This window comes from Gossypium hirsutum, chromosome D10 (genome assembly GCF_007990345.1).
Source record: "Gossypium hirsutum isolate 1008001.06 chromosome D10, Gossypium_hirsutum_v2.1, whole genome shotgun sequence".
Lineage (NCBI taxonomy): Eukaryota > Viridiplantae > Streptophyta > Magnoliopsida > Malvales > Malvaceae > Gossypium > Gossypium hirsutum.
Window position 1 is genome coordinate 4073564 of NC_053446.1, and position 71101 is coordinate 4144664.

Genomic DNA, 71101 nt, shown 5'->3' on the forward strand with positions numbered 1-71101 from the left:
CATCTTTAATCTGTTTAATTGCAATATCGGGGAAACAAGATTCACCGTCGTAGCTTCAATCTGTTCCACTACACCACCAGAGAAGTAAGATTCGCTGTTGTGGCTTCAATCTATTTAACTGTAATGTCGGGGAAACAAGATTCGCCATCCTAGCTTCAATCTGTTCCACTACACCACCAGGGAAGTAAGATTCGTCGTTGTAGCTTCAATCTATTTAACTGCAATGTCGGGGAAACAAGATTCGTCGTCGTAGCTTCAATCTGTTTCACTACACCGCTAGAGAAGTAAGATTCGCCGTTGTGGCTTCAATTTATTTAACTACAATGTCGGGGAAACAAGATTCGCCGTCGTAGCTTCAATCTGTTCCACTACACCGCCAGAGAAGTAAGATTCGTCGTTGTGGCTTCAATCTTTTTAACTGCAATGTCGGGGAAACAAGATTCGCCATCGTAGCTTCAATCTGTTCCATTACACCGCCAGGGAAGTAAGATTCGCCATTGTGGCTTCAACCTTTTTAACTGTAATGTCGGGGAAACAAGATTCGCCGTCGTAGATTCAATCTATTCCACTACACTGCTAGGGAAGTAAGATTCACCGTTGTGGTTTCAATCTATTCCATTGTAATGCCAAAGAGATAGGATTCTCTGCCCACAGCTTCAATCCGCTCCACTTCAGCTAATCCAAGCCTTAACGCTAGGGAGATAAGATTCGTCGTCGTGGCTTCAATCTACTCCACTACAACGCCAGAGAAGTAAGATTCGCCGTTGTGGCTTCAATCTATTCCATTGCAACGTCAAGGCGATAATACTGGTGTCTTCGATCTACTTCACTGCCAGTAAGGCAAGATCTGCCATTTTTCAACCTACTCCACTACTGCTCAGGGAGACAATGCTAGTATCTTCAATCTACTTCGCTGCCAATACAGGAAAACAAGATCTTCTATTTTCAACCTACTCCACTGCTGCTCAGGGAGATAAGGCTAAGGTCTTCGATCTACTTCACTGCCAATACAGGAAGACAAGATCTGCTATTTTCAACCTACTCCACTACTGCTCAGGGAGACAAGACTGAGGTCTTCGATCTACTTCGCTGCCAATACATGAAGACAAGATTTGCTATTTTCAACCTACTCCACTACTGCTTAGGGAGATCGAATTTATGGTTTCACCGGTTTGTTCTCTGGGGAACATAACCTGTATAATTCAATTTATGAACCTAATTATGCCTAGTGATTAGGATATCAAGATCAGAATAAATCAAATGCTCCTAACTAGACGTGTATGAATGACATTTGAATGAATGTAGAATATTATTTTTTTGAGAATACATATATAATTCATATTAAAGTATTTGTTTTATGTTGTATATTAACATTTTATCATTTTTTTAAGAAAATATATTTAGTTTCATCAAAGCATTAAAACTATTTTTGTTCAAAGGCTTTCAAAATAAGGCAATATTCGATATTTGGGATCTTCGAGAGGATTGAGCCCTAACGTATTGGGTTCCAATTTTTCGTTGAATCTAAATAACCAGGAATGCTCTTTAATAAAAAAAACATAAAAAGCTCATTATCGGGAATTCAATACGTTGTGTCCTAACGCATTGGATATGACACATTGTTTTCTCGAGATGAGGATTTTTCTAAAAATAATAAAGGCAATATTCCGTATTTGGAAAATTCGAGTGATCGTGCCCTAACTTACTGGGTTTCGATTTTTTCTCTTTTAACCCAAACAAACGAATATCCTTTTGAAATTTAAATGCATGAGTTTTAAAAATCAAAAGACAAATTTAATTTTGAAGATTAAAAATGTAATAAATTCGGTATCGATTTTGGGCGTTACGAGGGTGTTAACCCTTTCTCGTGCGTAACTGACTCCCGAACCTGTTTTCTCAAATTTCGCAGACCAAAATCATTTTTAAGGTGAGCCGATCACATCTCAATTAAGGATTTGTAGCGACTCCAATTTTCGTTTTTAAGTCGACAACTAAATTTTTTGTTTTAATAAAAAAAATGGTTTCGACAGTAGCTAATTGAAAACACGTCGTTTTTGAAGAAACTAGAGAAAGCTTTATAATTTGTAAATATTTTTTTCCACGTATTATATAATTTATTTATTATTAAGTCTACTTTTATTATAAAATATTATTATCTATTATATTATGCATTACACTTGGTTACTTTATAATTATTTATAATATTTTAATTTATTAATTTGTTACGAATCGTTGATTAAATTTTAAATTTTTTAGTAATAATTTAATTAATTTTTTATTTAATAAAAAGTATAATTTGATAGACTCAATGCTCGTAGAGTTTTAAGAAAATGTCATGCGTTTTGCGTTGTAAATTTCTGAAGCGGTTTATGGGGAGCATCTCGTTTTCGAAAAAAAAAAACTAGAAAGCTTTATAATTTACACATTTTATTTTTTGCATCAACAATTTAATCCTTCTAAAATATTTTTTTAAGAGAAAATATATTTCATTAAAATAAGAACTAAATATAGAGGAAAGAAAAGAAACAGCTAAGCCGAAATTAATAGACTTACTCTGTACACTTAAACTTAATTCTTCTCGTTCTTATCTAGACTAGAATAGCATTAAAACATTAAAATCTCGTAAACAGAATAAACAGACAGTTCCACGTGGTGTGCTAAGTGCACTTTATGCTAACGTATAGGGACTAGTTTTTAACTGTAAAAATGGATGGAATTTTTATAAAAGGATCAGTTTGATCTTTAATCTAATGTACAAAGACTAATTTACCCGTTTTTAATAGAAGGTGTAAAATGCAATCCAACTTCAAGTATAAGGGCCTCCATGGTACTTTTACCAAGTGTCAATCGTTTATGTCTTCTGTCAACATCGAACTGCATGATTATTTTATTATTATTTATATATAAAGTGTAAGGATAATTATTTAATGCATAAGTGATATAGTTTTTTTAATTCCATAAATGAAGTTAAGAGTCTAGCAATTGTCCTTAATGAAACACATGTCAGTTTTTTTAACTTCATTTATAAAGTTTAAAAAAATGTATTAAATTGTTATGCATTGTGTCGTGAATTTCATAAAGCACCCGTAAGGAGCTTAACATGTATCTTCCAACGAAACCAATAATACTATAAACCCACAGCTAATTCACAAACCACAACCTGACAAACTTCAGAATAGTGCACCTCTGTTGATGCAATATGAGAACTATGTGGATGCGTAATTAAATTGATTATTAATCGTCTTAACATACCTCATCTAGGACATTACATCACTGTCACTGCAATAGTATCAAATCAAACCTTCACATCAACAATCTTAAAACACATAGTTAATTTTGTCTCCCACTATAAAAGGGTCTGGTAAGCAATTCACATGTGTCAACTCTGAGAGACTTCCCTCGCTAAATCTCAATTCTCTCCCCAAAACTACAATTTTCTTTCAACCTTGACACTCCGTTCTTCATCAAACCAACAAATTCTCTTTTTGTTAACATAAATAATAATCCAAAGTTTACGACTAAGATCTAATGTTAATTAAAAATTCATTTCGACATAAATCTTTTGTGATTATATCACTAACTGGATTGGAAGTCAACAATTATTAATTACGTGAATATTAATTTTTGCTTAACTAAAACACATTCATAACACACTTTTTCAAGATTAATTAAGATACTTCATTTATATCATATAAATGTTTTTCATAGAAAAAATTAAAAATATATGGACACGAGGCCCTACCCTTATCTAAAGGAAAGCACAGTCGTTTTCCATTCTTGCTGTCCTTGTATATATAATCTTTTTGGATCCTCAATATGTTATATTATAACATGAATGGTAAAATAGGTAAAAGTAGTACAAAACTCTTATATTTTATTTAAGATTGTATTTTAGTATTTTTATTGAAAAATAGGTAAATTAGTCCTATATATTAGATGAGTGAGCAAAACAATTTCGTTAAAATTTAGTGTTTATATATAAGGTATAATAACAATTTTAGCCTTCAACCTTTACACATTTATTCAATTTGACTCCTACATTTTTATTGGAAGTAAATTAAATTTTTTTGAAATTAATAGCGCTAAAAGGTCAAAAAGACATTAGTAAAAAATTAAAAATAAACAATTAAACCCTTTTAAAATTTAAAAATTATTAAAAGAATCATAAAAATTATAGACAAAATTTATGAAAAAGTTATAAAAAATTTAAAATTATAAATTTTTATTAAAAAATAACAATAGCGATGCAATAAAAGAGTAAGGGTCAAATTTTTTAAAATCTTATAACCATTAGATTTTAGTGGGTCGGTGTTGTTATTTTTTAATAAAAATTTTATAAATTTAAATTTTTATAACTTTTTTTAAACTTTGTTTATAATTTTTATGATTTTTCCAATAATTTTTAAATTTTAAAGGGGATTAATTGATTTTTTTTAAATTTGTTAGTAAGGCCTTTAGCCTTATTAGATTCAAAATTTTCTAATTTATTTCCAATAAAAGAGTTGGGGTCAAATTGAATAAATGTATAAAGGTCGAGAGCTAAATTTATCATTATATCTTATATATAAACACCAAATTTTGATGGAGAAATTGTTTTGCTTACTTATCTAATGTACAGAGGATAATTTGTCTATTTTTTCAATAAAGAGCCTCAAATTTTGTAATACTTTTACCAGTAAAAGTACTATGGAGGCCATTATAGTAGGAGTTTGATTGCATTTTACCCTCTTTACTCAAAAAATGAGCAAATTAGCCTCTGTACATTAGATTAAAATTCATCCATTTCTACAATTAAAAATTGGTCCACGTATGTCGACATGAGGTACATGTGGCATGCCATGTGTAACTGTTTGGTATTCCATCAGCCACGCCCGTTTTAAACAATAGAAATGGATGAACGTGTATAAACTAACTTGTTCATTTTTTATTTAGAGAGTTTTGTAAGGTTAACGTATTTGCTCTTTTTGAGACAATGAATAGAATTGTTTATATTCTCCCAACTAATAAATAGGAGGATAATACGTTTTAATGCACTCAAACCTACATCCTCCCGCATTAATAACAATATTCATGCCAATTGAGCTAAGACTAAATTAGCTGGATAAAATAAATTATTAACTTATCAAAATATATACAAATATATATATAATATCTTAGACATTATTATAATACAAGAAAACGTACGAATACAAATACCCATTTGAAAAAGAACATGCAAGAATACAAAAGAAACTGAATTGTCGAAGTGTCTTAAAAGTGTAATTTGAAATAGACATAAGTTTGGACCCTAAGTAATGGGTAGCTAGAAAAGTGATTTGGCTGTTCTTGCCCTGAATAAAAGGCTAACTTAAAAAAGATCAAATTGGCTTTTTGGCTATATAATTTTGGATGACCTTATTGTAGCATCATCCGTATTGAGGCCTCATTGTCACTTAGTACCAAACAGGATATGCATGTGAACTGCTTTGGACCACAACCAATTTAAGTATAAGGAAATTCTTTGGATCTTTCCCTTCCATGCCAACTATATCTTCTTGCCTTGCCTACAACCCATTATTCTTTTGATTGGAGTGAACATGATTTTTGGTTTGTTCAATAGTTTTTAGCAGTCACAACTTGCTATTAAGTTTTGAAGAATTCAATGATAATTTTTCAAATTTTTAGGGACCAAGATCCCTTTTAACTCCTGTTAGTTCTACTAAGCTTTTGAATTTCTTTTTCTCTTTGGTAAGTCGTAAGTAGAATTGAGATTAATGTCAACCGAGATTTTAACATAAATTATTTGTCACTATGCCTATGGTTGATTCAACTTACGTCATAAGTGCAAAGTTTGAAGGTATCTTTTCATGGTTTGCTTCTGAAAATTCATGATAAATGATAGTGCGGGTGTTAAAATAGTTTGTTTGCAGCCCTGATTGGCCTTTTTGGGTAGGGATCAAGGTTTCAAGTTGAACACCAAAAAGTTGGTTTTTGGAGGAATCTGAATTGAGACATATCAGGCGCTTAGCTTTCAGTGGTTGCCCTCATAGATACGGCACAGGATTCTGCTCAAACAGACTGCGGATGGTGTCATACACGGCACAGATTTCTGTTCAAACAGGCTGCGAATAGTGTCAGCTATCGGGTTTTGTTGGTTATCATGTGTTGTGTTCTTGGAATGTGCTTCGGCATATCCCGGAGAATTTTTGAGCCCTTCCTAGTTTAAATTCAATATCACTACCAGTTGCAGTTGGTTTGTGTTTTTTTTTTCAATGAAAATATTCTAATATATGAAAAGCTATTTACAAACAATAAGAGACAAGGTTGTAAAAAAAACGAAAGCAAAAGCTTCAAGATTAAAATTTTGAATTAATCAAGTTGATGAGTTCTATTTATCATTCTAACTCAATTTGAAAATTTTAAAATTCGATTCGAGTGAAATTATTCGAGCTCAGTTAAAAAAGTAAACATATCAGATTAAAATCTTGTTACAATATAACTAATTTCATTTTAAAGCAAATAAATTTCAAACCTAAAATATTTTAGTATAATAAAATTGAATCATTAATTAACTATTTAGGTCCCAAAATTATTATTTTAGAAAAATTTTAACCTTCTTTATATATTTTTTTATAATTTTTGTAAAATTTTTAGTTTTTTTTTTAATATAAAATTTGAAATTTTTATAAATATTTTGATTTTTTTTTAAATTTTTGAGAGAGAGTGACTAATTTACTCATTTTTAAAATTAACAAAGATTAAAAAGATATTTACACCAATTTATTATTCTAATTGTAAAATTCAACACAACTCAATTTCGAAACTCGAATGACTTAACTCAAATAATTCAATTAGATTCACTCAAAATTCAATTTTTTTTTAATTTTTTCGAATCAAATCGAATTTTACTCACCCCTAATTAAACCTTGTTAAATTGCTACCTTGGAAATTAAAAATTCAACAATATATATGAACAACATTAACAAATTTAACGATTTAATAATTTATATGCAATACATTAACAAAAAAAAAAACATTTCAAGTTCATATATTTATTAACAATCGGACTAATTTTTTTTTTACGTTGAAAATCAAATTCTACAAATTAAAAAATAGGATGAAACACAAACAAAATGTTCAAAGTCACTATAAACCTATTACTTAGCAGATTTAAGGTGAGTTTGGATGGATAGTGCGTTTAATTTACTTTTTGTCTCACGCTATAGTATTTAATCTCACTACTACCAAAAAATTTTACACTATCTGTAAGTAAACACACCATACATCCAAACCCACCCTTAAGATAACAAGATAACAACACTTAGACACTCTCCCTTCACATGCAGCAGTAGAAGAGACAAACTGGACCCGACCCAAAAAGAACCCAAACCCATTGAAACCCAATTTAACAAAAAAAGAATTGAACTTGAAAAATTTGAACTCAAAAAAGCTCCAACATTGAACTCAGAAAACCCAAACTCGAAATTAATAATAAAAATAAAATAATCATGTTAAGCATTTTTATAAAAGCTTTGATATCATGTTAAGCATCTAACCTAACCCAAAACCAATAGGTAATAAGAGGAGGGGCTTAACTTTTAACATAGGAACATAGTAAACCTAATACTTAAAACAAAGATGGGACAACAACACTTAATCTAATCTTGGAACAAACAAAATACTAAAGTTACTTAGCTGTTTGTAATTTTAAATCACCATCGTCATCATAAAGGGACTCAGATATGAGCCGAAGAGGAACTTCATTACACATACAAAGACACCAAGTATGCTATATAAAAGTACAGCATGCATTACATGAAATGTTTCAGTATTTTAGTGGCGACTGCTGGGTAGGCAATAATCCGAAACGCTTCTTCAAAAGAACTCTTTGTCTTGAGTATTTGTCATCGGGGGAGAAACGAGCTGTGCGAATGTTGGTAAAAGATCAAAAAGACAATCATTAGATAACATTACAGTACTTGTGAATAAGATTTCTATGCAACTTTCCACCCATTACTGTTAAGTGCCATGGACGACACAAAGTGGTACCAACTTGCTGATGACTGGATAAATAAGAGACAGATAGCTAATGACCATGTAATCAGAGCTCAAATCATTACCAATTCTCCATCATGATAATCATCTTGTGTTGATTTTCAATCAATATGGGCAAAACAAAATAATGTAGATCAAAGCAGCTTACAGGAATACCGAATAAGTGCGTGTGTGTGCGCGCCCCTCAATAGACAAGCAGGGTCAAACATAAAATGTGCTAGAATTTCTCATAAAGGGTAGAATCAGAAGGACCATGAAAGAAAGAAAAATGTAAAAAAGACTATAAAACTAATGATCAGTGTATGCCAGAAATGAGATAAAATGCTTCAGGCCATATTACCTGGATGAGCAGACTGAGTAGGCAGCCCATGTGGTGATTCTTTCTGCACATAAAATCCATACAAATGTAAATATAAAGAATAATTTGCGAAATATTGATTATCCATATATTAGAAACCTAAAATATTGCTATAACAAAGATAATATGATGAAAGACAGCCTATGCTAGACAGCAGGACAGAGATTAAAACTTAATCACAGTCCCAAATTTCACATTTAAATCATTCCAGGGTTACTCCCTCAATTATTAAGAAAACGAAATTCTACCAAAAATTTCTTGCTTCCACAATAAAAAAGTCCTCAGCTATATTACAGGTTTTAGAGCAAATTAAGCTAAAAACTCAGTTTTCAAAACTAAAAAGTTCAAACTTTGGAGCACATAATACATATAAGGTCGTCCATCTCACAGTCTCAATCACCATATGCAGAACTTATCAAATTGCGGAATTAATACAAACCTCAGAATATTTGTAGTTTTAACTAATTATCAATAAAAAGAAGTGATGCGTATATGGGATTTACCTTAGTGGTGTAAACTTTGTCACCATTCTCATTTATGTAGAACTGGAGATACATCTTATCCGATCAAAATAAACACAAACTGTAAAAAGAGAGAGAGAAAGATTAGAACTTTCATGCAATTAAAAGAAAACCCAGATAGAAAAACCAAGTATATAAAGGAAACAGTGGATTTTTTTGCACCTTCTCTGATGGGGGAGGGCTAAGGAAGCAAAGCGACTAAGGAGAAAGGAAATTTAGGGGGTTTTCTAGGGTTTTAGGGTATTAGCAGAATGAGTGATGATGGGCCATTACTATCCTTGAAATTGGGCTAAAAGTACATAAATATAATTGCTTATTTAAATTTAAGATGGCCCAATTTCTTCAGTAAGATTTCGACATCACCAATGTCACAAGATGTCTTCCTAAATTTATGTTTGGATATTTATGTTATGTTATTTTTTCGTGTAATTATCGTGTATACAAGTATTAGCATAGTAATTAATAGTCTTTATTTATTCACTTTTAAAATTGAAATTATTCTAATATTTTTGAGTGAGACCAGTTCGCTTAATATCAAAATTGAGATCGTATACAACTATTTATTCAAAAGAGAAATTATATATTTGAAAAATTATTACCTATACCATGTCTGAATGTGTTGGATGAGGAACCTGTCTTCATTGGAGTACTTTCTTATTTTCTTCACGATTTTCATCTTCATTTCTATCCATAAATGATTGAGAGAGATGTAATCTTCAAGTGATGGAAACCAATGAGTTCCCAGTCGTGCAAGTTTTTTCAAGAAATTTATTGTCAATTTCAACCTTTCATGGCTCCGCAAGGCAAGGTAAGAGGACTGGGCAGATGGCACAAATTTAGAAGGTGCCGCTTCAGCTAAGAAAAGTGCAAATTTTCCAAGCCATTAATGCATATCTGCAAAGGTCCCTACTATGTACTTATCTCTTACGATCTTGTTTCTGAAACATCAAACATCAAATATAACTTTTGCTAATTAATATCAAAAAGTAAGTGTCGGCACTAAGAGTTAAAATTTTGATTAAGACCACCATTTCAATGCAAGCCAAACCATGTTCTTCCTTATATAAATCTTATCAAATACATAGCTTCAGCTTTGTGCTTATCCAAAAACCAGGGTTCTTTCTTGGGATTTTCTTGTTTCAAAACATCTTCAAAGCTTTTACTTACTTACAGACATGGCGAGTTCACGCCTTCCGAGGTTTATCATGGAAGTTGCTCCACCACAGTTTGTTACTGTGATGAGACAAAGAACAAGGACGATGTTGGATACCATTAATGAAGAGGATAATCTTGATGGTTCAAAGAGTTTATCATCAACCACAATTCCTGCAGGTGCTACTATGGCGACTGCTGCTACTGCTGCTTCTTCTTCTTCAGCTACTACTGTGACGGCTCACTCCAAGTATTTTTCTCAAAGGAGTGTCCAGTTTTTTAATTTTCAGTAACTAGAATGATGGTGTATTTGAAGAATATGTATCTTCAATCCCTTTCTTCGTTTCTTTTTTCTTCAACAACTAGCTAATTAGATAAGTCCCGGGGGATTGGCTTGATGATCACTGACCAAAACTTTGCTGAGACTTATATATGTGCTGTAAATGTAAGCCAGAAATGTTCATATTTTCATCAATAAGAACATTACGAATTTAACACCAAATTCTACTACTAAAGGATCGACTTAAATTCAAGTCGCATTAATCACGTTGTTGTTAGTACTTTACCATTCTCTTATAATTCACTAAAAAAATCATTATTTGAGCCAACTTGAAGATAACATTATTAAGGCGAGTTATTACGCACTCTTTCAAGGGTGGCTACTTCTAGACAAACCTCCTAGCTGTCTCTGTACCCCTACCCCTTTTATCATTGGGCGGTCATTTAGGGGCTTTAGCTGGTCGTCTGGGTTGTTTCCCTCTCAACGATGAAACTTATTCCCCATCGTCTCACGGACCAACTTCAACCGCTGTTATTTTGAGGTCATATCTAATATTCAAAGTTTGCCTCAATTTGGTACCGCTCTTGTGGCCCGCACCAAAACAGTGCTTTACCCCTAGATGTACAGTCAACTATTGCGCCTCAACACATTTCGAGGGGAACCAACTAGCTCTGTATTCGAGCGGCGTTTCATCCCTAACCACAACTCATCCACTAATTCTTCAACATCAGTCGGTTCGGACCTCCACTTAGTTTCACCTAATTTTCATCCTGAATATGGATAGATCACCCAAGTTCGAGTCTATAAGCAATGACAATTGTCCTATGAAGACTCGCTTTCACTACAGCTCCAGTGAGTTCTCTTAACCAAGCCACTGGTTAACCAGCTCATTCTTCAACAGGAACGTGGTCAAAGCCCTAGGCTCCTCCCAATACTTGAGAGCTTACGGGTATGAACATATATAAAATTTAAATTTATGAATAAAATGATCTAAAAATCAATAAATTTTATTAAGATTGAAATGTAATCTGTATACTTTAAAAGTTAACAATTCCATCTTCTTATTTTTTATTTAAAAAATTTTAGTCTAATTATTATCGTTGTTTGTAATTTTTATTAAAATTTGTCAACTTAATATATTTATTTTTGTCAATATAAGCAGCATCAATCTAGTTAACATACCAGGATGACAAGTATTGATAAAAAAAATATTAATAATGTTAATGATTAAAGGGAGATTTTTAAATTAGAAAAAATAATTTATCTATTTAAATATAGGGATTAAATTTTAAATTTTATCAAAGTACAGGGACTAAAATCATATTTTAACCAAACTGTAGCTTTTAAGGCTTTAATAGACTAACTGATTTGGGAAATTTTGCTAACGAACCCATGAAGGAAGCTCCTTTCATTGCTCATCTACATTCGTTCCCTTTCTTTAACCAATTTTCTTCACCGTTCATTTATCCGATTTCATGGGATACCTACACCCACTCTTCTGCTTTCTCTCTTTCCAAGATTTTCCCCCATTAATCTATCCAACTACATTTTCTTTTCCCATTTTAATCTTCATAAATTGAGTTTTATTTTCTTATTTTTGGGGAACAAAATGAGGGTGGCCAAGTCTCAGCTATGGCAACCATGCAAGAAAAAGAGGTCTTCGATTAACGGCAAGCTTTAATATAAACAAAGGGAAAATTGATAAAGATGCCCATTTTTTGAAAAGAAAATTACGAGGAAATAAAAAAAAAAAAGGGGGGGGAGAGAAAGTGATGACGACTCGCACGAGCTCGAATAGCAGGACACGTGTGGGGAAGTACGAGCTAGGGAGGACGTTGGGAGAAGGAACATTCGCAAAGGTGAAATTTGCGAGGAATGTAGAGACTCAAGAAAATGTAGCAATCAAGATTCTTGATAAAGAAAAAGTTTTGAAGCACAAGATGATTAGTCAGGTATTTATATTTATTTGAATGATTCTAATTAGGATTTTAATTATGAATTGACTTTGTAATCTTAATTTTTTATTGTTTCTCTTTCTTGCCTTTTTCTTTGATTTTCTTGGGACTCAAACGTTGATTGTGAGCATAAGATGACTTGTTTGGAGGACAAATAGAGTGTTAAAACAACTAGCAAGCGAATGGAGTTTTTAAGAACCAAACTTCAATGGGTTTATAATGATAAATTTAGTTTTATAAGTTTTTATCTTTTGTCAATTTAACATTTTTCTAATTAAATTTGAACCCATAATCTTTTCAGAATGAGTTAAAATGTTGTAAGGTTAGTGTGGTGCTAATCTCACATTCACCTGGATTGACATATAAATTATCATATTTAAAATTGTAATGTTTTAGTCCCTATTTTTATTAAAAAAACAATTCGATTCTTTTAGAAATAGTGGTCAAATTCGATTCCTTTTAAATGTTGAAGTTAAATTTAATTCAAATGAAAAATAAGAATTGACAAAAAAAAGTAATAAGAGTCAATTTTATCATTGTCTTTTTTAATAAGAAAGATGCTATTATTTTCTTTGCACATGCTACATTGTTCTTTTTCTTTGTCCTTCGCAGATTAAACGCGAAATTTCAACCATGAAACTCATTAAACACCCAAATGTCATCCGTATGTTTGAGGTTTGGCACAATTTTTTTCTATTTTACTTTGTTTGCTTGTTTCTTGTCTATGCTTCTTGGTGACTTCCACTGGTATTGTTTGTGTAGGTGATGGCTAGCAAAACAAAAATTTATATTGTTCTAGAATTCGTGACTGGTGGGGAACTTTTTGACAATATTGTAAGACATTGATAGTAACAAATATGTGTCTTTGTTTTGGAAAAGTGCTATCAGGATTCATTTAATGGCATTCATCTTATTTATGGACCAATACCAGGCTCGCAGGGGGAGATTAAAGGAAGATGACGCTAGAACGTATTTTCATCAGCTTATTAATGCTGTAGATTATTGCCATAGCAGAGGTGTTTATCATAGAGACTTGAAGGTGTGGGATATAGTTTGTGTTCACTACCCCTTCGTGGTAAAAGTACCATGGAGGTCGCTGTACTAGCAATCAGATTGCGTTTTGCCTCCTCTACTCGAAAAATGGGTAAATTAGTCCCTATACATTAGTTTGAAGAGCAAATTGGTCCGTTTTGTTAAAAATTTCATCTATTTGTACTGCTAAAAACTGATGTAATTGATGAAATAACCAAACAGTGATACACGATGTGCCACTTGTACTTCATGTTGACATACAAGGGCCATATTTTAACGATAGAAAATGGTGAAATTTTTAACAGAATGATCAATTTGCTCTCTGATCTAACATACAAAAACTAATCTGCCCATTTTTTTAGTAAATGGAGCAAAATGCAATCCGACACTCATTACAGGCATCTCTCTGGTACTTTTACCCCTCCTTTCGCCTATAGCAGTTAAATATGTAAGATTATTTGATATAGTATTTTGTAACAGCCTGAGAATTTGCTGCTAGATGCTAATGGAGTTCTTAAAGTTTCTGATTTTGGTTTGAGTGCTTTACCTCAACAAGTTCGAGTAAGTGTGTTGTCTTCATGTCTTATGACCTCTCTCTGTGAGTGATAACATTTATACAATATCTTATATTCATTATGGATTTCTTCTATGTGTGCTGCTTTTTCGTAATTGTGCAGTCTTATACTACTCATTTGCTTTTACACGAGTTAAAGATGACCATTTTTGTCCACTTTGCATGTGTGTGGTTTGACCTTTGCTTAGGTGATTAAATTTTGTGGGTATCAAAGGAGATGATTAACCGTAGAGCATATGGCAATGGTGTTTCCATCACCTACCGTATTGGTGGATGGGTGTTTATCGTTCATCTTTTCATAAGATACTGATAGAATAACTAAAACTGATTATTTGATCCTTTTTGTATAGGCGGACGGTTTACTTTACACAGCATGTGGAACACCAAATTATGTTGCTCCAGAGGTAGATAAGCTTTTGTTGTAAGCAAGATTCCTTTTTCTTAATGATCTATTAACTTTACTTTTATTACTTTCTTTTTTCTATCACTTTCTAGGTGATAAAAAGTAAAGGTTATGATGGAGCTAAAGCAGATGTGTGGTCATGTGGTGTTATACTCTTTGTCTTAATGGCTGGTTACTTGCCTTTTGATGACACCAATTTAGTGGCTTTATATAATCTGGTGCTTGTTCTCTATTTCTGTCTCTCAAATTTCTTTTTTCCTTTTACTTCAAAGTAAACAAATTTGCTAGAGTGTCATGTGTTATTACGTGCCAATTCATTATCAAAGAGAACACATGTACACATATAAGCAAAGAAAAACAGATACCTGCCATGTTTGTATCAGCCTAGTTGTCATGTTAGTGACCAACCAACTTGAAGTTTGATTTTTGTCTTCTGCATATAAAATGCTTTCTCTAAAAGAGTCCCCTGTCTGACTGCAGATATTTAAGGCGAATTTCAATTGTCCTCCATGGTTTTCATCAAGTGCAAAGAAATTAATCAAAAGAATTCTAGATCCTAATCCATTGACTGTACATACTTTTCTCCTTTTTTTCATGTTTTCCCCTTTTTTTCTTAAGTTGTATATGAATATTGTTTTCATTCTTTACTACTTGTGATTAAACTAGAGGATAACAATTGCTGAGATTCTTGAGAATGAGTGGTTTAAGAAAGGATATAAGCCACCTAAGTTTGAGGAAGCTGATGTTACTCTTGTTGATGTGGATTCCATTTTCAATGAATCAGGGGTAAGAGTTGTGTTTTTCACATATGGAACATGGTTTTGTGTTGTTGGTACAATGGGATGAATCTGTGTACATGGTTTTGATAACAGGGATCTCCAAACCTTGTCGTTGAACGACGAGAAGAAAGGCCTGCAGCACCTGCTATGATGAACGCATTTCAACTTATCTCGACGTCTCAGGGTCTTGACCTCAGTTGTCTGTTTGAGAAGCAAATGGTGTGTTAACCAAGTATCTTTAAATCATTATGTGATATACTAAACAGAAAATGGGAAAAATACCCATGGCACTCTTGACATTTTGATTACAGGGACTAGTTAAACGGGAAACAAGATTCACATCAAAAAGTCCTGCAAATGAAATAGAGGAAGCTGCATTGCCCTTGGGTTTTGATGTGAAGAAAACTAACAATAAGGTTTACTCTAAATTTTTACTGCATTTAATCTTTGTGCTTCCTACATCTGATGGACAATTGGACACTGAATGAACTGTAAATCTCTTTAGATCTTTCACCAGATATTAGTGATAACATGCTTAATTATTTTCTGTTTTTTTATGATTCACTTTCTTTTACATGTCACAGATTAAGCTGTTAGGAGAAAAACCTGGACGAAAGGGTCATTTGGCTGTTACAACAGAGGTACCTCTCGTTTAGTCATTATCTTTTTGCGCATAATTTCAGCTGTTTTCACCCCTTTAACCCTGCTTGTTTCCATCTTCAGATTCTTCAGGTGGCTCCTTCAGTTTGCATGGTTGAACTTCGAAAGTCTGGAGGAGATACCCTGGAATTTCACAAGGTATTAGAACTTATATAGTGCTGCTTATGAAAACACTTTCTTATTGAATATAAGTTCTAGGCCTCCCAGTGCTCTGCTAATACCAATGGATAGTTTTATTTACTAGTGGGTAAACTACAATTGCCACCCAGCTATCGATAAGTTTCTTTTTTGATCACCTAACTATTCAATTTTTTCTTTTTTAATCAGCCAGCCAGCTTTTAAAATTGGTATAATAGTAACTTTAACCTTAACATTTATACATTGTGTCAATTTAATTTTGATTCTAAAAAATTTAACTCTCAACATTTATACATTTTATAATTTTTTTTTCAATGTTTTTCACATTGTATCGAAAAAATTAATCCTAAATGTCACAAATAAAAGTAAAACTGAAAAAAAAAAACAAATCAAACAATGCGTAAATGTTGAGGGTTAATTTTTTTGAAATCAAGACTAAATTGACACAATGTATAAATGTTGAGGGTTAAAGTTGCTATCATATCAAATTTAAAAAGTTGCCAAGTTATCTTCCCGTTAGTAATTACTAATGGCTAGTGACCAAAAAAGAAAAAATCGAATAGTTGGATGATCATTTTGTAACTTTTCATTATTTGGTGACAAAAAGATTTTACTAATAGTTGAGTGACTACCAGTATAATTTAACCTTTACTAATTTACCTATAACCATGGTCACTCATCATGTAAAAGCATGCGATGGATATCACTTTGGTGTTCCCGGTTTTGAAATAACACCTTTGTTTTTCCCCTCCTAGCTTTATGTTTCCTTAATTTTACACACTGCTTTCTCAAATTTACAGTTTTATAATAATCTCTCTGCCGGGTTAAAAGATATTGTATGGAAAACAACAGAGGAAGGAAAACCGGAAGAAAATAAGGGTTAGTATATATAATACCAGCTTGTAGAGCTTACATATCTTTGAAGTGTAAATTTCTTATCATCCTATGATATTTTTTTGAAGGAGAACCTAAATTCAAACACTATTTTAGTTTGTATATGCATGACTTTAATGTGGAAGGCTTATAGTATGTCAACAATTAGCAGTTAGGAAGTGTTGTATTATGTTATAAACTCTATATTAGGTGATCCTTTTCTTCCATGGTTTTCGTGCAATTGATTGCAGGGTCTCTTTCATCCCGATGACCGGGGTTTTCCACAGACGGTGCATCTAGTCAGTTCTCTAAGGCAAACTTGTGTTACCGGTTACTACTCAAACGGAATATTTTTCTCATTTTCCGATGGTTGTAGACTTCACTGTGTGTAAAGCACTGTATGCATGTACCAATTATATATTAGCCTCTGTTGGAATTTGCAATTCTAAAATACAATTTAACTCTGTTGTTTGGAGACTTAACTATGCCCATTAGTTCAATTAATGAATAAAAAATAGAAAAAACAAAATTGGTGGTTGGCATTGAAATTTTTTGTTTCCATTTCTTTCTTTCTTTTTTCCAATCTTTGTTATACCTCTACTGTTTCAGCCACCTACTCTTCGGAACTGTTTCTCAGAAAAATCCTTAAAAACAACTCCTCAGCTACACAATGATGTGGGCCTTGCATAGGGACTGCTTCTTTTAATACTAACCGTCACATCTCATTTGAAGTGATTAGCAGTGTGTTTAATCATCATCTTACCTTAAGTCTATGGGGATAGACTCTTTGGCCAACTTGATTTGAGACCATCAATAGAAAAATGACATGTGACACCTCAGAATCATGGCTAAAGGTATATAAGCCCTTGGCTTGTCCGTGAAAGGGGATCTCTCTCTCTCCCAACTCTGATCAACCTACAACCACCATTATTTAAACCACTGCCTACAACGGCTCTCATCATTATCCTAAGAAGGTTAACCACCCTACATTACCATTATCTCCACCTCCTCCGATTATAGTGTCAACAATTGGTGTGGTGAGCGTGGATCACTTCCACCTTCACATTTCTCCTTATGGCAAACCCAAAAACCAATATCCTTAACGGACAAACTCAAGATCAAACCCAAACGAATCAAAACTTTAACAATTATTACACCTAGCCTTACCCATATCAACAATACTATGAAATATCAACAATACTATGAATCTTGCATTAGTTATCAAAGTTAAGCTTACACCACCCAAAGCCCAAATGCCAATCCCTAGCAATCGTTAATGTTGCAAGAACAGTTCAAAGCTTTTTAAGAACAATTTCGACAATCTTAAGAGTCCTAACTATGGCAACAGGAAGCATAACAATAACAACATGATTAACTCCAACATAATATGCGAAAATTATCGACTGCTCAAAAATGAGATAGAAGAAAAACCCTAATGTGAATCGTGAGCCACCCAAGCAAAAGAGTGCCAACATCGAAACAAGAGTCAACAGAAACACACCTCCATAGAGGGACCTAGAGTATGTTCCAAAGCACATTTCAGTTAGAGAGGCTGTAACACCCCTTACTTGATTCAATAACAAGTCCAAATAAAGAATGTCACGTTGAAAATTTTCAAAATTTTTTTATAACATTCAAACACTTAATTTGCTATAACTAGACTTAATTTCAACATTTGAAATTCAATTTTGTGTTTAATATCAAAATTTATACATATATCCACCATCCAAGCTTATTTCATAATCTTAAGATTTAATTTTAATTATTCTCACTAATTTATCATAAATTCGTATACATAAACTTAAAAAAAAATTCCAAATCACATACAAATCATAACAAATTTAACTTATTAATTTCAAATTTCTATTATTTAATTTTATACACAATTATTGATCAAATATTTCATGAAATCAAGTATATAATTATAATGCTCAAATTTATAACTAAATGTTTCAGAATTGAGAAAACAGTCTCTTTTCCTCAAATTTTACAGTTTTTATAAAATAGTCCCTAAAATTTTAATTTTATAGTTTTTACGATTTAATCTTTAAAATTTTAATTTTTACTATTCTTCAATTTAATTCCTTAAAAACAGATTTTCTTATTCTACAGTTCAGTCCTAAACCCCATTTTGTACAGTTATGCAAAAAAGTCCCTTTTCTGAAATTTCCAGATTTTACAATTTAGTCCCTACAACTCAAATTGTCAAATTTTCCACAAATTAGTCCCTAATTTTCAAACCATTAAACTTTCATATTCTGTTTTTCAGAATTATAAATTCTCGAATATATAAATTAGTCCTAAAACTCATGTTTTGAAATATTTATAATTTAACCCCTATAGTTTCAAACTTTACTATTTTATGCTCATCTTTCCAAATTTTCATATTTCATAATCATATAATTTAGTTGCTACATCAATGTTTCAGATTTCACTACCAAACCCTTAGAATTAAAAAATTTACAAATTTTATCAAATTAATCACTTAACAAATCATTTTTCAACTTACTCATCCAAAAAATATTTAAAATAAATATTTACCACTTTCAACATAATAAATACACAATTTCATCATTCAAAATAATTAATTTCAAATTAAAATATTATTAGTAAAAGCACTCCCGCTTTCTTACTTTCAATTATTCACTTAAAATCATTCACCAAATAATTCATAAAGTCAGTCACCATTCGCTTCATACATAAACACAATACTTCCATCACTTTCAACATAGAAAATAATTATGTACGCTCAATTATTGCAATTTCACAATAAATTATACAATTAAATAAATATAACATAATAATTTAAATAACTTACCCATATTTTCTCTCACTTCCATTTTCATCTTCAAGCCATCATGGTTGGTTTCATATAAAAGAGTACTCTTGAATCAAACTTTGGTGTGAAATCTCACTTTAATTTCATAAAAATTTCAAAGATTTTTAATTAAAATGAAAAAAGAATCAAATTGAATAAAATGAAACTTTTTTTTTCTAAATATAATTTTGAAGAAAACCATGGCAAAACCAATTTAGTCGAGGGACATATATATTATCAAGATGGTTGCCATATCAAGGTCTAGTAAAATAAATAAATAATTCATGAAGTTAAAAATAATAATTCTTAATTTAAAGAAAATAAATGTAATTATCTAAAAAAAATTCAAAATGAATGCACACATTCAGTATTTTCGATTTGATTTATTAATTATCTTTTTAAAACTTCTCAGTAAATATTTGAAACTTTTTTTTAGATAATTACGTTTATTTTCTTTAAATTAAGAGTTAATTTTTAATTTCATATATGATTTATTTTATTACTTTTCACATGTAATTATTTTATTGGGTTACTTAAGTAATAAATTAAGTCTCATTAAAAATATTTCACATCATTCCCTTTAATTTTTTTAACGATACTTTCATCAAATCTATTAGAAAAAGCAGTTTGAAAAAAAAAAAACAAAGGGTAGTGGTAAAAAAAGGCTCAAAAATACAATTAGAGTCATTTTGACTAAACATGTAAACGTTAGTAACTAAATTTGTGATTAAATATTTTTTTATATTTATACACTTTACCCTATACAAACAATTTTAAATTTGATGTTATCTATTTTAAATTTTAAATTTATAACTTGTCGGGTTTTAAATTTTTGTTTGTTTGAAATTTTAAAAATTAAAAAAAATATATTTAAAGTTTTAAAAAGAATAGTATATTGTAATGGATAATTTAATTAATCTTCTTTTATCTTTCATTTAAAATATTGAATATACAAGGTGTGTTTGTTATTAAAGTTGAGAAATATTTTTCAATCCAAATTATGATTTTAAACTAAAAAATTTGGTAAATAAGTAACTTTTTAAACTAAATTTTAAAACATTGATTTTAAATTTAGATTTTAAACTAAACTTTTTAATTTTAGACTTTTGAAAAAGTATTTTTCAAAAAAACTATCTTTATATCTCTCATGAAAACTTTTACTTTACAATATCATATTTAAAATAAATATTTTATATTCTAAAAATAAATTACGGACAACAATCCCAATAATAAACTGACCAATAATATCGTTCAAAATTTACCGTCATTAACGGACCCCTTTTGGGGTCGAGCAAGAAATTTTTCCCAACTGGCTGGTCTTAAACCTAAATTAATTAAAATTCATAAAAATATATAAATATTAATATGAAAGCATATTTATAATATTTTATTGTTTTAAAAGTTTTTAAAATGGGTTGCGCAACCTAATTGAAGGGCATTTCATAAAAAAGGAAGCGAGGCTTGGTAGGCCCAAATACATAGAAAAACGTCCGACCCATCACTATTAAAAAAGAAGACTCGTGTTACGGCCTGGCAAGTATATATACTCGCGCTATAAGTTGGAGCTAACAATGTCAAGCGCTCGGGTTTCAAATTCGAACGAGTTTCGACTCGGCTGGTCTTGGTTTTAAAACTATTACTCTTAGCCCGAAAGAGGGAGGAAGGAAGGGAGCGAAGGCGCTGCAGCAATGAGAGAAGAGGTCATTAGCTCTGGTGGGACCATAGATCCCACTCCTGCTGCGAGGTACCAACTCTTGCTACTCTCCTTTTACTTGCTTTTCAATCTCAATTTTCTCAAATTAGGGTTTCCTTTTGTTTTCCTCAGAATCCATTTTTTAGGTGAATATTCGGATTTTGTTTCCTGTTTTCCCGTGTGATTTTTAGGGTTAGTGTTAGGTTTGCTGGATGTGTTTTGGGAAGGGAAAATGGTTGAGATTTTGTTAAATTGCTGGAAAGTGAAGAACAAGCCATACGGGGTGGAATTCCGCTAGATATCCTAAATTTGAGCTTTGGCGTACTTTTATTTGAATCCAAATTAGGAAAAGGGAAAATTGAAAACAATTAATTAAACTCAGCTTGCATTTATGTAGCCAAAAAAAAGGTAAAAAAAAGCTTTTGCATTTCGAAGTCTTAAGTAGGTCACTAGGTTTATGCTTTTATCTCTGTACACACTAATAATGGCTTTCCATAGAAGTGATGATAATCTAGAAAAGATATTGTTCGTCATTTGTATGGTTGGTTGTCAACCCGCTAAGTCATTATTTATGCTATTTTTTGGTTAATTTAGCTGTAGAGGTATAGAGGATGGAAACTGGATCTATTTCAGCTAGGAACATGTCATTTCATTAGCAGGAAAGTTTTTGTTTCCTGTTAAAGAACTGACCTATAAGGGACAGGTTAAATTCCCTTAGCGCTAGACAACAAAAGTGCCTTAGACCATTTCGGGCAAGGCACATTTGATCAAGCCCACACTTGATTCCCATCCATTACATGCTTTTTTGCATGGCTATAGGTGCAAAAAAGCCTGCCTAATTGAAGTTTTCTTTAATTTCTTTACTTTTTATTGGTTGTACCTTTATTAGTAAAAAAAGAAGAAGAAAAAAGATAGTATCAACTCTCTACTTATCATTGATCGATTATCCAACAATTGATATGGGATAAGAAAATTGTGTGTATTGGCCAACTAGAGAAATAGTCCTATTATTGTTACTACGTTATGAACTCTGAAAAAAATGATGATTCTTGTTCTTTATCAGTTCTGCTGGGGCATCCTCACCTGCTGTTCCAACAAATGTTGGCAGTGTGGATTGGTCTGGTCATGGTCAAAATTCCAAAGCTGCTTCTCAATCTTGTGTTGGATCCCAAGCTCCACGGATTTCATTCAGTACTAGTGCTGGTGGATCTGCCCTTGGATCATCTAGAACTTCATGTCGACCATGGGAAAGAGGGGATCTTCTCAGGCGTTTGGCTACATTTAAGCCTATGAATTGGTTTGGGAAACCTAAGGTACACGCTTGATCTATCTTCAGCATCTCCTTAGTAGAAATGTAGTTCAGTGGAGTTTGCATTTTGTCTGACCTGGTTTTGTCTTATTTGTGATATTTAATATTCATCACAGTTGGGCAATTGCCTTATCACAAAGGACATCTTGGGCTCTTTTTCATGCAATCTTCTAAGTTTTCCCTGGGTTTTAAAGTGATTGCATATGCATTGAGTCAAGCATGTAAAAGGTTTAGTTTCTTTTAGTTGTTGAATATGCTTAATCTGATCTTAAAGCAAACTGCTGCTTTTCAAATTAATCGTAGGTTGCAAGTTCATTGGCTTGTGCTCAAAGAGGTTGGGTAAATATAGATGTTGATAAAATTGTATGTGAAACATGTGGGGCATGCCTGCATTTCGCATCCTCCCCATCGTGGGCTACTTCTGAAGGTTAGATATTGTAACTCAACTATTTCCTTTTCTTTATTTGCTTCTTCCTGGGGATATATAATCATTGTAGTAAGACCATCACATAATCTCCGACCTTTCTACTTAATGATGCTTTGAGATGTGCTCAATTATATATAAGAAAATAGATGACCAATGATGTAATGGACAGATAAATGGAAGAACTCACTTTTGGAACAGTTATTTTCCAATGAACTAATTGTGCTAATAGGAAACTTTAGTTCTTCGCCTAAGGAAGGTGATAATAGTTTGACATGGTATTAGCTAAGAAAAATAAATTGTAGGAAACCTTCATGTTTTGTTTGCTTTATGTGTTTCTAAAGTGGTTAATTCTAAATACTTGCTTTTGCTTCCTTTCGTTTTTCTTTACATCAGCTAGGGAATTGATGAACTGAGCCATTTGTATTTGTTTGACTACTTGTTACATTAGCTTACTTATTATGGTAGGTCAGTAGCTGTAACAGTTGTTCTTGTTTAGGTAAATGAACTGTTTTGGTTTGTTTGGCTATCTGAAGGTAATATTATCAATGGTGTTTTTTCTGAGGGGTTTGCAGTTGACAAGATTTTGCTAGCAGTGCATTTCTAATGGTTCAATATGTTTTGGTCTCTCTTCTTTTCCTTTTTTTTTTCCTAACACTTTATTTATTTCTTTTTGTTTTTCCGCCTTTGAAGTTGAGGATGCTGGTGAGGCCTTTTCCAAGCAGCTGGATATCAGGCACAAAGTTTCTTGTCCTTGGAGAGGAAACAGCTGTCCAGAAAGCTTGGTCCAATTCCCTCCAACGCCCCAGTCTGCCCTAATTGCAGGGTACAAGGATAGATGTGATGGACTTGTGCAGTTTCAGTCTCTTCCTATAATTGCTACATCTGCAATGGAGCATATGCGAGTTTCTCGGGGTCCACAGGTTGATCGCCTTCTCTCTCTGTTGCAGAATTATGTGTCAGAGTTTGAATCCAGATCAGAGAGTGTACCAGAACTTGATGTTACTCGAGATGGTGCATTTTGTCTGTACTCTCGTGTAAGATATTTTAATGTGTTTTTATCTGTTGGTAATTGGCAATGTTTCTATGTTCTTATGTGCTTTACTCTTTTACAGTCACAAAAGCTCATAAGTTTGTGCGGATGGGAACCGAGATGGCTTCTAAATGTTCAAGACTGTGAAGAACATTCTGCTCAATCAGCTAGAAATGGATGTTCTTTTGGCCCTAACAGAGCACAGGTTCATCTTTCACAGGATCCTGGACCAAGCAAAAATGCTCTTGCTCCTTCAGCCAAGGACACTGGAAAAAATAAAGTGTTAGTCATGGAGTCACGATCTGAATTCAGGGTGCCTTTGTTAGACTGTAGCTTATGTGGTGCTACTGTCAGGATATTGGATTTTTTAATTGTTCCTCGACCTGCTCGTGTTGCTCCCAACAACATTGATATCCCTGACACAAGCAAGAAAATGGGGTTGACACGTGGATTAAGTGCTGCCAGTGGAATTAGTGGTTGGGTTGCTGCTGATGATCCAGAGAAAGAACTGACTGAAGACCGTGATGAAGTAGGAACGACTGATGAGAGAAAATTAGTGCCAAAAACAGATGTTGATTTGAATCTTACAATGGCTGGGGGTCTGTTTTTCTATAAGTTGGGTAGAGCCACATCATCCAGAAATATGAATGATGCAGACATGGGTCGGGATCTAATGATTGGGCAACCATCAGGTAGTGAGGTTGGTGATCGAGCTGCTTCTTATGAATCACGGGGCCCTAGTCCTCGCAAGCGAAGCTTGGAAATAGGTGCCAGTTCAGATGATAGGCCACAGTTATGCACCCAACAGGCTGATAGTGTTGAAGAAACTGTGATTGATCGTGATGGTGACAAATTCAATGATTGCAGACAATATTCTGCTGGCCCTTCCAAACGTGCCCGTGATTCAGATTTTTTTGATACTTACTGCTCACCGTATCCAAGAGATTCCTCTGAGGCAGGCCCAAGCCATTCGGTGGGTTTTGAAACTCATGGAGATGGTGGCAATAGAGTTGCTCTGTTTAGGCAAGGAAGTAACCAGGTTATTGAAATCCCGTCAGTGAGAGATTCAATGCGTGCGTCCTCTGTCATTGCTATGGATACTTTGTGTCACAGTGCAGGTGGTGACTCTATGGAAAGTGTTGAGAATTATCGCGGAGATGTTGACGATATTCATTTTCCCTCATCTAGTACATATGGCCACCTTGACATGAATGAAACATCAGAGTTGAATTATAGTAATCAAGCTCAGCAGAGTATTTGTTTCCAACCAGCTGCAGAGGAAGTTCCAGGTGAAATGGGCATCAGCAGTACAAATGACGGGGAGGAAATATTCAATGCTGAACCTGAAACTGTGACAGCTCAAGCTAGGGATGGGCTTAGTTTTGGAATTAGTGGGGGGAGTGTTGGTATGTGTGCCAGCCATGAAGCTGAAATTCATGGAGCAGATGTGTCTGTGCATAGAACAGATAGTGTAGTTGGTGATGTGGAACCCAGAATAGAAGATGTTGAAAATCAGGGTCAAACTGGTGAATCTGCTCCAGATCCTGGGTTGATGGATGAGGTTGTCCCTGGTGAAATAAATAGGGAGGATCCTCATGGTGACAGCCAGGAAATGTTGTCACGCTCCTTGGGGCGGGCTGACAGTGGTTCAAAAGTTGATGGTTCTGTCAAAGCAGAGTCTGTTGAAAGTGGTGAAAAGATAAGCCAAAGCTGCAAACTAGCCCCAGATAACAGTGCTCATCCTTCTCTCTCCTGCAATGCTAATATGTACTCTGGTAATGAAACACCCAAGAAAGAGGAAAAAGATGCTGGAAAATCATCTTCCATAAACAACTGTCCTGAGCCAGAGTCAGATTTTGCTGTTGCAAATGGAATAGGTAAACTCTATGTGCCTTACTTGGTAGATCCTAGCTACCAATTTGCATTGATTTACTTCTAAGGCTCATTGGGTAGTTTAACCCTCTTTTTATTTATTTATTTATTTATTTCACTTTAATAAAACATAAATAAGGCGACAAAACTAATTCATCTAAGAACCGGCTGTTAAACAAAAGGAAGATTCCCCTCTTTGGTGCCCAGGTATGATGTAAATTTTCCTTTAACTTGCATGAGGTTTCAATCATAATCCCTCTGGTTTGTTTTGAAATTTCTTTCACCCAGCCTACTAAAGCAGTAACAATGAGCTAGTCTCAGTACCATAAAAAATTGACTTCTAGGCTGGAATTAATCAAACTTTTATCTGGATCATGTACTTATTTGTATTGGTTGCTAGATTTATTTGTAATTAGCATTTATCAGTGTACCATATGTGCAAGGAAAATTGTACCAGTTCAGTTCTGACTGAAGTTACCTTCTTCCATTTAACCATATCAGACTTTTGGTTTGTGTTGGAATACATGTTTCATGGAACTGTATGAAAAATTGAAGGTGTTCCAGTTCCAGTTCCAGTTCCCTTCTTTTTCTCTTTGGGATGCCTTATCAAGACTACTTGTTTTTTAGGCCCCCCAAAAGGAGAAAGCAATTATGAAGAAGCTGTAGAATTTGATCCGGTTATTCATCACAACCAATTCTGCCCTTGGGTGAATGGAACTGTTGCTGCTGCTGGCTGTAATGGCTCCAGTGCTGATGTTGTTGCACTCTGTGGATGGCAGTTGACGTTGGATGCCTTGGATGCCCTGCGGTCACAGGGGCATATTCCTGTACAAACAGTACAGTCTGAGTCAGCAGCATCGCTGTATAGGGTTTGTTTGTCTTAATACTGAAATATGGTGGTTCTTGGGCCTACAGGCTACTACAGTAACCCTTCATTTCCTCAACCATTGCTAATTTTCTCTTGCAGGATGATCACCAAACTCCTGGTAAAAAGCTCCATCGACGGCGTCCTATGAACAAAAATCACGGGCAATAATGATGGCCAAACACGACGTGTAAAGACATCTTCAATGGCTAGTAAGTATGTCACTTATGTAAAATGATTGGTTGTAGCTGCTTCTAATCATGCATCTTTCTTCATGTAATCTTATTCTAAACGGATTTGGATCGTCTTCCTGGAAGTTTAGGTCTTATCCTTCTAGGTATGAAACAAATTTTAGTTAGGGAGCGTGGTGCGTCGCATGCAGTACATGCATATGTGTATATATATCTATATCCTTTTGTTTTCTGGAAGTGAAAAAGTAGTTGAAATTATCCATGTTTTATTCTGGTCCAAATCTACAATGTATATGTTATGTATAAAAAGATCAGCTTAATTGATCTTAGATTGACAAAACTAGAATAAACTTCTATTTCAATGGGGAGTGATCATACGTGCTAGCTATTATTGTTGGTTACGCGGCTGTCATAAGCATATCTTTTTGGCAGGATTATTTACATATATTATTTACACGGCTGTCATAAGCTATAATTATTATGTATAAAAATATATTATTTACATATATTATACCTCAATGCTCTTGTGAAAATTCTGGTATAATTTGCAAGTCTAATGGCAGTGAAAAGCCCTTGATTTTCCTACACAACAACACTATGAAATAGGTGGTTTGGGGTTGAAGTTTTGGAAGTCTAAATGCTGAACATAGGTTATTGATGCCTATTATTAAAGAAAAAAAGCTTTTTCAGTAATCATGGCCAATCTCAAAAGAGTTCAGGAAAATATAAGGAAGGCAGGCACGGACACACAAAAATATAATATGGTAGCATTATTTTAGTGTCAGAGTTAAATCTAGTAAAAAATGCATCCTTCTTTGAGCTCAAAAAAAAAAAAGAAAAAAAGATGTTAACTGACATGCATACAAGTTTAATTGGCATCCCCAAGTATAACTGCTACTGTCAACAATGCATGTAACCTTCTTCTAACTCCACCCCCCCCCCCCCAAAAAAAAATTTCTATTAAAAGATTTTCAATGATTTTATAACCTGAAGCGTGTTATTATTGCATCACTTGTGTGCTTTGGTCAGTAAAACAATAAATTTGGACAACACATGCAATCCTACTGCAAATGTGATTGTCGTGTCTACATGATAGAACCTGTTGTTAACAAAGGCTTTACTTTAACTGTAATTATGTCTATCCTCTGGCTTTCATCTTCGTGTTGTATGCCAATGTCATGTAGGATGGAATAAGCATTCTCAACGGTTGAAGCAAATTGGAAAAGCTTTTTCAGTCATTGCCACTGGAACTGCTGCCACTAGCCCTGGGGAAGTTCCGTCATTTCTTAATGTCCCTTCTTGTTAAACTCTTATTTCATGGTAAATTACTTTGAGTCAATTCTTACTGCATAGAGGATCTATTATGCTTTATTTAAGCAGGTTCTTCTCAGTATTATGAGCATTATTATTATTCACTTGATCAGTGATGTGACAGTGAACATTGCTGTTAAGAACAAAGCTTTTGTTTTTCTATTCTTCTGGGTTTTGGTTTGTAATAGATAGTGAGAATATTGTAAACTTAGTTAGCTCAACCTTAATAAGATTTTGATCTCTACTTAATGCTGACATCGGTTTATCTCTCTGCTCAGAACCCAACTATACTCTTTTTTTCTCTCTAATTTTGTCATTACAATTGACTATCCTGTTTATGGTCGACCATTTTCAACATGAAGTTTGTTTACAGACATATTTCTATGTGATAATGTCATATTTTGTTCATGAATTATAAATTATGCAATGTTGTGCTTTAACTTTAAAATTTTACAATGTGGTACCTAAAGTTTGAGTTCATTTATCAATGTACGACAATTTGTTAACAATAATGTCATACATAAAATTGCTACATTACTTTCTAGTTCGTCAGATTTGCGTTTGCAGTATTGCAAATTTGGTCTAAGATAGTACAATTATTTTTTAACACACGATTTTAAATAATTGAGTTTTATTAATTTTTTATTATAAATTGTTGAATTGTTAAAGAGTTTAACTGTAATAGGATAGGATGGTACCTGGTCCACTTCGTATCCACCTTAGTCATCTAAAAGAAATCTGGCTGCATCCAATCATTTTTCAACCCAATCGCCACGTGTCATTGCCACATAACATACAAATAAGACCAATAAGATCAGTTTTCAGACAGGAAAGCCTATCTCACTTTTTTCTCCACCATGTCTGCAGCAGCTGCGACTGCATTCCAATCTTCCCTATGCATCTCTTCTCAGAAACCCTCATTTTCTCCCACAAATTCCCAAGAACCAAACACTCATTTACCATCCAAACCCAAAAGCCTCCTCCACAAACACCCACTCTACTCATCAGCTCACCATAATCTCTCCCTTCAAATCAAGGAGAAAATCTTATGCCTTGAAATCATGGGCATTGACTCAGGTAAAGCCCTCTCTCTCAATCCCTCCCTTCACACCACTTCCCTTGATTCCCTCAATTCCATCATCTCGTTCCTCCAATCTAAAGGCATTCACCAAAAGGACTTCCCTAGAATCTTTGGTATGTGCCCCCGAATCCTAACCTCTAACATCAAAACTGAGCTTGGCCCAGTTTTCAGTTTCCTCTCCCAAGACCTTAATGTCCCTGAAAACAACTATAGGAAGGTCATTAACAAGTGTCCCAGGTTGCTCACTTCAAGTGTCAGAGACCAGTTGAAACCAGCTTTATTCTATCTCCAAAGGCTTGGGTTTCAAGATTTAGAGGCTTTGGCTTATCAAGACCCTGTCTTGCTGGTTTCAAGTGTGGAACATACCTTAATACCCAAACTCAAGTTCTTGGAAAGCATAGGGTTTTCAACCAGTGAAGCTAAAAGTATGGTGTTGAGGTGCCCAGGGTTGTTCACTTTCAGCATAGAAAACAACTACAAGCCCAAATTCGAGTACTTTAAAGAGGAGATGAATGGGGATTTGGAGGACTTGAAAGCATTCCCTCAGTTCTTTGCTTTTAGTTTGGAGAAGAGGATAAAACCAAGGCATATTGAAACCATAACAAGTGGGGTTAAGTTGCCTTTGGCTAACATGCTAAAAAGCACTGATGATGAGTTTAAAGAGTTGCTGAGAAACAATGGGCCAAATAGCTGATGATCATATATGTAATTCTCTTCTTTATGAACTTTGTTTCATATTTAAATTTGGCAGTGTCATACAATGCTTTTGTAAAGGAAAAAACCCAAAGTAGTAAGATATTCCATTAACTATTGCTTTGTTGTCAATAATATATATTTTATTAGTATATTTTATCATAAAATAAAATAAAATCAAAACCTTACTCAACGTTGGAAATAAATCCCATAATGTAACATATTTAATGATATTCTCATTTGTGAAAAATTCACTGTTTTGTCCCATAAGAGTTGGATTTCATTTCATCCACTCAAATGTTATGACCAAACCAACAAAAGCATTAATTTTCTTCTAGATTAATTAGTTAAAAGGTAGATTTTTCATTACGAGCGGAAAGGCTTTCATTTTGGATACGTGGCTAAAGCGGTGCTTCATTTATTAATTCGGTGCTCGGGTCAGACTTTGTACTTTCAGCTAGTGTTAGGTCTGGCTGCTTCCTAACATAAACCCACAAATTTCCTAAACAAAGAAAAGGGTTTAATTTTCTGGGTTTTTCTTCTGTTTGGGTTCCTGGAAAAGTGTTAGTGAGAGAGAGAGACAAGGTGAGGATGTTGTTTTGCCGGGGATTTTCTAGGATTTGTACAACTCCCAGAAAGAGCTTGTTTGGTTTCGTTCTCTCTCGTCGAGCTGACCCTTCTCTATTCCTTCTTTCTAATCAATATGTTTACTCTACTATAAAGGTTATACCTTGACTCTTACCTTTTTGCTTTTTCTTTATCTTTCTCTTCGAGTTTTGAAACACAAGAAATATGTAATTGACAGTTCTCAGTTGCTCCTTAATTTAAGTTGTTTCAGAGTTTTGTTTCCATTTTTTTTAAATTATTTTTCTTTGGTTATTATTTTTTTGTTAATTAATAAGAATTAATCTGTTTCTCCTCTGTTCATGCAAGTTAACTAGGGAATGAATCAGATGTTCTGTTTGGTGAAAGGGCACTTTTTTCCCCCTTTCTATTAGATTGTGTTTTATTTCTTGGGTTTTAATGATAATAGTCCTTAAAGCATGTATTCATTGCACATTTGAATTGCAATGGTGTTGTCACCACCCGGAATGATTGGAATCGGTGCTCAAAGCTACTTCTTTATAGTCAAAGTAAAGTTGATATAGTGAATCTATAGATTGGTAATGATCTCTATGTCTGATGGGTTTATATGATTACTGAATCTAATGAGCCACCAAGAAGATTCCTCTGAGAGGACTATAGCTATGTTCTACATTGATTTTTGTATGTAATAGATATTTTACATCTCTGGTTCTTTCTTTTGATCAATTTATTTTTAATGAAATAATTGTATTGATCATTAATGTTTTCTCTTGTTACTGTTTCTGGGGATTAGTAGGTTCGTAGTGGCAGAGAAACTCTTTCTTGGAGTTTTCCTTCATTGCTTGGTCTTGGACGGCAAATTCATCAGAGTAGCTCTCTAATAGAGGTTATCCTTTAATTGCTCATCCTTCTACAATTTGCGAGGTTTTTTTTGTTCATTTACCGAATTTCTTTCATATAGTTTTAGGACAGGAGACATGGTTATCCAGGGATAGGATGTTTTCTAGTGTGTTAAATTTTCTAATGTTCAAATATGAAACAAATGCTACTATTTTGGCCTTAAGTTGATTACTTCCCTTTCTGTTGTGTTTGTTATTGTTAATTGTTGGCTACTAGTTTGTTTATCTCCTCTCCTTCTATCTCGCCTTTGTTTACTGCAATATTGAGATGGCAAGACATTTCCTCCAGGAACAACTTGACCCATTTTCACTTGTTTCTGATGAACTGTCACTTGTCGCTAACAGGTTGCGGGCTATGGTTATTGCTGAGGTATCACACTGTTCTTTTTCATGTCTATGGAATGAGTTTATTACATTCTTTATGTGGGAAAGCAAATGAAAATTGTATGTTTATGTCATCCAGGTTCCTAAGCTTGCTTCAGCTGCTGAGTACTTCTTCAGATTGGGGGTGGAAGGAAAGAGATTTCGTCCCACGGTAATGTATTTTTACGGATGTGGTAATCTTGAGGTTACTGGCAGATTGTCATAATTTTGATGGGTTATTCTATTTTTGCTTTTACTGTGGGCTCAGTATAGTGTATGGGTTGCACTAGGGAAGGGAACAATACAAAAATTCATAGATGAACTACTCTTGTAGCATTCGTTAGCCCCAGTTCGTTCTTGGCTCATTCCAAATTAAAAACCCATTTGACCGAAGCTAAACTTAATCTCTGTTACTTTTTATTGAAGAAGCTTGCTTTAGATACAAATGATTTTATGGAAATTTATTGTATATGTTCTATGCAGGTTTTGCTTTTGATGGCTACAGCTTTGAATGTTCATATACCTGAACCAGTTGGTGGTGGTGTAGGAGATACTGTGGCAACTGAATTACGTACAAGACAGCAGTCTATAGCTGAGATAACAGAGATGATCCATGTCATTTCCTCATCATTTAATTTTCTTTATCATGTGTTGCATGCACTGGAGCTTCTTGATAAATTCACTTTAGTCTAACATGGTCATTTCATCATCTAGGTTGCTAGCCTCCTCCATGATGATGTTTTAGATGATGCGGATACAAGACGTGGTATTGGTTCATTGAATGCTGTAATGGGCAATAAGGTGTCTTTCTTTTTATTGCTCTTGCAACTGACAGAAAAGTTTTGTAGCCTAAAGCAATTGCTAAACTTTTCCTGTTTGCAGTTGGCTGTTCTAGCGGGAGATTTTCTGCTTTCTCGAGCTTGTGTGGCCCTTGCTGCTTTAAAAAATACGGAGGTGCTTTTAATTTATTATTATTTGCATGATTCCTGTGAGGTATTTGCAAATGCAAGTTAAAAATCAGTACACTCAATATCTTTAGGTTGTATCATTAGTAGCAACAGTTGTGGAGAATCTGGTTATGGGTGAAACCATGCAAATGACAACTTCATCTGAACAACGTTGTAGGTATGCTGGTCTACTATGCGCAATATTTCGTTATTTTGTCACCATGTTTTCTATTCAATTACTTGGATGTCCTGCTAGGTTTAGACCCTGTGATAGCCATCATTTAGGGGCTGGCTAGGTAACCTGGTTAGCATGATTTCATTTGTTTATGCTTGTGTTTTATTGATCTAATAAGTGAATAATAGTTAGAACTTACTGTAGTCTAATGTTACTGCAAAGCTTAAAAATTTAGGAAACCTCTGTAGTAACTTATAAACAATACTAACTTTATTTGTTGACTTGGTGGCCATCTTTCGGTACAAACTTTTAATATTTGCAGATAACACTTACTGTTAGTCATAGACTGTTATGGAATGTGTAGTCAGTGCTATATGAGTGAGAAAAATTCCTTTTTCTTTTATCATGCATTTCCATTCAAATAATTGCTGATTGGTAAATCTGTCTTGTCCTGCTTTGAGTTTAAGGATCTTTTGCTTGTATTTAACTGAAACTAGAAAAAATTTTTCATGATGCAGCATGGACTATTACATACAAAAGACATACTACAAGACTGCTTCCTTGATTTCAAACAGTTGCAAGGCAATTGCGCTTCTTGCTGGGCGAACAGCTGAAGTTGCAATGTTGGCTTTCGAGTATGGCAAAAATCTGGTTTGTACTTTCATTTAAGTTTTACTTTTCCTCAACTCATCATAAATTGCTAGATCTTCTTGGGAGTTAGATTTCAATGATGCTTTACGCGAACAAAACCTCTTAAGCAACTAAACCCTGCTAGTTGATAGTGAATCGGTGTTAACTGTTAAGTAATGTAAAGCATAAATCCAAACTCCTTTTTCTTGATAAATGTAAACTAATTAATTACATTTCTGTTCTCAATAAAATCCTAACTCCTAAACTAATGAATGCACAAATCAGTTTAGAACTTCCCTTTTATATGGGGTGATGGTCTATTAAGAGGACAGGAAAATGAATATTCCCATTGTTTCTATTTTCCTCTTTGAAGGATAAAAGCCTCATTTACTCAATGGACTTCAAGTGATTTTCTAACCCATAAAGGATAGGTCTGGCTCAATGGTGTTTGATGCAATTGCCAATTTCTTTCTGATTACAACATGGTCCACCAAATCTGAGGTTGTCACTTTCTGCAAGTGTGTGACACTATAATTTTAAAGCGATATCATATCATGTATTGGTAAAACATGTGGTGATTATGGAGCAACTGAGATTATAAGTACTTTTAGCTATAAGCTGTAGAACAATCAACATATTATTGGTGTCCTTTATCCATCTTCCATCATTTACAACTTTCCCTTTCCTCTTCTTGTATGGTCCAACTATCTCTTTATTTTTCAGGGATTGGCATTTCAATTGATAGACGATGTTCTTGATTTCACCGGCACATCAGCTTCCCTTGGAAAGGGTTCTCTATCTGACATCCAGCAGGTAATTCTCTATCCATGATGTCTTATGCAAATATTAAATGGCTTTAAGCTGGTAATAGTTTATAGAAACATGCAATTATAAACTACATAGGCAGGCACATCATAATTCCTTCTATGTAAATGTCCATAATAGGTTCACAAAAATGCTTTTAAATGGCTTGCATGAAGATGACTATATCATTTATCACAACCATCTGATGTTGCAGGGAATTGTAACAGCTCCAATCTTGTTTGCCATGGAAGAGTTTCCACAATTACATGCTATTGTTTATCAAGGTTTTGACAACCCCGAAAACATTGAGATTGTAAGTATATGTAATCAACCTATGCATAGAATTTGTGAATTTGCCAATTTCTCTTTCTGAAGGTATTCTTTTACACTTCATACGATTGATAATCAAACTTTTAGAGGTTTATTTTTGTGCTTTCTACATCTGATTTCTTGACTACCTATGGTTTTGCAATTATATGAACCTTATTTTGTCAAAATTCACTTGAGCTGATCAATATATGAAAAATATAGGCCCTTGAATACCTTGGGAAGAGTCATGGTATACAGAGGACAAGAGAGCTAGCTATGAAGCATGCTAATCTTGCTGCTGCAGCAATTGATTCTCTACCGGAGAGCAATGATGAGAACGTAATAAGGTCAAGGCGGGCACTAGTTGATCTCACTCAAAGAGTAATCACAAGAAACAAGTGACATAAGAGAGAGAAAAGGCTGTGGACTTGTACCAATCCATTATGCATTGTGCCAGAGGTTTTGCTTATTGTTGTAATCCTTGTTCCTTCAAGGTAAGGGGAAATCCCCTGCTTGGAGGAGTCTACGGTTCAGTTGTTACAGAATTTTTCATAATAATAAATTTTGTTGTTGTAAATTGTAGTTTCTAGGCTAAGCCAGTGCAGAAGTGTTCATGGGTTATGTTGGATTGCTTTATCGAGATTTAGTTGTTCTACTCTTTACAAATGACATCCTACAAGTTGATTTTCACCCTGAGCCAACCTGTGTACAAGACTTTGAAAAGAACTAGCCTTCCAATTATTATTATCAAGATGTCCGGATTACTACATGCCTGAAGAGTAAATTTTACAAGGGAAACAAATTTTCATTAATACACCAAAAAATGAAATGACAGGTCTGCCATGGATGAAGCAGACGTGTTGAAGGGTCCATATCGCGCCTTTCTACATGAATATACCCCTTTTGATATAATCCAATAGCAGAAGCCAGCCAAAGCCTCACCATTTTCTTAAACCAGGGCTCCACCTTTTGCATTTCTCCTTTTTCACCTAGATTGTTAGGCTCATTTCACCCAAGAGATGCTTTCATTGAGTAGTTGCAAAAAGCCAAGTCGTATATGTTAACATCTGAAGATCAGAAGATTTCATTTGTTGCTCTGAACTCTGATTTCCACAATTCAGTCGTCATTTCAGATACATGACCAGTTAGCTCATCTGCATACAATCTGATGTCCAGTAGCAGGCCTATTTCAATTCATAATATCCTAGCCAGATATGAAAGCATGGTGATTAGCCATGTGAGAACAAACAGTTTTGTCCCCGTTAAAGTACCAACATCAGGGAAATGGACAATGTAGTACTGTAGTACCTTCAATTTGAAACATGATACTTACACATGTAGGTGGGCAATCATGGAGGGAATTTTGCTGTTACGTTGAAGATGTCATTTAAGTCCACAGTCCACAGCAGCAGCAATGCAGAAAATTTGTAGTGTGAGATGGCACCTCAAGTAGCAGAGGTTATTGCAGTATCAGGAAATACGCTCCATATACAAACTATTGATTGCAGATCCATAGTATTGTTTCCAAGGATCTATCTCCAAATCTCTTAATCATGTTATGTCCAGAATTAACTGCAGCATACAACCAAATAAACAAATATAACTAAGCACCTAGATGATCGGCATTTACATCAGTTATTTTTATTACCATCCATCCAGACTAAGGTAGTTTATCATTACATTCACTCAAATATCAAATTTACCAGTATTACTTATCAATTCATTTGCCAATGTTGTTGGATAGAACTAAAAGAAGATGAAAACAATCCAGATAGAAAAGAAGCAGAGTCCATAGTTCCCTAACAAACCTGCTGTAGGAATTTCTCATGTAAACAATCACCCTACTCTTCAAAAATTGACATTATTATACAATTGCAATAAATGTCTACTTTTAAGCATATGTTTTCAGTTCCTGCTTATGCTTTAAAGCAACTTTGCTAGCAAAGACGTTTGACACTTTTTCTTCATTTCTGTGAAATGACACCATATAGTTTATAACATTTAGCAGCTCTAGTTTAGACTTTACACATTATAGGATGTACCAAACTTCATTAGAAGCTCTAAAACATACAATGAAGTATTGATCTTGGCCCACATAAATTTAAATGTAGGTATTACCATGCACTAGGATCCCACCCCAATACAGCTTCTGCCTAAAGAAGAAGCAAGAAGAGTTTAGGGTTACCATTTTCAAGCCATTGAACTTAAAAGGGAAAGCTCCAGTGTCGGAAAATTTGGAATATGGCTTCAAAATGTCATTCACATTGAGGTGAAAGGTGTCCACGCTCAACAAATCGTAGCATGAGGTTATCTGCCTCCGCAGATTTTCCTTCCAACATGAGTCTCTTACTCAACTTGTCAGATAGTTTAAGATTAGGAATCAGATTTCTGTTAAACATACGACAAGCAACTTTATATGCTGATAGAGGCATCCCTTTGCTCAAGTAACTTTCCAGAAGCATGTTACAGGTATTAGCATCGTTTCTGGATGCCGTTTTCAAAACCCTAGACAACAATTTATCAGCCTCCTGAAGGTTTCCAAAACTACAAAGCTTTTCAATAACTTGATTATACGCTGTTTTGCACTTCTGCCTCAAAAGCATCTTTTCCAATAATTTCAACAGATCTTCCACCTTTCCCATCTGGCAATATCTGTGAATGACTGTTCTGTATGTAACAGGTGTTGGAAGCAACCCTTTTTTTAGCATCTTCATGGTAAGATCAGTTGCTTCTTCTATTCTACCGTTCTTTCCAAGTGCATCAATTATTGCTGTATAAGTGACTGCATCAGGATGCTTGTTACTTAGATACATATCATCAAGCAATGACAAAGCAGCCTCCAAGTCATCCTTTTGACAATATCCATGAATAAGAGTAGTAAAATTTACAACGTTAACGGCACACCCTTTATTCAAACATTCCTCCAAGAACCTTTTAGCCTCATTCATTTTCCCCTCTCGACATAGTGACTCAATTATCAAGTTAATTTCAACCGGGTTTGGGAAAAAGCCCTTGCTAATCATCTCCTTCACTACATCACACGCCTCAGATAATTTTCCTTCCTTACGCAGCCCATTCATTACAGCGCTATAAGTAATGGCATTCGGGGTCCAAAACTCTTCCTCGCTACCAGTCAGCATCTCTCTTGCCTGTAATGAACTCCCATTCCGACAAAGCCCAGTTAATAAAGCTGTGTATGATACAGTGTTTGGCTTGCAGCCATGCTTGTACATATGCTGAAGCATTTTTTTAGCTTGCTCCAGCTTCCCAACACGACAAAAACCATCAACAACAGCCGTATAAGTCACCACATCAGGATTGCAACCCTTTGACAACATTTCACTAACAATACCTTTTGCCTCGTCTATTTTTCCTTGTTTACAGTACGCGTGAACTATTGCACTATGCCCAACCTTATCGATCTGAAATCCTCTGGCTTCAGCTTCCTGTAAAAATTCAAGTGCCTCATCTGCATGGCCATGCTTGGATAGTATATGGATAAGAGTGTCATAAGTTACCATGTCTGGAAACAGATTACTTTCTTTTACCATCTTCTCCATTAAGTCCCTCACTTCTTTGACTTGTTTTTCTTTACAAAAGAAACTCATTATGGTGTAATAACTAACTTTATCCGGTGAACAGTTTTTTGATGGCATATCAGAAATCAGCTGCAATGCATTTTCAACTTGATTTACGTTACAGTATCCCTTGATTAAACAGTTGTAAGCGACAACATTAGGGATAATTCCAACAATTTGCATTCTTTCGAAGAACCTCAGTGCCTTCTCCAACTTATTTGCCCTCACCAAAACATGGATTGCAGTATTACATACTGCCAAATTCAGCTCAACTCCAGCCTTTTGCATTAAAGTCAAAACCTTCATTGCGTTCCTCAAGTTGCCAGCCCTGCTATATGACACCATCAAATAACCAAAAGCTTCAGGCCGACACTCAATCCCTCTACGTGCCATGAGCCGAAGAACCCGTTTAGCACCTTGACACAGTTTAGTCTTACTAAGGATCTCAAGCATTGCATAATATACAATTGGGTTGTGACGGTACCGCCATTGTCGATCAGCCCAATAAAAGAACTGCAAAGCAACACGTTCGTCATCCTGAGAGAGCAAAACAGCACAAACTTGACGAGGTTTGAGACTTCTTAGTAAGTGCCTCATATCACGTTCAAGCTTTGCATTCCAAGCCGACCTACATTGAATCAACCTACAAATCTCTCTCACCAAAGGATGCCTAAGTTCATCCTCCTCTAACTCAATTCTCCATACATCCTCTGTTTGCTCACACTGCACATTATATGAATTCAATACCACAAAATCATCATCAGCAGGACAATTATCTCCTTCTTCCTCTTCAATTTCATCAAAGCCATCAAAATTCAGGCTTCGATTCCTTTGATACCCACCATTATTGTCACCAAACAAACTCAACTCCCTAGAGTCTTCAACACCCATCTCTCTAAATTTACCAAAATCAACATTTCCCTCATCAAAATGATCTCTTTCCACAAAACTGACATTAGAATCTCTCACAGGATGAGAACCAGGATTGAAATTACTTTCTGAAAACGAAGATAAATATGCATTAAATCTAATATAGACAAAAGGGCAACGACGAGCTAGGATTCTCTGAATTCTATGATAAGAGAAGTAACCAGAGTGCATATCTGCGAAGTTAATGAACAAAAAAGGAGTTGATATGACCTGGGAAACTTTGTATGAATGTGTAGAGTGACACAGTGGAGTTTATCTAGCTTCTGAAAATCTCCCAATCTGTGGGTTAGTCTTTCTCGTTTCGCCCTTTTTCTGTTCTTTCCATTTTGCGCCATCCCCTCCGTCGGCCTTGCTTTGAAGTTTGATGACCCAGGCTGAGGGGCCGCCAGGCCTTGTACCCTCGAACTTTGCGTATGCTTTAGCCCATTAAAGCTGTTTCTGTAAAGTTTATAACCCAAAAAATAATAATAATAATAAATTCGAGGGTAGTAGTAACTAGAGGTGCTCAAGGGGCCGGGCCGGGGTCAGACCAGGCCCATAAAAATTTTAGCCCGGGCCCGGATTGGCCTAAAATATGAGCCTGAAATTTTTCCCAGGCCCGGCTCGGGAAAAAATCATAAGCCCGGGCCCGGCCCATTTTTTAAATAAATACCAAAAATTTATTTTAAAAATTAAAAATATTTTAAAAATATTTTAAAATTAAAAAAAAAAGTTAAAAAGTATTTTAAAAATATTTTAAAATTAAAACAAATTTAAAAAATAAATATATTTATTATATCAGGTCGGGCCGGGCTGGGCCCGGGCCATTTTTTAAACTGGCCTCGTTTTTTTGCCCAAGCCCATATTTCGGGCCTATATTTTTACCCAAACCCTTCCATATTTTGGGCGGGCCGTCGGGCCAGGCCGGGTCGCCCGGCCCATGAGCACCTCTAGCAGTAACCTAAAAAATCAGAGTGTTCTGGTAAAGTTTGGGGCAAAATACCATTAAAAGCCTCTCTTTTTTTAAATTTATCGAAATGGACCGGTATTTTATTATTTATCGGAATGGGCCCTTTTTCCTGAAAACGCGTCCCTGTCAACGCGATGTCAGGGGACGTGTCAGCAAAACGCGTCCCTAGGGGCGCACTTTGCTTACGTGGACACAGCGTGCTTATGAGGATGCAATTTGTTACAACGTAGGCAAAGCGCGCTGACGTGGACGCGTTTTGTTGCCACATATGCGCCCCTAGGGACGTATTTTTCCCGCGCATGAACAGTGTAACGGTCATTTTTTTACCGTTGCCCCCCTCCAATGGTAAAAAAAAAACCTATAAAACACCCCTTTCATTTTTTTTTCACAAACTAATCATCTCTCAATTATTTTCTCAATTTCCTCTCAATTTGCTCTCAATTTTCTTCCAAATTTCTCTCAAATCCATATTTAATTTTAATTTGCTCTCAATTTCCTATTAAATTTCTCTTAAATCCCTTTTTTAATTATTTTTAAAAAAATTTAATTTTTTAAAATTTTTTAAATCGTAAAAATTTGTACGAATTTAGCAATGGCCGGAGAATTGATTCGTCTTGATAACCAGCACATATCCGCCGAACAAATAAAAATGGTAAGGGTTAAATTTATTTTTTAAATATTATTTAAGATTTTTTTATTTATGCATTTTTAAATAATTATTAATTTATTATTTGTTATAAAAGTCTGTAGATCGAATATTGAAATGCTATATCCGGAATATGTATGGTCCTCCATCACCATTGGTAGAGAATTACCTGCGGGAAGCGGGTTTTTGGCACGTGGCGACGGTAGGCCAAGGATGCAAGTTGGACCCGAAACTTATCAGTGCGTTGATCGAGAGATGGAGACCCGAGATGCACACATTCCATCTTCCACTATCAATTTGGAAGATGTCAATCTGCAATTGGGATTGCCAGTGGACGGGTACCCAGTCACCAAGTCTGTTCAATCTGGCGATTGGGGAGCTGTGTGCTACGAGCTGTTAAGCGCTATTCCAGAGAAAATTAACGGAGGTCAGATCGAGATGGGCTGGTTACGAGACACATTCCCGGATCCGGATGATGATTCAATCGAAGTAGAAAGAATTCGATATGCTCAGGCATATATTCTTCAGATAATTGGAGGTTATCTGATGCCGGACTTGTCACGGAACCTCGTACATCTAAGATGGCTGCGGAAACTCGTTGATTGTAGAACAGCTGGTGAATTGAGTTAGGGGTCTGCCGTCTTGGCAACATTATATCGGGAGATGTGCGGGGCGACGCGACCGAGTAAAGCGAAAATTGGAAGTTGCCCGTCACTACTGCAGTCATGGGCACGGTTTCGCTTTCCATTTCTACGTCCTTGAGTGGACCACCCATATACATTCTTACTAATAACGAGGTAAATTTTATATTAGATTTTTTACAATTATTATGTAAATTTTTAAAAATAATAGTATGCTAAAAATTTATTTAATTAGGTGAAACCATCCGGCAAGTTATGCTCGATTACCTACTTCTCTTGAAGATATACGGCTTCTATTGGACCAACAGTCGGAAGCACATGTAAGTATTAAATAAAATTTATATTTCCATCATGAGCTAGTCGATTGGTATTTAGTATTTAATATTTAGTATTATGTATATAACTAATATTTCTATCATGTTCATATAGTTTCAATGGACACCACACGAGGATCCGATAATTGGGGCAGTAATTCCGGATGAGTTCTTCCAAAATCCAAACGCTTGGCACGCGAAAGTCGCGTTGATCAGCTATGCGATCGTGGAGATGCACCAATCTAACAGAGTGTTACGGCAATTTGGATGTAGACAACCGATTCCCGTGGCACCTGAGGTGTTTGATTATCACCACAAAATCGACCTACGGCAATTGCATACGGATTGACCAAGATTCTGGTCCCACTACATCTAAATGTGGGAAGATCAGTATGATTATATACCTACTCTGGAACCGATCATCATTCCGGAGTTAGCATGCGTGCCGAAATACATGTCATGGTTTAGAATCCATGGTAAGCCGTATTTACTATCGGTAGAGGAGAGGCAGCGGCAATTACGTGTCCAAAGGGAACGACGTCGGCCTTTAAATCCAAGACGAATGGACTACGAGGTAGGCCCATCAACGAGGCCCAAACATTCACTCTGCCCATCATCAGCGGCCATTCAATCACCAAGCCCAGCGAGAGCACCGACACAGTCACCCGACCCAACAGTTCAACCAACGATACCCACGGCACAGCCTTTTCAGATGATGCCAAGTGCGTATTCTAGCCCTTTTATGTATCCTAACCCTTATATGTTTCCTTTTTCAAGTCCTATGACAGGTTGGAGCCAATGACCCGGTTAATCTCTATTTTCTGTTACGCCGAGTAGACCGCCGATGTATAGGCTAGCGTCGCACGAGGGATCGCAAGAGGGACCGTCGGGGAGCTCTTCTTTTTACCAATCCCCATCACCGTATGGGTTTCAAACATCGTCGCCGTTGGTGATGCAAACACCTCCACATTCACTATTCTATCAAGGTGGCTCATCGTCCGAACACCGACAACCAGATGCCCTATCGGAGCAACCAGAATCCCCGTCGGAGCAACCACAACCCCCGTTGGAAGCTGGACAAAAGAGGAATCCAGCGCGTAACCGTCGACGTCCGCCATGTGGAACTGAATCCGGCGGGCACAGAGATTGAATTGTATTTTAATATATTTGTACAAACATTTTGAATATTTTGATATTATTTGATGTAATAAAATAGAAATTTATTTGAGTTATTACTTAAAAACCCTAAACTAATTTATTAAAAATTTATAAATTTATAATTTATAATTTAATTGACAAACCCTAACAAAAACCCTAACCCTAACCCTTAACTTAAAAACCCTAACCCTTAACTTAAAAACCATAACTGTAACTCTTAACTTAAAAACACCAAAACCTTAATCTTAAAAAAAACCCTAAACCTAAACCTACCCCTAATATGATATAATTTGATAAATTTACTAACAATTAATACAATTAACAATTAATAATTTGAGTAACAAAATTTTAGATTTTACAAAATATTTTGACTGGTACTAACAATTAATAATTTGATATAATTTTACTAACAATTAATACAATTAACAATTAATAATTTTACTAACATTCAGCCATATTTTACAAAATGTTTTGACTGGTACAAAAAAATATAATTTGTTTACAACGACATTCAACTATTGCGATTTGGGCATGATCGACTTGTATGGCCTGGATTCCTACATCATCCGCACAACTTCTGTTGGCTGTTTTTCGGATATCCATATTGTTACGTATTTTAGTCGAGCAAGGTCGACCCTTTGGTTTGCGACGCAATTCTCTATCCGGTAACAGCTTAAAAGGAGCAAGACATACAGGTGGCCACTTACGTTCATCTGGGACCAGTGGGAAAACGTGTCTCCAGACGTTGTACATGTTTTCTAATTTGTACACTTGTCCACATAGCTCATCGGATTCAGACGGAGATTCTGACAAGCTGCCATAACATGAGCGCATGGATAACGAAGTGCATCAAACATCCTACAGTCGCAAGTCCTATTTTGCAAGTGTACAGATATTGCCTGCCAACAACACCTTGGTGCGGTCTGTCAAACTCTGTCACACGAAACCATAAGTTGTCTCGATCGTGACATACTGTGTGCATGGTGTTCGCCAGCGCATTGGCCTTGTTAATTTCTTCCACTACCTTACTGTACTATACATGGCATCTCTGCATCTGGCCTGCATAACTCGCAGCTCGCTTTGGAAATAGCACCGCCAAACGAATATATCTCTCGCACAACCGATGTTATCGGTAGATGGCGCGTTCCTTTTATAACAGAATTTATGCATTCAGCCAGGTTTGAGGTCATATGACCATATCGTAGGCCGCCGTCGTATGCTTGTGCCCATTGTTCGAAACGTATGTTACAAAGGTAGTCCGCACCTTCTCCGTTAATTGAACGTAAAATTGCTAACATCTCGTGAAAACGGTCTTTATTTGTTTCATACCCTGCTAATATAAGTTCATAGCGAATATTACATACCACTTCTTCATTTACAGCTAATTCAAATTGACAAACAAAACAACACAGATAGAGACTAAATACCCATGTTGGTCACTTGTCGACGTTCGCTCTTAAATGGATATTGCATGTAGTAGTTGGAAGCAACGTGCCTTAGGCAATATCAATGGTGTGTGCGCTGCCATAAGCTTCCCTGTCGATCAAATGCAGCTAGTATACCGGTGCCCCAATTCGAAATAACACAGATATCAGGTTGGGGGCACACATGCGTCCTTAACCTAGATAGAAAGAAATCTCAGTCATCAAATAACTCCCCCGGTGTTATTGCAAACGCAATTGGAAGAATTCTCCCACCGCCATCCTGTGCCACTGCAAGCAATAGCTGATGAGTATATCTACCAAACATAAAGGTACCGTCAATTTGTACCAATGGCTTGCAGTATGGAAATGCGTCTCGACATTGCTTAAAGGTCCAAAACAGGCGTTTGAACACTTGGCATCCACGTAGCAATCGGCCATTGTAGTACGCATATTCCGTTTCAAGGTCTGTGATGGCACCTGGGACGTATCTCTCTAGCACTTGACACCACAGCCATATTTTATTATATGAACCGTCCCACCCACTATGCATCTTCTCCAACGCCTTCTGCTTAGCTATCCAAGCCTTGCGGTAAGAGGGCGTGTACCCCATTTGGCTACGAATATTGACAATTAACACCGATACTGAAGTCCTAGGATATGTTTTCACCGTGGGCAGTATCAAGCTAGCTAACATAGCTAAATCCATCTTGGGATGATTTTGTGAAACACTTATAAACGGAGTACATTAAATAATGCAATATTACATAATAACAGTATTATTCAGAAACCGTCAATACTGTACCTGCAGCACATATATGTGGATATTTCTACTTTTTTATCTCCCACAACCCTATCATTTTCCTCAACGAGGCGTAAATTTTCCATGAACATGTGCCGTCTTACACGACACACTTCGCCTTAAACTTATCAGATTTGGATTTAACGACGTGGTAGTTAACACCGTTTTTGATGCTATGTTGTTTCAAAGCACCAATAAAACTATCCTTGTTGGAAAACTGATTACCAACTTCAAATTCACCCAAATCTAGCCCCGAACTTGTACGATCACACAACCGGTGTGGTAGATCTGGAAACTCCAACGCATCATCTACAGACAGATCGACATTATGCATGTGGGCTGGAGGTGAGTATGCTCTGAATCGTGGATTTTCTTCTTCTTCTGAACTCCTTTCAGCATCTTCTGGTTCTATTGGAATAGGCTCCGGTTCAGAAAATAAGCCAACTTATGCACCATCGGGCCCGGGCTCTCAAGGTGGATCACATCGGAGTCATCTTCTAACCAACCATCATCTGCAGCGTACGAGGTCCCCTCACTGGTGGACGTCGTACGGAGTACATCATCCCTTCTTCTAGGCATTTCATAACGTCCCCAATTGGATGTAGATTGCCAACCACTAAAACTTGATGTCGTTCCCCGGTACGTATTTCTAACATCAAACATCGAACCACCGACGTACATGTCCCATCCATCGAGAGAGTGTCTTGCAGGGGATGTGCATTCTACACCGCTACCAAACATAGACTGTTTCGTGTTTTGTAATCCGCTAACCCAGTGTCGGCCAATGGTCCTGTATACATCTCGAACACCGGTCGCAAGTGCATCATTTGGCGATGTAAATTGTACATATAACTCAATATAAGGTGCTCCACTAGCAAGATGAGTCTGCACCATTGCCTCCAAGCTATGAGCACATTTTATGTCGAACGAGTCATATGTCACCGGATCAATAGAAGAACAAAATCGATACGTAATAGACAGAACTTTCATTAGCGTCGTTTCGAAAATTTTACGCCTAATTCTTTTACGAAGTTCTGTCAAATCTATGTTCTGGTTAAAAATCAGTCGCATCGTATTCTCCAAAAAAAATAACACTGTTCTCGGTGTGGCAAACCTCACCATCATAGTAAATAACAGCATTAATACGTTCACTCATATTTAATTTCTAACCTTCTTAGCCTCTCTAAATTGTTTTTACTATGTAACTTATGCAATCTGAGAACATTTTTTGCCTCATTTATAGCCTTAGCCCAAACATTCTACTGTAGCAAAAACGCGTCCACGATGGCGCGATTTCATAAATTCTTCTGATAAAGCATCCTGCTTGAAGCGTTTTTTATACTATTTGCTTAGAAACGTCAACTCGAAATTATTTTTTCAAGACCTACTGTAGCAAAAGCACGTCCACGTGTGCGCGATTTCAGAAATTCTTTTGATAAAGCATCCTGCTTGAAGCATTTTTTATACTATTTTCTCAGAAACGTCAACTCGAAATTATTTTTTCAGTACCTACTGTAGCAAAAGCGCGTCTACGTGGGCGCGATTTCAGAAATTCTTCTGATAAAGTATCCTGCTTTGATTTTATCTTAAAAACACATAAAAATGAAACCTAATATAATTTTGAAAAAAATTATAATTAATTTAATTAAGAAACCCTAAACCTTAATCCCTTATTTGTTTATTTTTTTCTCCAAAACCCTAAAAATCCTAAAAACCTTAAACCATGACCCTAAAAACCCAAAACCTAACTGGGAGACACAGAAAAAACGTGTCCCCAGGAGCGCGCTACGTGGCAACAAAACGCATCCACGTCAGCGCGCTTTGGTTACGTTGCAACAAACCTCGTCCTCGTAAGCGCGCTTTGTGTCCATGTAAGCAAAGCGCGCCCCCAGAGACGTGTTTTGCTGACACGTCCCCTGACATCTCGCTGACGGGGACGCGTTTTCGGGGAAAATGGTTCATTCCGGTAAATAATAAAATATCGGGCCCATATCAGTAAATTTAGAAAAAAAGGCTTTTTTTGGTATTTTGCCCTAAAGTTTACATCCAATAATATGTAATAAAATACAAAAATTGTGAATTAGATGCAAGTCGATGCATGAAACTAGCTATCAAAGCAATCGATTAATCTCTTTGCTTCTTCAAGTCCCGCAAGACAAGAAGAAAAGAACAACTTTAATGAATGCTCGAATCCTATTATTATGCATAAATTATGAATTTAGTCTTTCTTTGTAATTTTTTTAATTTTAACCAAAATCATAATGGTTAAATCCGTTTGATACAATCCAGATCATAATACTGTATTATACGTAAAATTGTAATTTTAGTTTATATTTTTTAATTTAATCATTTAATCATTCTTAGTACTTATATTTTTCAATTTTTAGAGTTTTAATTTTGACACAAAACAACAAGCATTAAATTTATTATTTAACTTTTTTATAAATAATATGTGAAAATAGTAAGCTAACATGACATTCACATTTGATAATATATTTATCATATAAAATTTTAAAAATGGTATAACTTAATAAATTTAATACTTATCATTTGATTTGGTGATAATTAAAATTTCAAAATTCAAAAAAGATAAAGATTAAATCCATAACTTATGCATAACATAGAGATTAATTGCAAAATTTAACATCAACCACATTTATAATTTTTTTCCTCTTTCATACTTATCCATCCCATTGTTGATCATATTTTATTAAAATTTGGAAAGCAAAATTACTTATTTATAGCTTTAACAACCTTTTTTTTTTCTAGTCTTTGTAATAGATCTGCTAATGGTCAGGCCACCGGCCTAAAGATTCACTCATTAAATGAGAGGATTTTGACAAAAAATATAAGCCCAAAAAATGAGTTTGGGTAAAAAAATAAGACATGTTTAAAAGAAGGGGCCGAGCCTCCGATAAGGCATTTTTGGCCCAGGCCTAATTCACAAAAGGACAAAAAAATTTGTTGTTTTAATGTTATTTTCTTGTTGTTTTCCCCTATTTTAATTTGCCACTATTTTGTTGGTATTGTTTGGATATTATATAACACTTGTTTTATTGTTAATTTTTTTATTATTATTTTAGAGTCATTTGCTTGTTAAGTTGTATCTATCTTAGTATTATTTAAGTATACATATTGTACAAGCCCAAATATGCCCGGGCCCAAATAAATATCAAAAAATAAATTGCAAGCCCAACAGAGACCCAAACCCATATTCAAAAAACCCTAGCCTAGGTAGCAGCAGCCTCCCTGCCTCCAGCAGACTCTCCAGGCCCCGCACATCTCGGGGCCGACCTCTTCACTCGCGCCGTTTGCTCCACGAACGCCTGCAAACGCAGACTCAAGGAGTCCGAAAAGAAAAAACAGCAAGAAATAACATTATTTATTTATTTTCTTTTTCTTTTTTGGGCTATAAAAAGCCATTTTTAATCTGTAAATGGGGGGAATCTGTAAATAGGGGAGACAAAATTTTTGAATACCAAAAGTTTTTTTTTATTCGGGGTTCTGGATTCTGAGTTTCCTTCTTTTATTTTTTTATTTTTTTATTTTTTCGCTTAAAAACATAAAAGGAAGAGAGGGGACTTACCTTTGTCGCCGAAGCCGTTGAATTAGTGCCACCTCCGTAGCAATCGAAGCCCCGGCACAGGGTTGAGCGATGGCGCTCAAGGGTGGTGAAACCCTAGAGAAGCAGTCTCTGCTTCAGGAAAGGGGAAACAAATTTTTCCCTAGTTTTCTTTCTTTTTTTAAACTTTGAAAGATTAACAAAACGGCGCCGTTCTGTGGGGGAAGAGTCCGCGCGTTGACCCGACCCGACCCGCAGGCAGGGTCCGCGCATTTCTACCCTAAATGGGTAATTTGCGTAATTGGCCCCCCAGGTTTTGCAGTTGTTTTAAATTTACTCTTTTATTACTTTTAAATTTTGCCATACATCTTATTTCTATTTCAATTCGGTCCACATTACTGCATAGTGTTTGAGAGGTTTGAGTAAATTTCCCTTTGGATCCCCCTCCTGTTGCGCGCGTTTTGATTTGGTTCCTTTTCGTGTTTTCTATTTTCGAATTTGGGCCCTTAAATTCCGTTTTCTTCATTTTAATCCTTAATATGTGATTTTAGGTTTTTTTTTGATTAAATTGCATTATTATTATTGTATTATTGTATTATCTATTATTTATTATATATTATTATTATTAGTATTATTACTTCCATACGCATGCATATTTTTTTATAATATATGAGTATAAATTTTAAACTTTTGTGAAGATGTACATGTATATATTTTATTACTATTTTATCTTCATTTTTTTATTATTATATATACATATACGTTTTATAACATATATACACTTTTCACATTTCATAATTTAAAATACACATACATTTTTCATGATACATTTATGTACACATTTTCATATTTTTAAATCGTTGATAAATATTCTTTTTTTTATTTTACATACTCCATTATTTCATATACATATTGTACATATATATATGTATTTAAATACATACGTATGTGAATTTTCATGATTTACCTATGTATATATACTTATTTTTTTTCTATTTTGTAAATATATACGCATATACCTCTTTTTTTCTCCCTTATTTCCACAATTTTCACATACATAAATACATACTGTAAAAGCCCATTTTTGCCCGGGCCCAGACCATAAAACCCAAATGGACCAAGACTAATAAAAATTAACAGACTATTACAACAAAATTAACCCAAAAAACAGACCCAATCCAAATGCCCAATAATGATAAAAACCTTAGAGGCCCGAATGGCCCAAACTATACTAGTTTTCAACCAAACAAAAAAACCCTAGCCTCATGCTTTGTAGCTGCCGCCGCTTCACCTCCCCTCACGCATGCACGCCTCTGATCAGTCGCCCCATGCTACCTCTGCCCTTGGCCATCACGTGTACCACCCACACCGGACACACCTGCAACAGAGACAAAAACAACAGCAAAAGGAAGCATGCGAGGAATGGGGAAAAGAATAAACAAAAGAACGAAAACAAAAAATAGGAAATGAATGTTTTATAGATCGGCTTTAAAAAGCCAAAATCGATCACAAAGAAAAGGGGATTGGGTACTAAAAAGAGAAAAATATTGTATTGGAAAAATACTGAAATACAAACAAAGAATCAAAAACAATTTTTGAAGGTAATTTTCTTTGTGTTTTATTTTTTTTTTCTCTTTGCTTCTCTGTTTTTGGTGCAAAAGAAAAGGCAAAAAAGGAAAGGGCGAAACTTACCTGAATCGGAGTCGGCGGCGAAGCTTGAAAGGCGGTGGCGTGGCGGTAGTTAGGGCTTTAAAGAAGGCCTAGCAGATCCCTCTTTCTTCCCTCTGTTGTTTTAAAACAAAAAAGAAAAAAGGAAGATGAAGCAACTTTGCGTCTATTGCTGCTGCAGAGTAGGCTTTTAATTGGAGATGAAAAGGGTTTTAAACACTGATGGGTTATTTGCGTTTTAATCCTTCATTTTATCCCATCAGTTCAAAATCATTGCGGTTTGTTTTCAAATTTTGCCATGAAATGTCGAATTTGTTTTATTTTAATCCATTGCTGCGTGGAGTTTTGGACGGAGGGATTAATTTGACTTTCGGTCCTCCACTGTTAACTGCATGTTCCATTCGATTCATTGGTGTTTTGTTTGTTTCAGATTTGCCCCTGAAACTTCAATTATTTTCAATTTAATCCATAATCTTTCATTTTAAGTTTTTAGTTTATTTTATTAATATAGTTATTATTATTATTATTATTATTATTACTATTATTATTATTTTTTATTATACTTACATACATACACGCATGTGTACTTTATAATGTATGTGTATATTTTTATTTCTAAATGTTTTAAATATATATATAGTGCGTATATATTTCATTACCATATTTTTTTTATATATATAGTTTATATATATATTATATACATTCATATGTACATACTTAATATTCACATGCATATATATACGCCTTTTATTATTATTCTTATATACATGAATATATTTATATTTGCATTTTAAATTTTTTATGTATATACGTACTTACATGTATCTCTTTTATTTTTCATAAATATGCATATATGTATTTATACATACTCTTATATTTTAAAAATTTATATTTTCTTATGATATTTCTATGGTTTATAATTCATGTGTACACACATATGTTTTTTTTTTATATTTTCATAATTTTTTGTACATATATATATGTCTTTTAACTTTTCATAATTTTTTTTTGGATCATTTTGTTCATTTATTTATTTGTTTAAATGCCTGTTATTCATGTTTTAGTTTTTATTTGTTTATTATTTGTTATTGTGCCTTTTTGATTGTTTTCTTCGTTTTATTATTTATTTATCTTATGTTTTGCTCGTGTTATTTTACTTACATTATCATCATTGTTGTCACATCGTATCTTTTCAATCGGATTGGCCAAAAATGAAATTTCAAAATAAAAGTAATATTCGATATTTAGATCTTCGAGAGAATCGAGCCCTAATGCATTGGGTTCCGACTTTCTTCGTTGAATTTAAATAATCGAGATTACTCTTTAAAAAAAATGATAAAAAGCTCGTTATCAAGAATTTAATATGTTGTGTCCTAACGCATTGGATGTGACACGTTGCTTTCTCGAGACAAGGATTTTTCGAAATAAATGCAATACTCAATGTTTAATATTTTGAGAAATTGTGCCCTAACGTATTGGGTTGCGATTTCTTTATTTGATTTAAACAATTGAATATTCTTTTAAACTTTATTACATGAATCTTTTCAAATTCGAGTTTTAAACGACATCGGGAATTCGAGACATTGTGTCCTAACTTACTGGATATGATTCTTTTTTTCTCAGATAATGTGAAATATGTCCCTTTTCCTGAATTTTTTTTTATGTTTTAATATAAGGATCGTAAAAATTTTTAAAAATTTTCAAAATTCTCAATTTTCGACATTAAGACATTATGTAATCAACTAAGGTACCAATTTTGGGCGTGTCGAGGGTGCTAATCCTTCCTCGTGCGTAACCGATTCCCGAACTCATTTTTCTGAATTTCGTAGACCAAAATCGTTGTTTTAATAAAATTAAATCATTTATTAAAAACAACCACTTTTTGAGGTGACCCGATCACACCTCATCAAAAAAGGATTGGTGGCGACTCCCGTTTTCATTCTTTTTTTCAAAATCCAAGTCGACCCCGTTTTTCAACAAAAAAATGGTGTCAACAGCTTGGCGACTCCACTGGGGACAATAAGAGAGTCAAGCCACGTGTTGATTATTTCTTGTCTTTTGTCGAAAGTTGAAAATTCGATTTAAATTTACGATCCTCTCATTGCATCTCTTTTGTTTTGAGTTATATTTTTTATCGTGTTCTGTATTTTATTTTATACCTTCGCACATTGCATTGCATGACCGCTGGTCATACCCTTTTTAGTGGGAGTGAGAAACTACGCCTTCGTGAGGTTTTCACCTCCGCATGGGATAGTGAATCGCTTCCGGGATACATCCATACCTATGTCTTCGTGAGATTTTCATCTCCGCATGGCCATAGGGAAATGTATTCCCCTGAACTGAACTCGGTCCATATGAGCCTATAATGGGTGAGGATCGAGGAATCTGCTGGTTCAGGTACCCTTACTCAAGAACCAAACCACATATAGAGAGACCTAGGAGCCTACCCTACGTAGAGCCACTCCAAACCCCTAGTGGTCACCCGAATTGCTTTATTTGTTATTTATTCTGCACTAACGTGTTTTGTTTTTTTTGTTTATAATTGCATTGTATTACATCATCCTAGGAAGGAGGTGTTGATTCATATTTGATTGCTAAATAGAACAGTTTGTCATAAGAAAACAATTTTTTTTTTGATAAAGTGGATTATAACACGGTTGTCTAAATATGGTCCAAGTGAATACATGAAAGAAGGCTGATAGTCCGTGAAGAAATACAAGACTTTGCTTCATTGCCTAAAGGCAGAAACTAACAAAGATTATTCGAGAGCTGTCATGTCTTGACTTTCTTAAAAGAGCTGAAAAGTATCATAGAAATAAGTGAGCAACGAGTCGCAGCCTGGATCAAGCAAAAAAGGAGTTAATATAGACATCTCTTGGAGAATTCGTCAAACTCGACCATAAGATCCAGATATGAAGAGGAAGAAAGGTGTCTTCACTTGGAATATGAGAGAAAGACCGTGTATGTAGTCCGTTTTATGTAAAGGAATTTGTTTTCTAGAAAAGTTGTTCCAATGAAATTAAATTCAGAATCAATGTCTTCCTTTTTTTTTGCATTCATGCATTTGCATTACATCAAAGAAAAGAATGTGTTGATTCGAAATTCGATTCCTAAATAGAATAGTTTGTCATAAGGAAGCGAATTTCTTGATAAAGTGGATTATAGTGCGGTCGCCTGAATATAGTCTGAGTAAACACGATGAGAGAAAGCTGGTAGTTCACGGAGGAATACATAATGTAATTTCTAGAGATTCAAGCCAACGAATGCATGACGAGAGAAAGCCGGAAGTCCACGAAGGAATACATGACTTGATTTAATTGCCAACGAAGATTATCCAAGAGCTGGCACTTTTTGATGAGTATCTTGAAGATAAGCGAGCAAGAGATCGAGGCTCAGATTAAGCAGTAAGGAGCTAGCAAATGCATCTTTTGGAGAATTTACAGGGTTTAACCATGAAGAAAATATCAGCGTTTACTTGGACTATGAAGGGCAATACCACATATGTAAACTATTTTCATGTAAAAAAATCTATCTTTTAGAAAAATTATTCTAATAGAATTAAATTTAGAATCAACACCTTCCTTTCTTTTGCATTCATTTCATGCATTTGCATTGCATTGCTTTATTTTGCATTAGACTTTCCCTAAAAGGACCCTAATTAGGTAAAATTATCCCAGTTAACTTGGAAACCGACAAAAGTCAAATGACTAGGCATCTTTACGTTACACGATAATGAGCAAAGAGTTGTAATGCCTTGAACAAGTCAAAAGCCTGAAAGGAATATTGAGGAATTTCAATGATATATCCGAAAAGGGAACTGAGGAATAAAAGTCTCCAAACTTTTGCATATTTGGGAGTGTTTTGAACAATGGGACTGTGGAAGAGATCCCTGTATTTTTAGAGCTAATCTAGAGTAATATTCAGAACACGTGTTGCCCTAAGCCTGGGGGTGATAAGAATCTTTTGTAAAAGGCACATGTCCAAAATCTAATTTCAGTGAAAACTTATCATTCAGTTTCATCTTGAGCAAATATTCTTTCATTCTTTTCATTCCCTTTATAATCATAATATGCATACAAGTATTCTTAGATCCTTTTATTTGGGCCTCCATTTGTTCCAATAACAGGTCTTCAGATATCAACGAGATGAGCGACTCTGTTACTAATTCAGAGTCCCTATTTGAGCAAGACATGAGTATAGATGATCCTCAAGATTTTGAAGGTGACCAAGACAGCGTTTTATCTCCGGATTTGTTAAGAATGATGGAAGAAGAAGAAAAACAAATTCTACCCTATAAGGAATCAGTAGAAGTTGTGATCTTAGAAGAGGGCAGAGAGGTAAAAATTGGCGCTTGCATTGCCAAGGAAACAAGGCAAGACCTTGTTGAGTTGCTTCAAGAGTTTAAAGATGTCTTCGCGTGGTCCTACCAAGATATGCCAGGGTTAAGTACTGATATCGTGGTACACCGATTGCCTATAAAAGAAGAATGCAAACCAGTCCAACAAAAGCTCCGAAGGATGAGGCCTGATGTCTTGCTAAAAATAAAGGAAGAAGTTAAGAAGCAATTTGATACTGGTTTCTTACAGGTGGTCAAGTACTCAGAATGGGTAGCCAATATAGTCCCTGTTCCTAAGAAAGATGGAAAGGTGCGAATGTGTGTGGACTACAGAGACTTGAACAAAGCCAGCCCATAAGATAATTTCCCACTGCCTCATATCGATACCTTGGTAGACAACACGGCCGGATACTCACTGTTCTCTTTCATGGATGGTTTCTCCGGGTACAACCAAATTAAGATGCTTTCTGAAGACAGGGAGAAGACCACATTCATAACGATGTGGGGGACGTTTTGTTATAAAGTGATGCCTTTTGGATTGAAAAATGCGGGAGCAACGTATCAGAGAGCCATGGTAGCATTATTTCATGATATGATGCATAAAGAGATAGAAGTTTATGTTGATGATATGATCGCAAAATCCAGAACAGAAGGGGAACACGTGCAAGTTCTGAGAAAACTGTTTCTAAGGTTAAGGAAGTTCCAGCTAAAACTTAACCCAGCCAAGTGTACTTTCGGGGCTAGATCAGGAAAATTGCTAGGATTCTTAGTCAGCGAAAAAGGAATTGAAATTGACCCAGACAAAGTTAAGGCCATACAAGAATTATCTCCGCCAAGTACTCAAAAAGAAGTTCGGGGTTTCCTAGGAAGACTAAATTACATCGCTCGATTCATTTCACAATTAACTAAGAAATGTGACCCCATATTCCGTCTTCGTAGGAAACACAATCCAGGTGTATGGGATAAAGAGTGCCAGAAAACTTTCGAAAGAGTTAAACATTACTTGTCCAACGCCCCAGTACTGATGCCACCTTGCCCTGACAAGCCACTGATACTATACTTGGCAGTATTTGAGAATTCTATGGGGTGCTGCTCGGCCAACATGATGAGTCAGGACGAAAGGAAAGAGCGATCTATTATCTCAGTAAGAAGTTCACTGAATGTGAAACGAGATATTCGCCAATTGAAAAATTATGTTGCGCATTGGTTTGGACTACTCGGAGATTGAAACAATACATGTTGTACCATACGACTTGGTTAATCTCAAAGTTAGACCCTCTGAAATACATGATGGAGTCAACTGCTCTAAACGGAAGGATGGCCCGATGGCAAATTCTACTATCTGAATTTGACATAACCTATGTGAATCAAAAGGCTGTAAAAGGGAGCGCGATAGCAGATTTTCTAGCAAGTAGAACCCTGGACGATTATGAGCCTTTGAACTTTGATTTCCCAAATGAGGATCTGATGTATGTGGCAACTACTGAAGCAAGCACACAAGAAGACAATACTTGGAAATTAAATTTTGACGGAGCCTCAAATGCCATGGGCAACGGGATTGGGGCAGTTTTGGTATCTCCAAACGGTGATCATTATCCTTTCACCAGTAAACTAGATTTTGATTACACAAATAACATGACGGAATATGAAGCATGTATCATGGGAATCCGTGTTGCTATGGAACGCAAAATCAAGGTACTTGAGGTATATGGGGATTCGGCATTGGTAATTTATCAGCTCAAAGGCGAATGGGAAACAAGAGACCCTAAGTTGATTAGTTACCGAAGGATAGTCCTAGAATTGATTGAGGAGTTTGACGACATCACTTTTTGTTACCTCCCACGAGACGAGAATCAGATGGCCGACGCTTTAGCTACATTAGCTTCCATGATCAAAGTAAATAGACCAGAGGATGTGAAACCTATCCAAATGAGCATTTATAATGCTCCAGCCCACTGTTGTAACATTGACAAGGAAGAAGAAAAGGACGACAACCCTTGGTATCAGGACATATTGCGATACGTGAAAAATCGTGAATACCCAAACCAAGCAACTGAGAATGACAAGAGAATGTTGAGGAGGCTGGCCAGTGATTACGTCTTAGATGGAGAGATCCTGTACAAAGGAGGAAAAGATCAGGTGCTGTTAAGATGTGTGGACGCTGTGGAGGCCAAACAGATCTTGGAAGAAGTCCATGATGGTATTTGTGGAACACACGCTAACGGTTTCACAATGGCCAGACAAATCATGAGATTTGGATATTATTGGTCTACCATGGAAGGAGACTGCATCAAATATGCTAAGAAGTGCCATAAATGCCAGATTTACGGAGACAAAATCCATGTGCCTCCATCACCTCTTCACGTCATGACTTCCCCATGGCCTTTCTCCATGTGGGGCATGGACGTCATTGGGCTGATATCGCCAAAGGCTTCAAACGGACATCGTTTCATTTTTGTAGTGATTGACTACTTTACTAAGTGGGTAGAGGCTACTTCTTACGCCAACGTCACAAAGGCAGCTGTCAGCAGGTTTTTAAAAAAGGAAATCATATGTCGGTATGGAATGCCCGAAAGGATTATATCTGACAACGCATTAAATTTGAATAATAGCACGATAGTAGAGGTTTGTAGTCAATTCAATATCAAGCACCACAACTCATCGCCATACCGTCCAAAGATGAATGGTGCGGTGGAGGCAGCCAATAAAAATATCAAAAGGATTGTGGAGAAAATGACTGAGACCTATAGAGATTGGCACGAGAAGTTGCCATTCGCCCTCTATGCTTATCGAACGTCCATCAGGACTTCTACCGGGGCAACACCATTCTCTTTGGTTTATGGAATGGAGGCAGTGCTACCAATTGAGGTTGAAATTCCCTCCCTCCGAGTTTTTTCAGAACTAAAGTTAGACGAAGCAGAATGGGTCCAATCCCGATATGATCAGCTGAACTTGATTGAAGAAAGGAGGTTAAGAGCTATCCGTCATGGTCAAATGTACCAGAAACAAATGATGCGAGCTTACAATAAGAAAGTTCGTCCTAGAAACTTCCATGAAGGGGATTTGGTACTGAAGAAGATCCTTCCCATACAAAAAGACTTCAGAGGAAAGTGGATGCCAAACTGGGAGGGACCTTATGTAGTAAAAAATGCCTTTTCAGGAGGGGCATTAATTTTAACTGGGATGGATGGCAAAAGCTTGCCCAATCCTGTGAATTCGGATTCAGTGAAGAGGTACTTTGCCTAAAAAAAAAAAAGGAGAGGCCAAGGCGAAAACCCGCAAAGGGCACCTTGAGACCAAAGGGGTTTTGAATTGAAAACCCAGGAATGGGCAATTCAAATTTTCGATCAAAGATGAGGCATAAAGTAGTTTTCGATCAAAGATGGGGCATCAACAAAGCCTTCTAGGACTTCTAAACACATATCAAGTTCAAAAGGGTCCTTAAGAAGTTTGGGGCAGAGAAGCTCATGCTACGATATCTGGGGCACCTATTTTCATTTTATTCATTTTTTGTATTTTTGACAAAATACATCATCTTGATTAATTTATCCTCGTTCTGTACTTTAGCAAAATTTGCTATCTTGATTAATTTGTTCATTTAGAGCTTTGCTCTCAACAAATTTTCGTCTTATCCATTGTGATAATCTTTTTCATCTTATTCATCTCGTATCTCAGCAAAATTTGCTATCTTGATTGATTTGTTTGTTTAAGAGCTTTGCTCTCAACAAAATTTCATTTTGTCCATTTTGATAATCTTTTTCAAGCATTTTTCATTGAAATAACGATTAATGGACTGACAATACACAGGCAGAAGGAGTTCTGCATATTACTCTGAAAGTTTCTAAATAATACGAGGACCTGAAACAAGACATTGTTTAGAACTAACCAAACCTAAGGGTTGGAAACATTTGAGAAATGATAGTCTAAATAGCGTCTATTTCTTTAGGTTTTCTGTCAAAGGTACTGGCTGAACAAGAAGGTATCAGTGATAGAACCTTGATGAACAATGAGGAATGACAACCTAAGCATTAAGGAATCATTTTCATGACATTCTGCATTCATTCAAATGTCATTCACGCACATCTAGTTAGGAACATTTGATCCATTCTGATCATGCCATCCTAATCATTAGGCATAATTAGGTTCATTATACAGGTCATGTTCCCTAGAGAACAGATCAGTAAAAATCAAAGACAAACCTTGCCTCTCTCGTTTGTAGCAGAGCAGATTGAAGATTGCAGATCTTGCCTTCCTGAATTTGGCAGCGAAGCAGATCAAAGATGGCAGATTTTACCTCCCTGATTACAGTGGAGTATATTGAAGCCGATAACTCTATCTCCCTGCATTTGGCAGTGGAATAGATTGAAGATCAAAGATGGCAGATTTTACCTCCATGTGACTACAGTGGAGTACATTGAAGCCGATAACTCTATCTCCCTGTATTTGGCAGTGGAATAGATTGAAGATTGCAGATCTTGCCTTCCTGTATTTGGCAGCGAAGCAGATCAAAAGATGGCAGATTTTACCTCCCTGACCACAGTGGAGTACATTGAAGCTGATAGTTCTATCTCCCCGGGACAAGAAGTAGATCGAAGAAAGCAGATCTTGTCTTCATGTATTGACGTGAAGTAGGTCGAAGATAGCTGATCCGGTTTTCCTATATTGGTAGGAAGTGGATCGAAGATGCAGATATTGTCTTCCCATATTGGTGGCGAAGTAGATCGAAGATGCAGATCTTGTCTTCCCATATTGGTGGCGAAGTAGATCGAAGAAAGCAGATCTTGTCTTCATGTATTGGCGTGAAGTAGGTCGAAGATAGCTGATCCGGTTTTCCTATATTGGTAGGAAGTGGATCGAAGATGCAGATCTTGTCTTCCCATATTGGTGGCGAAGTAGATCGAAGATGCAGATCTTGTCTTCCCATATTGGTGGCGAAGTAGATCGAAGATGCAAATCTTGTCTTCCCATATTGGTGGCGAAGTAGATCGAAGAAAGCAGATCTTGTCTTCATGTATTGGCGTGAAGTAGATCGAAAGTAGCAGGTCCTATCTTCCTATATTGGTAGGAAGTGGATCGAAGATGCAGATCTTGTCTTCCCATATTGGTGGCGAAGTAGATCGAAGAAAGCAAATCTTGTCTTCATGTATTGGCGTGAAGTAGATCGAAGGTAGCAGGTCCTATCTTCCTATATTGATAGGAAGTGGATCCAAGATGCAGATCTTGTTTTCCCATATTGGTGGCGAAGTAGATCGCAGAAAGCAGATCTTGTCTTCATGTATTGGCGTGAAGTAGATCAAAGATAACAGGTCCTATCTTCCTATAATGATTGGAAGTGGATCGACGACACAGATCTTGTCTTCCCATATTGGTGGCGAAGTAGATCGCAGAAAGTAGATCTTGTCTTCATGTATTGGCGTGAAGTAGATCGAAGATAGCAGGTCCTATCTTCCTATAATGATTGGAAGTGGATCGACGACGCAGATCTTGTCTTCCCATATTGGTGGCGAAGTAGATCGCAGAAAGCAGATCTTGTCTTCATGTATTGGCGTGAAGTAGATCGAAGATAGCAGGTCCTATCTTCTTATATTGATAGGAAGTGGATCCAAGATGCAGATCTTGTCTTCCCATATTGGTGGCGAAGTAGATCGCAGAAAGCAGATCTTGTCTTCATGTATTGGCGTGAAGTAGATCGAAGATAGCAGGTCCTATCTTCCTATATTGATAGGAAGTGGGTCGAAGATGCAGATCTTGTCTTCCCATATTGGTGGCGAAGTAGATCGCAGAAAGCAGATCTTGTCTTCATGTATTGGCGTGAAGTAGATCGAAGATAGCAGGTCCTATCTTCCTATGTTGATAGGAAGTGGATCCAAGATACAGATCTTGTCTTCCCATACTGGTGGTGGAGTAGATCGAAGATGGCAGATTTTACCTTCTTGTAACTACAGTGGAGTACATTGAAGCTGATAACTCTATCTCCCTGTATTTGGCAGTGGAATAGATTGAAGATTACAGTCTTATCTCCCTAAGTAGTAGTGGAGCAGATCACATCCAGTCTTATCTCCCTAAATAGTAGTGGAGCAGACTAAAAACACAAATCTCATCCCCATGGAGTCGTAGCAGAGTAGATTGAAGCTACAAGGCGTATCTGAAGTTGCAGTAGAGTGGATCGAAGCAACAAGACGTAGCAGGCTGGAATAAGGCTACTTGAAGAAGATGAGCACCAAAAAGTCAAGACTCGGCAAGGCCGGGCAAAATTGGCCCTTTTGATGTCTTTGCTCTATTCTCGTTACACGAAAATGAGCAAAGAGGGGCAGCTGTAAAAGCCCATTTTTGCCCGGGCCCAGACCATAAAACCCAAATGGACCAAGACTAATAAAAATTAACAGACCATTACAACAAAATTAACCCAAAAAACAGACCCAATCCAAATGCCCAATAATGATAAAAACCTTAGAGGCCCGAATGGCCCAAACTATACTAGTTTTCAACCAAACAAAAAAACCCTAGCCTCATGCTTTGTAGCTGCCGCCGCTTCACCTCCCCTCACGCATGCACGCCTCTGATCAGTCGCCCCATGCTACCTCTGCCCTTGGCCATCACGTGTACCACCCACACCGGACACACCTGCAACAGAGACAAAAACAACAGCAAAAGGAAGCATGCGAGGAATGGGGAAAAGAATAAACAAAAGAACGAAAACAAAAAATAGGAAATGAATGTTTTATAGATCGGCTTTAAAAAGCCAAAATCGATCACAAAGAAAAGGGGGATTGGGTACTAAAAAGAGAAAAATATTGTATTGGAAAAATACTGAAATACAAACAAAGAATCAAAAACAATTTTTGAAGGTAATTTTCTTTGTGTTTTATTTATTTTATTTTTTTTCTCTTTGCTTCTCTGTTTTTGGTGCAAAAGAAAAGGCAAAAAGGAAAGGGCGAAACTTACCTGAATCGGAGTCGGCGGCGAAGCTTGAAAGGCGGTGGCGTGGCGGTAGTTAGGGCTTTAAAGAAGGCCTAGCAGATCCCTCTTTCTTCCCTCTGTTGTTTTAAAACAAAAAAGAAAAAAGGAAGATGAAGCAACTTTGCGTCTATTGCTGCTGCAGAGTAGGCTTTTAATTGGAGATGAAAAGGGTTTTAAACACTGATGGGTTATTTGCGTTTTAATCCTTCATTTTATCCCATCAGTTCAAAATCATTGCGGTTTGTTTTCAAATTTTGCCATGAAATGTCGAATTTGTTTTATTTTAATCCATTGCTGCGTGGAGTTTTGGACGGAGGGATTAATTTGACTTTCGGTCCTCCACTGTTAACTGCATGTTCCATTCGATTCATTGGTGTTTTGTTTGTTTCAGATTTGCCCCTGAAACTTCAATTATTTTCAATTTAATCCATAATCTTTCATTTTAAGTTTTTAGTTTATTTTATTAATATAGTTATTATTATTATTATTATTACTATTATTATTTTTTTATTATACTTACATACATACACGCATGTGTACTTTATAATGTATGTGTATATTTTTATTTCTAAATGTTTTAAATATATATATAGTGCGTATATATTTCATTACCATATTTTTTTATATATATAGTTTATATATATATTATATACATTCATATGTACATACTTAATATTCACATGCATATATATACGCCTTTTATTATTATTCTTATATACATGAATATATTTATATTTGCATTTTAAATTTTTTATGTATATACGTACTTACATGTATCTCTTTTATTTTTCATAAATATGCATATATGTATTTATACATACTCTTATATTTTAAAAATTTATATTTTCTTATGATATTTCTATGGTTTATAATTCATGTGTACACACATATGTTTTTTTTTATATTTTCATAATTTTTTGTACATATATATGTCTTTTAACTTTTCATAATTTTTTTTTTGGATCATTTTGTTCATTTATTTATTTGTTTAAATGTCTGTTATTCATGTTTTAGTTTTTATTTGTTTATTATTTGTTATTGTGCCTTTTTGATTGTTTTCTTCGTTTTATTATTTATTTATCTTATGTTTTGCTCGTGTTATTTTACTTACATTATCATCATTGTTGTCACATCGTATCTTTTCAATCGGATTGGCCAAAAATGAAATTTCAAAATAAAAGTAATATTCGATATTTAGATCTTCGAGAGAATCGAGCCCTAATGCATTGGGTTCCGACTTTCTTCGTTGAATTTAAATAATCGAGATTACTCTTTAAAAAAATGATAAAAAGCTCGTTATCAAGAATTTAATATGTTGTGTCCTAACGCATTGGATGTGACACGTTGCTTTCTCGAGACAAGGATTTTTCGAAATAAATGCAATATTCAATGTTTAATATTTTGAGAAATTGTGCCCTAACGTATTGGGTTGCGATTTCTTTATTTGATTTAAACAATTGAATATTCTTTTAAACTTTATTACATGAATCTTTTCAAATTCGAGTTTTAAACGATATCGGGAATTCGAGACATTGTGTCCTAACTTACTGGATATGATTCTTTTTTCTCAGATAATGTGAAATATGTCCCTTTTCCTGAATTTTTTTTATGTTTTAATATAAGGATCGTAAAAATTTTTTAAAAATTTTCAAAATTCTCAATTTTCGACATTAAGACATTATGTAATCAACTAAGGTACCAATTTTGGGCGTGTCGAGGGTGCTAATCCTTCCTCGTGCGTAACCGATTCCCGAACTCATTTTTCTGAATTTCGTAGACCAAAATCGTTGTTTTAATAAAATTAAATCATTTATTAAAAACAACCACTTTTTGAGGTGACCCGATCACACCTCATCAAAAAAGGATTGGTGGCGACTCCCGTTTTCATTCTTTTTTTCAAAATCCAAGTCGACCCCGTTTTTCAACAAAAAAATGGTGTCAACACATACATTTTTTAAAATTATTACAAGGTTTTTGTTTATATATTTCATTGCTTTTCTCTCACATGTATACTTATATAAAAATACATGCACACATATTTTCAAATTTACTTGTATATTGTACTTGTATATATATTTTGTAAATAAATACACATTTATAATTTAAATTAAAGTATGTGTTTCATGTTGTATATTAACATTTTATCTTGCTTTTAAAGAAAATATATGTTTTCATTAAAGCATTAAAATCATCATATTTTATAAATTTTCAAAATATTTGGCATTCATGATTCTCGAGAAAGATCATGTCCTAACTTACTGGATTGCGATTATTTTTCGACGAATTTAGAAAGCCAAGTATTCATTTTGCTATAAATTCACAAATTTCAAATAAAAGCTTATTCTCGGGATTTAAAAAATGTCGGGTCCTAACTTACTGGTCATAACTTTCTATTATCTCGAAATAACAATTTCTAAAACAAAAGACAATATTTGGTATTTTGAAGATTTAAAAATATTGTGCCCTAACTCACTGGGTGTGGTGTTTTATTTCTTTGAAATAATAATGTTTTATTATTTTGATTCATTCACGAGATAAAAAAGTTTTCTTTTAAAATCTTTTCAAATTTTCGACACCAAGACATTAAATAATCAAATTCGGTACCGATTTTGGGAGTTGCGAGGGTGCTAACCCTTCCTCGTGCGTAACTGACTCCCGAACTTGTTTTCTCAAATTTTGTAGACCAAAATTGTTTTTAAGGTGAGCCGATCACACCTCAATCAAGGATCGGTGGCGACTCCAATTTTTGTTTTTTAAAGTCGACAACTAAATTTTTGTTTTTTCAAAAAAATGGTTCCGACACATATTTTTTAAAATTTATTTTCAATTTGTTCGTAAGTATTTATTTTAATATTTTTAGTATTTTTGATGTATTATATATATTTAAAAATTATATAAAAAATTAATATAGGCGGGTCGGGCCAAGCCCGGGTTTTAACATTTTTATCTGGGCCGAATTTGAATAAACTTTTAGATCCATTTTTTGAACCTGAACCTAACAAATGGGCCTAAATTTTTTTTCCGATCAAAATATTGAAATATATATATAACTTGGTATATTGTAGCAGTTGCAAGCAGTTTAGATAGTTACTAAGTTCGTTTAATAAGTAGTTAGTAGAATAGTGTATATAAATCAACAATTGTAAACTTATTTTAGTGAGCAATGAATAATTTTTTTACATTTCAGTTTGTTGATATCACTAATTCCATCTTTTATTGTTCTCCGATATTATTACATTTCTCTCGCGGCAACGTCAAGATATATATTCTTAATATTTGTTTAGATAAGACCAAATTATTATATAGTTTAAAGTTAAAATATGTTACTGAAATTAAAAATGAATTTTTCATCAAATGGGATGATTAATAAAACTTATTAGGAACTAATGATCACTCAATCAATTAAACTAACTTATATTATGGCTTAACTTTTGTCTATTCTTAAGCTCTTTATTTTTGGGTGAATCCTCTCTTATAGCAATAATATTGTGCAAGTGTGTATACATATATAGCAAGTTAGTCCCACTATTCAGCTTTCAGAGGAATCACCTGATCGAGCTTGTCACCTTCTGCCAAAGCTGAACTAGTTTAGGCTATGTACCAAAAAGCTTCTCTTTCTTTAGCCAGCAAATCCTTTTCCTCTTATAGATAAATCAATCAAAATACTTGGTTTGTTTTTTCTCGTACTAGGATATTGTAAACAATTATCAATAGGTTGAATTATTAAAATAGTAATTTTTGTTTGTTTCAGATTATATTTTAATTATTTATATTTGAAATGTTACGTTTTAATCATTTATGTTATCATGTTGCAACATTTTAGTCACTGAGCCATTAATTGCTGTTAACATTTTAATGGTAAGCTGGCGTGGCACATTAAATCGTCATTTCAAACGAAAATTTTAGGTTAGGTCCCTATAATTTTCCATTTTAAGGAATTTAATTTTTTTCTTTTATGTTCTTTTAACTTTTTTTTCTTTATTTTTCATTCTCTTCTGCTTCTCTCTCTGTTTTCCTCTCTTCTTCTTTTCTTTTAATGTAGTTTTTCTATGTTTTCCATTTGTTAAAACTAGTCCACAAGCTCGCCTCACTCAAAAAAATTAAATTATTTGAAGAAATAAAAGTATAGGGACTAGTTTTAACAAATGAAAAACATAGAAAAATTATGTTAAAAATGGAGAAGGGAGAAAAACAGAGAGAGAAACAGAAGAGAATGAAAAATAAAGAAAAAATAAAGGAAATTTAAAAGAACATAAAAGGAAAAAAAAATTTAAATTGCTCAAAACGAAAAAATATGGGGACCGATTATATAAATTAACCTAAGCTTTTTGTTTGAAATGATGATTTAACGTGACACGTCAACTTACCGTTACACTATTAATGACAATTAACGACTCAATGACTAAAATATTACAACGTGATAACATAAATTACTAAAATGTAACATGAAGTAAACAAAAGTGACTATTTTAATAGTTTACCCTTATCAATAAGAATGAAGTCTCATTCAATATAAATGTACAAGTTTTCCTTCATATTTATTCTAGTTATATTAGTTGTTAAGTTATTTAATTTAGTATTTGATTGATTTGATTGTAATTAGAGGTAAAATTATTTATCCGAGTGAGCTTACGTAAATTTCTCTTTCATTCCTTTTATCTTGTTTACGCTTTCTTTTACATTTTCTAGTTCAAACAATGTAAATCATTCAAAATTTGTGAAAACATGCGTAAAATATGATATGATTAGTTTTGTGTAACTTCTAGACGAGTTAAACTACGTGTTTATATGATATGATTATTATTTATGAATGTGATATTATAGGTAAGTTCTTATGCACGTCTATACGTACCCTACTTTAAGGTTAACATATGTTTATACTAGGCGAGTTCACTTATACGATAGTGCGAACTCACATCATGCGGTCTCATAAAAAGGTCCGAGCACCTTACATACGAACTCAAAGTGCGAACTGTGTAGAGTATGAGTTAGAGTCAAGGATATTGGGCCAATAATAGTGAGTATCATAATAAAACCCAAAATGAGGCATAAATTACACAAAATTATAAGATATAAATATGTATTATTATCTAAGAAAAAACCATGTTGGAGTAGCATATGAACCAAAATAAATTTGAGTTAATATCCATCCAGGTTGTAACTTTTGATTGCTTAATGTGTTATTCGAATAAAATTTGGAACATGTTGTGATCTCTGATTATTTTATGAGTTGTTTGGACAAATTTTAAAACGGATATGATTCTCAATTAAAAATTATTATGGTTTGCATTATTCACCTTGATTATCTTTGGATAAACAAGTAAAGTTGTGAATATGGTTAAAGCTTTTGTTTGTTGCTGGCTGGTTACTCTCTGTGATAAAAAAATCTAGCCTATCGACTTCATCCTTATCCTTTAGATAAGGATGATAAGTTTGGATGAATCTTTATCATATTCTTTTGGATTTTCTTCAGAATTGGTGTGCTGGATAATTTTTGGTGATAAAACTCAAGATAAGGTATCATCTTGGTGCTGTAGATCGAGCTGACCAAGTCTATGTATTGGCAACTTAATGGCGATATTGGTGGATAATTTTTTAAGTGTCTTTAATATTTGTATTTTATTATTTTATCGGGCTGACACTCTTTTAAGTACTTTTTTGAAGAGCTTAAGTGATTATTTTAAGAAGAGTGATTAGTAACAATTTTGGTTCAATATTGAGATTGTAAATATCAGTTGGTATAAAGATAATTTATCTATTCCAAGTCCAACAATAATTCAAACACTAAAATTAGGACAAAAGGATCTAAAATCACAAATATTAAAAGCTGATGATAAAAGCATTATTATATTTAAATTTCAATATACCTTTTGCATGAATAAAATGAATATTATTAAATTTGAAAAGATTATTATATTTAAATGGTTTCAATTTTTTTCGAGTACAAGATATTGTATCATTTTGATAACAATATATGTTAATACATGGCAATTTTGTGTATAATATGAAGGGCCTTTTGTGAAAAATATTATTTTTAACATTTGTTTTCACAATTTTGTATTTTTTTTTTGTTTTTTCTTTAATCAATAAATCCTATCCTATGATGCTATGGGTGATTTACTGCAAGAAAAAAAATGTTCTTATGCTACAAACGTGGATGAAAAATAGGTTAAGAAGTTTAAAAATAATAAATATTGCAATATCTTTCATAAAACATCATATTTATTTTTTATTGTTATTCTTTCAATAAAAATAAAAGATTTATGAAAAAATAAAGAATGAAGGGAAAAAAAACTGAAGAAAAGTGATATTAAGGTGATTTTTATTATATACTTATATGGACAAATGACTTTATTTTAAAAAATAGAAATACAAATTGCCGATTGAGTCTTAACTCGATTGATATGGATATTGTTATTAATGCATAAGAATGTGGGTCCAAGTGTGTTCAAGCACATTATTCTTCTATTTATGAGTTAGGAAGGAACTATAGATAATTTTAATTATTATTTTTATAAAAAATAAAAACTCTTAATTTTTTTAAAAATTTTAATTGAAACCCTTCAAATTTTAATTTCAAAATACACCACTAAAAACAATAATGGTTAATTTAATGAATGTTATTTGAGTGAAAAAAGATTTGCCACTTAAGAATACAACATAGTTTTTGGGATCAACAACATAAACAAAGCTACTAACTTTGGAATCACTTTTTAACCCTAATTTGCTGCATGTTTCCTCAAGTTTCAACATCACTTTTGGTAGGTAAGATTCCTATAATTCTATGTCCTTAAATCAAGTGCATGCCCCTCATCAATAAATTTCAGGCCCCACATGAACAAACGGGGTACTTGAGAATTTTGAATTTCTATACCCTTGACATATAAATTAATGTCTTGAAACTTTTTGAACAAAGATTGGGAGAAAATAATGAACAAAATAAGGGACCCATTTGAAAAATATCCAACTCATTTTTCAAACATTGCGTTTTTCTTTCTTTTTTCCCCTTTTTTGAACAAGTCCAAGTTATTATTCCCTCCATTATAATGTCCCACATGCAAAGGAATTTCCACTGAAAAAATAAAATAAAATCAAGTTGAACTAAAGAGCTGTTGTTTTCTGAACATGAACATGAAAAAAAAAAAAAACCTAATCTAGGTCATGTCTGGTTTGGTCTAAAATTTCTCACAGTTAGTTGAGAAAATTTGGAAAAAAGGAAGAAGAAGAAAAAAGTTTTGAATGAATTGAATGAAATAGGAGGGAATGTAACGGATAAAGATCATTTTTTATACATTAATTAAAATTTGTAGGGTCTTGCAAAATTAAATTAGGGCCTCATATTACATTTTAATCACTTATGTTTGAAACATTACGTTTTAGTCACTTACGTTATTGTTTTGTTATGACGCGGTCACTCTATCGTTAACTCCTTTACCTCCCTAACGGCAATCTTACGTGGCAATCCAAATGGGTTTTAAATGCCAACTTGGATGTCCAGTTGTTGGGATGAAAATCGGTTCTTAATTAAATAAATTTAATTTGAATTGTGACGTAGGACATCCAAATTGGTATTTAAAACTCATTTGGACCGCCACGTAGGACCGCCGTTAGGGAGATAACAGAGCTTTAACGGTGGAGTGACCACTTCATAACAAAACAATAACGTAAGTGACTAAAACGTAACATTTCAAACATAAGTGACTAAAATGTAATTTGAAGCAAACAAAAATGACTATTTTTAGAATTTTCCCATTAAATTACATGTTTGATGACCAACCTTTTTTTTTTCAAAATTGTGAAGCAGATTTTTTTTATTGAAACTATGTTTTTTTCCCCTTTTTACTTCATTTTATTATCCTTTCCTATAAGAAATGTATTCATAAATTTTACTCTAAGATGATATAACACAAAAGAATTCCAAGCTTACAGCTTTAAGCAAAAATACAAAAGAACCAACAAAAAGAGGGGGGGACTGAAAAGAAAGATCAAATAAGGTGCTGCTACCAGCCTGCCTGGCTGATGGAGATATATATATAGGGATAAAACTTGGTCTTCTTTTTCAATTTGGTGACAGAATTTTTGTATCCATTTTAGTTTTGGAATTTAGCAATTTTTCATAGTTTTAGTCCAAGTCATATCCTGCTACTTTCATATTATTATCTTAAAATTATAAAATTTTAATAAAAAAAATAGGTGTGACAAGCTCTACTGCTAATGCGAAAAAAATTAGGGACCAAATTGAGAAAAATTATTAAATTCAGGAATTATATATATAGAAATCCATTTACACCGATGTAAAATTTAAGTAATTTTACGTTCTTTTATAATTTTATACAATTAATAATTTAATAACCCAACTATCATATTTTATACTCTATTCATGTAAATCATACATGTTCAGTTTGTCATAAATTTAAAAATTTTAACTACTCATTTCATATAAATAAACTTTTTAATCATTAAATATATATTTATATAAAAAATATTTTATATCAATATGATAAAAATATTTTAAAATATTAAATTAATTAAAAATTTTACATATATAAACCTTGCAAATATCTTAATAAAATCAATAATTAAATTATTAAAATATTAATTATATAAAAAACTTACTAACTTAATTTAGCTATATATATTTTCACTCATTAATAAAGAGGTACATGTACTTGCATGAAGGATCAAGTTTGAAGGCTTTTGTACTCTATAAAATCTAATGGTGCTACAAATCAGCTGACTACAATTAAGACAAGACAAATCTCACAACCAATATAAAAAATATATATATATAACTAACAGCCAAGGACTACATTTAAAAGAGGAATAGGAAGGGATTGAGTATTAGCTCAGCTGATATAAATATTATTATCAATATAGAAGGATATGGGTTAAAGTGTGTTAAAATGCATTATTATCTTATTTATAGATTGGGAGGGGCTATGAGTAGTTTTAGATATTGTGTTAAAAAGAACATATATAATTAAAACATTTAATGATTAAAACATTTAATAAATTCTCCTCGTCATTTAACCTTACAACATTTAAGATAAACTACAGTGGTAACCATCCAACTATTAATAAATTCTTTTTAGTACCCAATTACAAAAAGTAATAGAATGATCATTTAATTATTAATATATTTATTATTTCATCACCCAATTATAAAAATTTACAAAAAAATTACCCAATTATTAAAAAAAATTGTCATCAGCTGATTAACATAAAAATAGTAACACAAAAAAATTTCAGATAGTTGAATGACAAAAAAAGATAAAATTAAATAATTGAGTGACCATTTTATAATTTTTCATAATTAAATGATAAAAAATTAATAATTGGGTGATTAATTGTGTAATTTACCCTAGATTTCTTGCG

General features: G+C 34.4%; 6 protein-coding genes across 15 annotated transcripts; 4 read left to right on the top strand and 2 right to left on the bottom strand.

Annotated features, from left to right (window-relative positions):
- Nucleotides 1–7658: 7658 nt before the first annotated feature.
- Nucleotides 7659–9211, bottom strand: LOC107914525 (H/ACA ribonucleoprotein complex subunit 3-like protein). The gene is made up of 4 exons (XM_016843469.2): nt 9076–9211; nt 8896–8974; nt 8375–8417; nt 7659–7902 (listed from the first exon to the last, which is right to left on the bottom strand). The coding sequence occupies exons 2-4, from the start codon at nt 8947–8949 to the stop codon at nt 7805–7807; spliced, it is 195 nt and encodes a 64-aa protein (XP_016698958.1). The 5' UTR covers nt 8950–8974; nt 9076–9211; the 3' UTR covers nt 7659–7804.
- A 2503-nt stretch (nt 9212–11714) lies between these two features.
- LOC107914142 (CBL-interacting serine/threonine-protein kinase 23) lies at nt 11715–17307 on the top strand. Of its 4 annotated transcripts, XM_016842933.2 has the most exons (15): nt 11716–12297; nt 12913–12975; nt 13063–13134; nt 13232–13339; nt 13813–13893; nt 14257–14310; nt 14402–14527; nt 14790–14879; nt 14976–15095; nt 15182–15307; nt 15400–15504; nt 15673–15729; nt 15812–15886; nt 16687–16765; nt 17011–17307. In XM_016842933.2, the coding sequence occupies exons 1-15, from the start codon at nt 12118–12120 to the stop codon at nt 17028–17030; spliced, it is 1356 nt and encodes a 451-aa protein (XP_016698422.1). In that variant the 5' UTR covers nt 11716–12117; the 3' UTR covers nt 17031–17307. The 4 variants fall into 4 exon arrangements, with proteins under 4 accessions (XP_040958778.1, XP_040958777.1, XP_016698422.1 ...); XM_041102844.1 differs by lacking the exon at nt 14402–14527 and having other exon boundaries at nt 11715–12297; XM_016842931.2 differs by lacking the exon at nt 16687–16765.
- A 3708-nt stretch (nt 17308–21015) lies between these two features.
- On the top strand, nt 21016–28530 carry LOC107913808 (uncharacterized). Of its 2 annotated transcripts, none has more exons than XM_016842449.2 (8): nt 21016–21321; nt 22334–22583; nt 22883–23006; nt 23697–24040; nt 24119–25913; nt 26536–26777; nt 26876–26989; nt 28149–28530. In XM_016842449.2, exons 1-7 carry the CDS (start codon nt 21266–21268, stop codon nt 26942–26944), a joined length of 2880 nt encoding a protein of 959 aa, XP_016697938.1. In that variant the 5' UTR covers nt 21016–21265; the 3' UTR covers nt 26945–26989; nt 28149–28530. The 2 variants fall into 2 exon arrangements, with proteins under 2 accessions (XP_016697938.1, XP_016697937.1); XM_016842448.2 differs by having other exon boundaries at nt 21118–21321; nt 26876–26985.
- Nucleotides 28531–29103: 573 nt separating this feature from the next.
- LOC107913810 (solanesyl diphosphate synthase 3, chloroplastic/mitochondrial) lies at nt 29104–35338 on the top strand. Of its 3 annotated transcripts, none has more exons than XM_016842456.2 (12): nt 29104–30061; nt 31431–31520; nt 31823–31903; nt 31997–32068; nt 32380–32511; nt 32611–32697; nt 32779–32850; nt 32936–33021; nt 33537–33669; nt 34372–34461; nt 34667–34765; nt 34984–35338. In XM_016842456.2, the coding sequence occupies exons 1-12, from the start codon at nt 30050–30052 to the stop codon at nt 35161–35163; spliced, it is 1134 nt and encodes a 377-aa protein (XP_016697945.1). In that variant the 5' UTR covers nt 29104–30049; the 3' UTR covers nt 35164–35338. The 3 variants fall into 3 exon arrangements, with proteins under 3 accessions (XP_016697945.1, XP_016697944.1, XP_016697946.1); XM_016842455.2 differs by having other exon boundaries at nt 30058–30772; XM_016842457.2 differs by lacking the exon at nt 29104–30061 and having other exon boundaries at nt 31879–31903.
- Nucleotides 29133–30050, top strand: LOC107913811 (transcription termination factor MTEF1, chloroplastic-like). Its single transcript, XM_016842458.2, has one exon. The coding sequence runs from the start codon at nt 29133–29135 to the stop codon at nt 30048–30050; it is 918 nt and encodes a 305-aa protein (XP_016697947.1).
- A 138-nt stretch (nt 35339–35476) lies between the features above and the next one.
- LOC107913809 (pentatricopeptide repeat-containing protein At1g09900) lies at nt 35477–39691 on the bottom strand. 4 transcript variants are annotated; one of them, XM_016842454.2, is made up of 3 exons: nt 39480–39691; nt 36947–39337; nt 35477–36333 (listed from the first exon to the last, which is right to left on the bottom strand). In XM_016842454.2, the coding sequence occupies exon 2, from the start codon at nt 39228–39230 to the stop codon at nt 37017–37019; it is 2214 nt and encodes a 737-aa protein (XP_016697943.1). In that variant the 5' UTR covers nt 39231–39337; nt 39480–39691; the 3' UTR covers nt 35477–36333; nt 36947–37016. The 4 variants fall into 4 exon arrangements, with proteins under 4 accessions (XP_016697943.1, XP_016697942.1, XP_016697941.1 ...); XM_016842453.2 differs by having other exon boundaries at nt 35477–35965; nt 36095–36333; nt 36947–39691; XM_016842452.2 differs by having other exon boundaries at nt 35477–35965; nt 36070–36333; nt 36947–39691.
- Nucleotides 39692–71101: the final 31410 nt, after the last annotated feature.

Bases quoted from the DNA above. Each gene is read 5' to 3' on its own strand.
- LOC107914525 (XM_016843469.2), bottom strand. From the start codon at position 8,949: ATGTATCTCCAGTTCTACATAAATGAGAATGGTGACAAAGTTTACACC. The intron at 8,418-8,895 runs GTAAATCCCATA...TTTTATGTGCAG, and splicing joins ACAAAGTTTACACCACTAAG to AAAGAATCACCACATGGGCT. The intron at 7,903-8,374 runs GTAATATGGCCT...ACATTCGCACAG, and splicing joins TACTCAGTCTGCTCATCCAG to CTCGTTTCTCCCCCGATGAC.
- LOC107914142 (XM_016842931.2), top strand. From the start codon at position 12,118: ATGACGACTCGCACGAGCTCGAATAGCAGGACACGTGTGGGGAAGTAC. The intron at 12,298-12,912 runs GTATTTATATTT...TGTCCTTCGCAG, and splicing joins AGCACAAGATGATTAGTCAG to ATTAAACGCGAAATTTCAAC. The intron at 14,528-14,789 runs GTGCTTGTTCTC...GTCTGACTGCAG, and splicing joins TAGTGGCTTTATATAATCTG to ATATTTAAGGCGAATTTCAA.
- LOC107913808 (XM_016842449.2), top strand. From the start codon at position 21,266: ATGAGAGAAGAGGTCATTAGCTCTGGTGGGACCATAGATCCCACTCCT. The intron at 21,322-22,333 runs GTACCAACTCTT...GTTCTTTATCAG, and splicing joins GATCCCACTCCTGCTGCGAG to TTCTGCTGGGGCATCCTCAC. The intron at 26,778-26,875 runs GTTTGTTTGTCT...TTTCTCTTGCAG, and splicing joins CAGCAGCATCGCTGTATAGG to GATGATCACCAAACTCCTGG.
- LOC107913811 (XM_016842458.2), top strand. From the start codon at position 29,133: ATGTCTGCAGCAGCTGCGACTGCATTCCAATCTTCCCTATGCATCTCT.
- LOC107913810 (XM_016842455.2), top strand. From the start codon at position 30,641: ATGTTGTTTTGCCGGGGATTTTCTAGGATTTGTACAACTCCCAGAAAG. The intron at 32,069-32,379 runs GTAATGTATTTT...TGTTCTATGCAG, and splicing joins GAAAGAGATTTCGTCCCACG to GTTTTGCTTTTGATGGCTAC. The intron at 34,462-34,666 runs GTAATTCTCTAT...CTGATGTTGCAG, and splicing joins CTCTATCTGACATCCAGCAG to GGAATTGTAACAGCTCCAAT.
- LOC107913809 (XM_016842453.2), bottom strand. From the start codon at position 39,440: ATGCACTCTGGTTACTTCTCTTATCATAGAATTCAGAGAATCCTAGCT.